Consider the following 53,750-nt stretch of genomic DNA (forward strand, 5'->3'; position numbering starts at 1 on the left):
GTTTTTTTTTTTTTTTTTTGACAATATGTTACTCCGTACTTGTTAGATATCTGATATCCCAATAAATAAAAGGTAGTACTAGTGATTCATGTGGTAGCTTGCATAGAAAATGTGTGAACCACATGGATATTTGCCAAGAAAAATTGGACACGCCCTCAACAACTTATAGCCCCCACTTTTATTCAATTTGTAATCCAAAAATATTAACATTGAAAGCTACTTCACCGACCTTATTAACATCAAACTATTAGACATTAGTTTCTTAACCTCATAAACAACCTCCTTTATGGCTTTATTTTTCTAAATAAACCAATTTCTTCATATCATCCTTTTTTCCACATACACTCTACCAAAGCATCAAACTTCAACCTTTGTTTCATACAACCACCAATCCACCATTATGGCCTATAGAGGTCCTTATCCCTCAGGACCATCCCCACCTGATCCTTACGGCCCGCCACCGCCACAACCACCGATGTATGGTCCGCCACGGCCCGAATATGGGCCTGGCCCACCACCACCGCCTCGGCCTAACTACTATGCTCCCCAACCTCATCATGGGCCACCAGGCCCACCTTCACCTCCTTATCACTCACATCATCAACCCCATCATCGTCCTGGTCCTGGCGGGCCAGGACCAGGCCCGGCTCCACCACCCTACATGGACCGGGATCCTTACGGCCCATCACCGCCGTATATGGACCGTGATCCTTATGGTCCTCCTCCACCTCCCTACATGGACCGTGATCCTTATAGTCCTCCACCACCATACATGGACCGTGATCCATACGGTCCACCTACTCCTTGGCCTCGCCCGGGTGCAGCACCACCGCCACCGCCTCGGCCTTATTAAATGGAGCAAGCCAGCTCAAGATGATCATGATCCTACTTCAGAGTGAAATGGATTATGGATAGACGTCTCTTTTGATCTTCCTTCTTTATTCTATAAATAAGATTTTGTGTATGCTAGAGTTATTAAGTAAATTGATATTAGTATATCTTATTGTATCGGTATGTTCTTTAAGGAAGATCTATGAAAATCAAGCTGAGCTATGTTCAATGTTTGTTCAGATTTTTTTATGTACAAAAATAATTTATGCGAAATTATTTTGATTAAAGCTTATCTTTAGTTTGGAATTCACAGATTTGGTCAATCGTGACATATTCGGTAAGACCAAAAAAAAACGAATTCCGTTGCCGGGACTTGAACCCGGGTCTCTCGGGTGAGAGCCGAGTATCCTGACCAACTATACTACAACGGATCTTATTAATACTGAAGAAAGAAATTTAAATTATACTTGAATATAAATTGGTAGTAGTAAAGATATTTCCAATTTAGAAAAAGGGTTTTTTTTTTATCCAAAAAATATTCTCAAATCTTGGTTCAAAAAAAAAAAAATATTCTCAAATCGAATCTATAATTTAATTACCCTTTAACCATTCTAATGACTTTCGAGCCTGGAACTTTTTCCCAGAATTCATAGGATGTTAATGCTCTTTCTTTTTTTTTATTTTTTTTTTTGTAAAAGAAATATGCTTAAATACTAAGGCGGAAGTTGTAAATAACATATGGAAATTTAAAATTATGAAGGAAAAAAATACACTTAGTCTAATAGAGTAATAGGATAAATACAAATATCTGCTTTACACATCCTATATTTATCAGCAGCTTGAATAATATACATCCCAACCTCAATTCATAGGAAAAATGACACAAATTTATACTACTTATAACAGGTTATTTCAACAAATAAAGCTTAGTGATATGCATCACTTTAGAAAAGTTCGAAACGGCAGTAGATGCTCAAGGTGCGCTCCACACTGTAAACTCACATACTTACACTTAACAAGAGGTTATGAATTCCTGTTATATGACATGTTCATACCTCAGTTCTTGTGTTGCATCCGTCCACTTTCTGAGCCAGCATAAGGATCGATTATGACGTTTATTACAGCAGGCTTTTTTGCTGTGAAAGACTCATCCAAGGCTGACTTCAGTTCAGCAGGATTCTTGACGAGATAACCTTTTCCACCAAAAGCTTCAATTAGAACATGGTATTTTGCTTCTGGGACAAAAGAAGTTGGGGCAGGGTCGTCTTTATGAGGGCCTGTGAGCTCTTCAGGACTTCTTCGGTCACCACCGTAAACACCATTGTTGTTGAAGACTATAACTATAACAGGCAACTGATATCGAACTACAGTCTGCAGAAAGGTTAAGATAAGAAATAAGATGACAGTGAAAGTCACACAATTATGTTCTACAGGAAATCACTTGGCCTAAACAATTCACAAATTATGTTGAAACACTAATTGTATTAAAAATTCACAAATTATGTTGAAATATAATATGTACTTCGTACAAATTTTTAGGAAATGAATGGGTATAAGGTATACCGCATCAGATGATGAAAAAATTGAGAATGCAGGCCATTTAACAGTAACATGTTGATCTTGTATTAACTCTGCTGTGCATGACTTGTTTTGTTCTATTTATATCATAATTTAACATGATAAGTAGGTGGCTTATGCATGGACAATGTTTATACTTTACACATCAACATCACCTAATGGCTTAAGCTTTCAATTATGCACACAGGTCAGCAGTGGTGATCACAAAAAATATTAAATGGTCCTTTCCAGCTACTCCTTGATTCAAGATTTAACAACTGAATTACTTTCACAGCATACAAAATTAATGAACCATTATAAACAAAGGCCTTAATCTCTTTACATTAAGTTTACATAGTTTTTGATTAGTTCAAAGAAGGTTACAAGTCTTACGACTCACAAATCTATAGAAGTTCAGATAATATAAGATGAAGTATTTCAGACAAAGTAAAAAGAACCTTTGTTTATTGGACCATGATCCTAAAATCAATAAATAGTTATTTTATTTGCTCTATTAGAAATAAAGAGCTACAATTAGAAAAGCAGATGCCAAACTGAGAGTATAGTAAAGCAGCTACAACACTTGTTGTAAAGTAGTAGACTAATCAATGCCTTTTTTCCGATTCAAGGGTATGGCTTATAAACTTATAAGGCTGGGAGCTTTTCACCCTTCACAAAACCCGCCACAGGGAGCAACCTCATGAATGCTGTTAGCATCTGGGGGTGTGTATGACTGTCACAAATCTAACTTATCATAATTCATTTGAAAAAACAACTGATGGTGTATAAAGAGCTAAACCGATACTAAGTAAAACATTAGATACAATTATGTCACAGAGGCACAGAACAACGATCATCTTCTACAGCACATTATAGTAGCAACCAACAAGCAGGCTCTTTGAATGTACACTATTTTAAGGAAAAAGTGTATCTGCCCACATGATAGTTCTCCGATTGGACACAGGGATCAGATGAATCCAACTTGCACATATAAAAGACAGTAGAGCAAAAATATAAGGAAAGAATTTCACCTTACACTTATCAGTAAACATTGCAAACCAGCAAAGAAAACCTATGTGAACGTATGAAAATAATCCAAAACCCATTGAGATTTTAATTGATACTGGTGCTCTCAGAGCATCTTTGCTGATTTACAGACTTAAGACTTGCATGCTCTCGTTAGCAAATGTTTGATCCATCATAAATAAGAAAGTTAAGCATCTCTGCAATCTACTCTTGACCGTTAACACTAGACCACTAGTGCAAAAAAAAAGAGAGAAGAATCATCTACCAGATGTCCAGATGACAGTGTTTTTACAGACGGAAAACAAAATCCCCCCAATACAATACAATAGCTTTGGTGATCATCATGTGAAGAGGCTAGATGATTTGAAATTTGTTGTGCACCAAAGTATGGAAAGGGTAACCAAATAAATAAAAGAAAGAAATTCATTGCAAATCTCTCCATTGGCAGATTTGATTAGGAAGAACTCAATTGGAGACAAACAGCAGGCAAGAAATGGAAACACAAGAAGTGTACACTATGGAAGTAAGAGATCAGTGTCAAACCTATCATTCCAAAACACAATTCACTTCAAAGTTCAAAACTCCGAGCTTCTTAAAAAGTTTAACTTCAATCTTCCCAATCACAGCCTAATTGATTTCTAATTCACTAGATAGAGTGAACCAAAATCCACACAAGATGCTAATGGCTCTCTGTCTTTGTCAAATCCCTAACAAAGGCTATGGCAATCCAATCCTTTTACTAATGAAAATGGAAATTTATAGCATGATCTCAAGTATCAAAGCTACATTAGTATCATTTTAACAGAATCATATTGCACTATAAAAAATGATGATAATCACATAATAAATTGCATTGCATCCAAAGATAAACAAATACCACATGATCATAATGTACCATAACATATAAAAAGGCAAATGGCCATACCTCTACTTCCATAGCACTAAACCCAAAACCAGAATCTCCTTCAACAGCAACAACCAAGCGATCAGGGCAGGCCACAGCAGCTGCAATACAGTAACCTAAACCAACTCCCATGGTTCCCCAAGTACCGGCATCCAACCTCGTCCTAGGCTCCGTCTGAAGCAACACAGCACGCCCAACATCCATTGTATTAGCCCCTTCAGACACCAATACAGGTGCAGGACTCCCAACTCCAATAATAGCATCCCTAATAATCCTCAAAGGAGTGAAAAAATTAAAGGGCACAACATCCTTAGCCAACTGAACCTCCATCCTAGACACATTATCCTTAGCCTTCTTCGAAATCGCCTCGACCCAAGGATGATTCCTCCCTAAACAAAAGGGATCATCCTTGATCACCTTATTAATCAAACCAACAACCTTCTTAGCATCCCCAACTAACCCTACATAAGGCTTCCTAAGCTCAATTTCCTCCTTACAAACATCAACCAATATAAACTTAACATCCTTAGACCATTTTGGGGGCTCCCCAAAATGAAGCAACCAATTTAGCCTTGCCCCAACAACAAGAGCAACATCACATTGTCCAATTGCAAGCGACCTCGCCGCGGTTGCGGCCAATTCATGATTGTCTGAGATCAAACCCTTCCCCATGGGAGTGGGCAAGAAGGGCATCCCAGTATTATCAACCAACTTCCTCAATTCATCCTCGGCCCTCGAAAACGCGGCCCCTTTTCCGAACACAATCAACGGCCTTTGCGCGCTCCTCAGCGCAGCCACCGCCTTCTCAACATCAGAAATGGCCGTCAAATTCGACGAATCCGATGATTCTTGTTCCTTTTTCACTTGTTCATCCGCTTTCGCAATGAGATCCTCTGCCTCAGCCTCCGACACAGTCTGATGAAGAACATCCGTGGGCAAGTCCAGGTAACACCCACCAGGCCGACCCGAAACAGCCCGGCTCAGAACCCGGAGAACTGCGCTCGGAACTTCGGAAATGGAAGTGGGTTTTACGGACAATTTCGAAAAGGGTTCAACGGTTGAGATTTGATCAAGCTCTTGGAAATCTCCTTTACCAGAATCACGTTGATCGGAGGATCCCGAGATGAGGACCATGGGCCAGGTGTTAATGGCGGCGTTGGAGAGCCCGGCAAGCCCATGAACGCAACCCGGCCCGGAAACGGTGAGGAGAATTCCGGGTTTTCCGGTGAGGTAACCGTAGGAGGAGGCGGCGTAACCGGCGGATTGTTCGTTGTGGAAGGCGATGAAGCGGATACCTTGGGAAACTGCGCGGGTTGCGACGGAGGTGACGGGGATTCCGACGACGCCGAACATGTGGGTGACGCCGGAATGAGCGAGGGTTTTGGCGACGAGAGTGTTGCCGTCGATTTCCGCCATTGAAGAAGGTTGGTGAGGTGTGGTGGTGAGTAGGATAGTGGATAAAGACGTGGAGTGTGGAGTGTGGAGTGTGAAGTGTGGATGAATGGAAGAAATTAGGGGGAATTCAGAAAATTTGGGGTTTATATATGAGTTTGTTTTTGTGGTACGCGGTTTATGAGGTTATTGTAGATTTGTAGAGTGAAGTGAATGTTTAATTTTTCTTATGTTCATACAATCATACATGATTACATGAACATGTAGTAATCTACAAGTAATTGCAATTGAGGGTGACAATTTTCCGATAATTGATTTATACAGGGGCATTTGGTACGATGAATAGAATAAGGATGGGGAATTGGTCAGTGGGATAAGGATAAATAATTGTAATACCATATAGTATGTACTCTATGTAAAAAATAAATTTATAAAAATTTGAGATAAGTGATAATATCATTTTATTACTTTTACTAATTTCTTTCTTGTGTTCTTATACTTCCAATTTCAATATTTCATTGTGTATTGTGTCAAAAAAAAATTTCAATATTTCATTAAGGTTGAGTTAATCTCATTATACCTATGCTCTATCCCTATTCATTATATGGAGTACCACCTCTAACTCTCTAAGGTATAGAAATGGAAAGATAAGGTATAAAGAGGTGTTTTATCTCTATGGAGTCAAGTCACTCAATCATCATCCCCCTAAACTAACACTACATGTCTTCTATCCCTAACATTTTATCCTTATCCCTTTCTTTTTATCTCCAAATAAACACCCTATATGTGGAAATTTACCATGCATATGATCTAATAATCAGAATATTCGCTCTTTCTTATTATAACTCAGCAATTGAATATCCTTACATTTATTAAGTTATTATTATCGAATCGAACAATCAATTCAATAACAATTAATCAAGGACATTGTAAGATTGTTTTGCTATACATCTATGTATTTGACTATAAGATACCCCCCTCTTGCACATTATATGTATAAACACATTTTTATTTGACTATCTTTTTGTAATTCATACATGAAAAAAACACACAAATGTAAACATTTAACTCTTTATTGTTTTTTCTACTTCTACATAATTAAAGTTAAATGAAGTACATGGTCAATAAAGAGTGATACTCAAATGACAAGTTATGTCATTGACATTTATTACTCGTCTAAGTGGTTCCTTCTTTATGGGTGAGGAGTGGAAATTATGAAGACAAAGTTGGCCTAAAAAAAGTTGAGATTAGGTGAACGGCACGCGAAGGAATTGAATGGGAGAAAGCGAAGTTGAAGTTGATAACACCATCCTCAAATCTTGGTAATTTGGTGATCATTTGATTACTACTTTGTCGAAACTTGTAATGGAAACATAATAGACTTAACTTATTCTAATGGAAATTTGCATGCAACATTACTTCTTGAAGCAACAACTAATTGGGACAATATAAAGAATTAATGTACGAAATTAAGGTTGTTTGTATGTTTGACAACTTTTACACAATAATTGCATGATTGGTAATATTAATTAAATCCAATCAATATTAATGACAAGATGTATGTGAAGCATAAAGAATGATAATCCTTTATAATGATCAAACTAGTGAGTAGCTCGAACGTTGTTCCGGAATACTACTTTTGTAGTTGTGCAAGTGCTAATTTTTAAGAGCATTTAATAGTGTGTATGTAATATGTATATTCAATAGTTTTATTGTATAATATTATTTAGTGTGCAACATTAAAGCATAATTGACCATTAGCCTAGATGGTTAAACAACAATAATTCTTCAATGAGGTTAAGGGTTCGAACCTTCTCATCTATATATTTTTTTTGAACTTGTGAAAATAAGGTGAGCAGAACAAACCCTTGTTATATTAGTATAGATAGATTAGTCAAAACAAAGTCATTATTTAGTGATAGTACAATTTTTTATGTGTGTGACATTTTGTGTTACTTAAATCAATTTGTGCATTCATTTTTTTCTAGACAATAAAGACAATTTTACAAATTCTTAAATGAACCTGGTTCACACTAATTTATTGTGAACCACTAACATTAGAGAAACTATGATTGTTTTATTAATTAAAAAAAAAAGTCACTATAATAAAATGAAGGTTACCATGTTGAAAATAAAAGTCATTTTGGTAATATATAGGCTATAAGAGGTTAATTTTTTTAATGAAATATTTTATAAGGTCAATATTAATAATAAAGGTCACTATGTTAAAATTAAGGTCATAACGTCGTACTTCAAGTTCACAATAGTATTAAACGTTATACAACTTATAATAAAGGTTACTATGTTAAAAATAAGGTTACTATGTTAAAAATAACGGGTCACTATGTTCAATATAATGTCAGTTGCGTGTGTATAAACCTCGGGTCCACAATAATATTATTGTGAACCAGGTCCACGCAAGTATTTCTGAGACAACTTAATGCTCCGTATTAGATAATAGACTCTTTATTAAGGTTAGTAGTTAGTAAGGAACAAAAATATTTGGTGAATTGGTGATCCATAAACGCCAAAATCCATAGTCTAACTAACAGTTAAAACTTAAAAGTGGTAATCAACATAATTATGTCCCTCAGCTCATATTTGAGTCTTACCAAGACGGCCGGATTATAAGCAAAATCATTCAAGTTCACCACCAACAAATAAATTATCAAATCAAATCAGGCTAAATGATTTCCCATACAAATTAATTTAGCCAAGTTTACAAACAACCCAAATTTTCTTCACCAATTTAGAATCATAAACCCGGAAAAGTGTTTACCCGTCAATTCATCATACGGGTGACCCGAATAAATCTAACCCGACCCGACATTCCTGACTAGCTAGCTGTCTTCTCTTCCCCCAAAATCTCACATAAACCCTACACATTTCTTCTTCATCCTTCTCTCTTTCTTTGCATTTCAATTGTTCAACAAAATTTTTTTAAAAAATAAAATAAAAATCTAAAATAATGATAAAGAGAAGATTTTACAGAGCAGACCGCGGCGACAACGACAAGGACGACGCTTCATCGGATTCTTCATCGGATTCCGAGGTTGAAGTTCGGAGCTCCGATGAATCAGAAGAAGATGAACCAACAAACCATGAAAATGAACCCGATTCCAACGTTGATGCTGATAATGACGACGACAATGAAGATGATGAAGATGATAATGTTCCATCTCCTTCGAAACTTCAACACCCTTCTTCCTCTTCTTCTGGTTCTCTCTCTTTCTTTCTGGGGTTCTTTGAATTTGAATTTTGAATTTTTGTTTAATTTGTAATTGGGTTTTGTTTATTGGTTTTGATTTGTAATGGGTTTTTGTTTATTGGGTTTAATTTTGTAGGGTATGAGAGTGAAGATAGTTCTGCTAATGAAATTGATGCTGAATCAGGAGGAGGTAATTTACACTGTTCTTCTTTTTGTAAATTTAATAAAAATAGGATTGATTGATAATGTGATTGATATTGATGGAAACTAGAAAGTTTGGATTTTGATTTAGTTCTGATATGCTTGATTGTTATGAGTTTAGTTGATTGATTAGTAAGCTAAATGGTTTTCCTGTTAATTTTCATATTTACATGGGTACTGCCAAATTCATTAGCTAAGTTATAAGTTAGTATTAATTAGATGATTAGGCATTGTTTTTGGCATAATCGAAATAATCAAAAGCAAAGTAAAGGAGAAAGAGAAAGAAGGCTTCTTGCATTATGTTGGATTACTGTTGTGTGGTTTAATACTATTTAGGTAAGAATAAGCTATAGGAGTATGAGAGGCTGAACTTCATTGGTGAGAGTTTGATAGTGGATTTTTAGGGATGATCTTGACCATTTGCTTTGATATGATAGTGCTTAATTTTTGTGCGGGTGCCTTGTAGAAGGTGGCATTATCCTTGTAGAAAGATGATCTTGACCATTTCCCTGGTTACGCCACTTATGTATTATAGCTTGGTTAGGAATATAGATGATCACAATGAGTAGAAGTATTGTATGCCTTCATTGGGAGTAATATGGGGTATGATTGCAACTTGCATTATCCTTGTAGAAAGATGATCTTGACCATTTCCCTAGTTACGCCACTTATGTATTATAGCTTGGTTAGGAATATAGATGATCACAATGAGTAGAAGTATTGTAATGCCTTCATCGGGAGTAATATGGGATTTTTAGGGATGATTGCAACTTGTAGGCCAAGCTTATGTGAAATGACAGGGAGGATTCACTATGGATGAAAAAGTTTGACTATTAACTTATGGCTTCTTAGACAGTAAATTGTTGTATCCATGAGTATTCATTTTGGGAAAAAGGTGAAAGATGGCTAGGTTTATTCATCTATCAACTGCAATTATTATTTATGCGAGAAACATAACTGGCAGACATACTCTTTGATTTGAGTGAATTGCTTACAAATTCCTGTTTTTCCCTGTATGTCTAGCGGATATTGATTTTACAAGGCTTGAGATTTTCGAACCGTTTTGCTCAAATTAAAAAAGGTGTCGATACACAAGCAAACACAAAAAAAAAAAAAAAAAAAATTCAAATAATGGGTTTCGAGTCCATACCATAAAAGTAAAAAAAAAAAAAAATAAATAAAATAAAATAAAAAAATTAGACAGGTGAAGAAAGTAATGTAGCTCCAATCCACACCCAGGGTTTCTCGTTCTCATACCAAAAGGGTTTTGATTCATTGCCTCTCCCGAGGATTATTCCATGCTTGACAGATGTTGTACGTAAGAAGGGGTAAAACATAGTTTTACAAATGCTGCTCTTTTATGTCCATCATCTGGATAGTCTTGTCTGATCATGAATCAGTAGTTCAGTAATATTAAAGAAAGTATTCAAATTGTTAAGGAATTCTGAAAATTGGCAGGTTTACTTGCAAATGATGATGACAGTGGATCTGAGAAAGATGGTGACCAACTTAAGGAGAGCCTCTTATCTAACAAAGAGAGTGGTGAATTAATAGAGACACAGACTGAAGATCAATCAGCTGTGGATGATCTTCCAAGATGTGTTTTGAAAAGCAAATCGGTATTTAAGTGCAGGCTTTGTCCGAAAATTGTCTGTCTGAACGAAGAGAGTTTAAAAACTCACCTCAAATCCAAGGTTTGACATTCGACCTGAAAGATTCATAATGCTTTTTATCTGAAATATTGCTCTATTACACTCACTCTTTACTTCATTCAGAGACATTCAAGATCAGAGAAGTTACTGAATGGAGGAAGGTTAAGGCGTTATCTAAATAGTGACGGGGAAGAAGAAGTAATATCTGACGATGATTGTGAAACTCATGCTGAAAGACATGCAAGGATTATTGCCCTGGCACAGGTTTGTCAATTCTCTGTTGGCAGAATTGCAATATCTCCCCCCATCCCTTACAACATCAAAGCCTTAGTCCCAAAATGATTTTGGGTCGGCTAAGATGAATCGTCTTAAGGAATTGTACGGTATAAAGAAACGAAAATAACAAAATTATCATTTGAAAGAGTTTGAAAATCGTAAGATATCCCCCCCCCCCTCCCTCCAAATCCCCCGCCCGGAAAAAAGAGAAACAAATTTTGCTCAGTTTGGTTCAATATTCGATAGTCTTTTCCTTTGGGCTTTGAGACATGGCAATAGTATCCTCATGAATTTCTTCACTTGTCATTTTAGGACACATCAATGAAGAAAAGCAAAGGGCGGCAACGACAAAGGCACCGGTTAAAAAGAAAGGTGAATAGGTCTCATATGTTTTACAATGAGCTTTATATATACATGTGTGCGCTGTCAGATTTTAAAGCATTGCTTTGTTCAAACTGCAGAAGAATTCCTCAACAGTACCAGGCTCTGGACAACAGAAGGAGAACCGTGCTAAGAGGAGAAGAAAAAATGCAGATTGATCCGAGTCTGTTTCATACTTGGAGAGACAGTGTTGTTACATACACTCATAGCAATTTGTCATAGCAATTTGTTATAGCTTGTAAACTGTTGTGATACCGGATACTGTTTTTGTCATCCAACCTATACATTCCAAACACCTAGTCTTTTTACTCTTTTATTCATACCTTGATTCTTGATGTTATTGATTGCGTTCAACATTTGCGGGTGGAGTGTTGGCAAGATTTTGTTAGTAAAAATTGATTCATGTCAATATGTCATAATAAGGCTTATAACCTACCTCAGCTATGGTTTGGCAATATGATTTTTTTCAACAGCAAGGCATGCTTTGAGAAAAATCAATCAAAAAAGAGAGTAATAATACGTGCTGCTATTAGGCTGTTGAATAAAAGATCATATTTTATACCTAGATCAAAAAATTTACATGTACGAGTATAGACAGGCATGAGGACACAATCCGTCCTGTCATTTTGACACCCTTACCTTGTGTACATCCTAGTCTAATGGGGAATTACTTTGAACTAACTAACAAAAGGGAAATATCTTAACACATACTAAATTTATATACACAACTACACATTAAAGACGAAAAGTCTAATGAACACCACTTACATCCATTTTCCGAGTTTGAGAATGAAACATTTCGGCAGTTTCTGAAGAGGTACTGCAATCTTCTGGTTGTCTGTCCGGGCGGGTACGGATGAATCTTGGAAACCTCATAGAAATACCTCGCGATGGATGAACGATTCCTATGGCAGCCTTGTGAACAGGTGATACAGTGAGGTCTGCACCTCTTATCTCCCACACCATTTCAGCTGAAAACCACATATCGGGAACTTCATCTGTTCGGTAATACAAGGGCTTCTTGATCAAGATCTTATCTCCAGAGAGAAACTCTTTCATCTGTAGTTCATTAAATGTAAAAAATAGATATTTATTCTTCAATATAATAGATTCATATATTGAAGATTATACAGCTACTTATGCCAAAAATCAAACCATAGGGAAGGATCAGAAAGACAACATAATTCATTATCATCCCAGTTCCCAAAAGAAGCACTATAGAGAGTTGATAGTCACAGTATCAGTTTTAACTGAAAGAAAATAACCAAAAAAAATTCCATGAAGTGAGACCCAAAAAACCAAAAAAAAACAATAATAAAAAAATAATAATAAAAAATAAAAAATAAAAAATAAAAGAAAATTAAACCAGCCGGCCAGCTAGTAATCACCACCATTCCACATGCAGCAATGATGACCTTAACATAAAAAGATTATGCATCCAATACCAAACTAATGGGGATGAAGATAAATGCTAATCAAGTAGGAAATGGTTCGATCCACTTATTTTAATTTCTCGAACCGAGAGATTCCTGAATCGGGAGCTGATTTCCGAGTTGACCAATGATAGGTAGGAATGGCAGAACCCAAACGAGCACTTCTACAGCAGCCAATAGCTGCTCAAAGTTCTCCCTTTAGGACCAATGTTGATCCTAGAGACACTCTTATATAATCATTATTGCTGATACATCGTCAAGTATCTAAATTAAAACGACTAAAAATTATGCATCCTATCTCCTATGTGTATCAAAAAAAAAGGTCACAATTTCATTTCTGCCCAACTCAACTTAAAATGTTCATTGGGGTATTAGTTACTACCCTATTTCACACGTAACACCAAGAGTACAATACCCTTCAAAAAAACCCAATGTTATGTGAAAGGGTGGGGGAAACAAAAGGTCTATTCTCTCATAGTTTCGCGATCTTCGACATTATGAAGCAGTCACTAACACTTGCCAATCAAAAAGGGGACATTCTGAACGATAACTTCTAAATAAATTAGTGTGCACCTTTCACTTCATAGTCTGTAAGTCTGCACCATCTTCAATTACTCCATGCATTTTAACAGTTTTCCCTCAACCCCCTCTTTCCCCAAAGGCCAAAACAGAAGGGGAAAATTTTAAAAAGTTTACTAGTAAAAACATCTTGACAAGACTTCAGCAGAACAATCCAGAACATAATACCTCTTTGTAGAAAGCATCAGTAAATCCTGACATAACACGGCATACACTTTCATATTCCTCTGTATCAGGATTGTAACAAGCCATAAGAAATGGACTATACCTGCAAAGATTGATTAAAAAAATGATAAATAAAATATATATAAATCAAATAGCCAATTCATATTGATAAAGTGATATAAGCAGCACTTGGAAGTGTATAACACTGCTATCATAAACTTAAATGCCAAGGAAAAAGTTGACAAGAAAGGGGCATCATGAGATGTTTTCGATGCAAAGTAGAATTACCATCCTGCCTTTCTCCCATTGCCATGCCAAGCACCAATGGGAACTAAATCAAGGGAATCCCCCACACCATCCATATAATCTCGCTTTACCTGAGGAAATTACTTACTGTTAAGACTTACAGGCTCAATTATCAACATCCAACAGTAATGAACAGTGAAATAACCCATAAAGCACCTTCAACCATGTATCAGCACGCTTTGAAGCAAAGTAGCCAGCATCAACATCTAGTGATTTAACCATAATTCCTTCACAAGAAGACTGGAATGCATCTTCAAGGAAAGCATTTATCTTCATCAGAGTGGCTTCACAGTCTGGACGAGCTTCATCTGCTTCCACCTGGGGAACAAGGGGCTATTTTCAAGAATGGCCATAAAAAGGTCAAACTCGATCAATAATTCAATCAACAAATGATGCACTTACAGTTAATTCCTTTGCATATTCCAGATAACCAGGCTTTTCCCCTCTAAAAAGACCGTTCATGCCTATGCATATTTCGAATTTCAGATCACTATTAAATAAGACACTGCTGCCATTGGCATAATATTTATTTTCTCATTGGCAAAGAAAATTAGTCAAAGGATAGAAAAATCTTACACTGCCGTCTTTCCCTGAGTGAGCAAGGCAACAGCCTGAAATGTATCACATAATTTATTTTCTGTCAGCACAAAAGTGCATAAATCTAATACAAAAATACTTTGGAGCCAAAATAAAATAAATTCAAGATTACCTAAAGAGAACAGACAGAATTAATCATCATTTTTTTTAAAAAAAAAAAAACTATTCAACTTAATATAGAGATCAATAACTGTTTGGACCGGGCTGCCAACACCAAGCAACCACCTTTGTTGGTGTATGCAAGGCAGAAGCACAGAATGAGGAGAGACAAGGGTCAGCAGCCAAAAGTAACAGAGGGAAATTCCATGCTACATGACAAAAGTAATTAAAAATTTAAAACTCCACTAAGAGGAAGGGAAACAAGTCCTGCAAACTGATTCTCTCTAAAGCAGCAGTAGATGACAAGCTTAATCAATGTTAGGTTAACTTTTGTAATTGGTAGCTTGAGTATAAAAGCAAGAAATAAGATGGCAGTAGGATTCATTCAGAAATTTGTGAGGAAATTGTAAGAGAGTTGTAGCCTCAAGTCACAAGAGAGATTGATAGCCTAAAGCTGTTATTGAGAGACTGTTAGTCATTAGCAATTAATTAACAAGCTTCCATCCTTTCCATAATTCGTGTTACTTTACTGCTTGAATATTGAGGCTATAACAATAAATCCCCCAACACAGAAAGAGTATTAGAAAAAAAAGGAATGAAACTGGAAAAGACCACACAAAATGTAACAGAAAACATAGGAACGAAAGGCAGAAAATGAAAATACATAAAATCTAGGAAGAAAAGTCTAGATGATTACTTCTCTCCATTGACGAACATGACATCGAACACATGGACACAGATTTCAACCTGCAATTCCGCAATTTTGGGTGAATGAAAATCATAAAATGACCAAACAGGGGAGGGATTTGGAACGACCAAAAGGGGGAGGGTGATGGAGTAGCTTTAAAATGTTTTTTGAGATCTCGGACATCATCAAAATCCCCATCAATCTGAAATTCACTAACCTAACATGAAGTATGTTAGTATGAAAACTCCCCAATAATATAAACCTTTATAAAAGACTAACAATTAAAATTCAACCAAAAAATGTCATCAATAAACATTTTTGACTAAGGATGGCACTGAGCATCTAACAAACTTTTAGTTTTCAAAAGTCAGCAGAGAGTTCAACCAAAAAACAACCATATACAAAATCATATATTCACATCATTGGAGTATCAAGGAGCAGATATATGCATCAAGATGGAAGGATCTGGTAGGTCCATATGAAATAAGACAAAGTGAAGGATGAATGGCACGATATCACTTGCACTAAGTGAAGGATGAATGTGTCAAAAAAGATCCTTAAGAAATGCATGTAAAGAACCCACCAACCTCCAAATACAATAGCTTTCAAGACATAGATGGCAAAAACATTATAATACGGAGTAAATAAATTGATGCACCTTTATTCTATCCAATGAAACCGAGGAAGCTTTACTCCCTCTCTCTCTCGCAGATAGTTCTTGAAAGGATATAAACTTGTTTCCATTCTTGCGATCAATTCCAACCACCTGGAACAAAAAAAGAATCTTCACTCAAACAGAAGACAAAGAGATGTTGACCTTGTAAGCAAGGGGCCAGGGAATACCTCCGCATCTATAATAAAAGACTCTGCAGAAGGTTTACATAAATCCTGAATAATGTGCACCAAATCTGGGAATTTTGAGGTTGTCTCATCCCCCTTTCTTGAAAAGATGCGCACAGAACCATTATCAAGTTTGTGTATTTGGGCACGTTGACCATCATACCTTTATAAATGCAGAAACATTCAGAAAGCATTCAAAATAACCTCGGGAGTTCTATTTTTCTTCTTATTGTAAACTCTCATGGCACATCACAAGAAATTACTCGAGTTCACAAAAAGTCACAGATTGAGATAGGTCAAAGAAAATCCATGGCTCACAAAGAGCCTGAGACAGCATTTCACACTTCCACCTGAAGCATTTAATATGAGTACCATATTTGTCACAAAAACCATATAAGTATAATATTATAGAGCATACAGGAGAACATTAGCATCAGAATAATCTATGAATTCAGATATGACATGGGAGACCCAAAGCAATGGCTAATGAACAAACCAAATAAAATGAACTTACTTGTACTCACACGTGAAAGCTCTATTCTGGAATAGCTTCAGTGCTTGCGCAACCCCATTAGTTATTCTGTCATAGAATGAAAGCAAAACGCCAATAAAATACAAAGATAACGCGAAGAAGCATAAAATAAAAGAAGTATTAAAGAAAGGAACTTACTTAGCAAGCATGGGCCTGATAGGAATGCCAGGTACCATAGCCAGCGCAGTAGTCGAAAACTTTATGCCTTTGCTCATAAGAGAAGGCACCAAAATATTCTTCATAAAAAAGATGCAGGTCTTATCAGAAAGTATATAACGACACCTAGATGTTTTAAACTATGACAAAAGTCAAGTAAATTATTGGATGTCACTAAGAATAGCAATAACCACATGCACACTCATCTAATGTAGCAACCCAAACTTATCATCAAAAGATTGAACATTTACCATTTATGTTCACAAATTAAGCAAATTGTACATTAGGAGAAAAAAAAAAGGAAAAAAATAATATAATAAAGGAAAAAAAGATATGAGAAAACAGAGCATGAGCCTTCTGCACAACTTACCAAGTCTGGAAGAATATTATAAGCTTCAACAACAGCAGCAGAAAGGCCCTGCAAGCAATTACAAATCTCTGAAATAAGAATGAAAACATCTTACCTGAATTGACAATTTCACTTCTAATATCAAGTCAACACAGATGAGAAAAAAAAAAAGGGGTGAGATCATTCCCATTGTTTACTACTGACGTTTATTGTGCCATGTCCCAATAACTCATACAACTAACTTCTAATATCAATAGTCAATACTGAGATAGGTGTCTGACCTGAAGCAATTCTTTTTGATTTTTTCCTGCCACATCATAACAGTTCAAAGCAACTGCTTGAGCCAATGCAGGAAGAACTGTTCTCATCATGGCTCCAATTCTTAAGTTCCTAATCTGAAAGCAGAATATTTTCAACCTATTTAACAAAACTATTTCATCTGCTGCAAAATATATATTGACCTAGGAGTATGCTGGCTTAATTGATGTTTAAACAATAAGCTATGTTATCATAATCATATACTACTATTCTATTCAATTGTAGATATAGCATAACTATGCAGTCATGAGAATCTTCTCAACCAATATGGAGAACATGACCCAATGAAAACATGTTTGTTTAACATATCTTTAAGATGATTCAGATTTGTTTATAAATTAACAGCATTTGACTTTACCCAGTCCCATCCTCTTACACCACCCTTTTAGATTACCAAAAAAGCCAGCAATCTAATGTTGCATTAGAAACAAGTGCAATTGCATAAGTAAGATGCCCAAAAGGGAAGCTGGCAAGAGATGAGAAAGTCCAAGACAAATAATCACCAACACCAAGCTGATCAGGAGTTAAAAATGATCAAGTGGTCAAGCCTGCTATCAAATCTCAAAAAAGAATACAGAAAGACTAGAAGCAGTCAGCTTCTCCATATAAGGGTATGAAAAGAGAGTTTCTTTCATAACTCACCAAGGTTCTGACAAGAAACTTCATTTCCTTCTCTCTGCAAGATCGCATCATACCTACAATAAGGCCTTTTCTCCTACCCATGCTTCCACTGCCTGTCTGTATGCTGACCATATATAGGCACATAGCTAACATCATACCTTGAGCTAAAGATGTAATTATGTAAATGAACCAGATATCAATCTTACCTAATTTTCCGAAGTACGGAATATACTTCTCGTATCAAAAGGGGTGAAGGAGGAAGAAGTAGTGATTGTGATTGCCGACACTCCTGTGCAACATCACCTATTAAAATATAATATTAATATACCATGCACATAATTATTGTGCACAAAGATTAATCATAATAATACAGATTATTGAGTAGCACATACCAAGATCACCAAGATTGTTGTACCTTTCTCTAATCTTAGCTCTATTGGTTCCACATGCCTCTTCAAGAGCAGATGCAACCAAACTCCCGCCAATGTTTAATTCCTACATTTACATTAAAGAAACAAAATATGAGGCATTTAAATCATAACAGCTTGTTTCCTATTGCCCAAATCCAAAAGACCAACACCATCCAAATCACATGGCAGTTGTTTCAGACATGAAATTAAAGCATTACAATCAGCAAACTACATAGTTATCAACTTATCATAAACATATTTTCCAATTAAAGCCAATAGATGGCAGCTTTTAAAAGATTGGAAAGCCTTACGTTCTCAAGCATAATATTAATATATGTTTTGCAGAAATCTTCAAATACTCAGAACTACTCATCAAACAATTGACGAAAAATGTCCAGAGCAGTTTATTTTGTTTTATAGAGACCTTCAAGTCTTCAACTACTACCAGTTTAAATCACTTAGTTTCCATTTTCGCTTCTCACTTTAGTCATTCCCAGATTCTCCCTTCTTTTATAAGTAAAAGACATTATTCTGTTTCAAAAAAATTATTTCATAAACATTCTCTCTTTATTATTTAGAGGAACTCTTGCAAACAATCATAATTAATCTACTATGTATTATTAAGCCCTCTCTAAAAACTGTATTTTTTTTTTAGGGGTAAGAAACTAAGAACATATATTAAGTAATACTAATTTATGATAAGCAAATTGTTACTAGAAAGAAATTGGGAATTCACCCTGTGTGTAGTATTACAAAGAAAAGAATATCTACAAATATAGAGCAATTTATATAAAGCAAGTAGTTCACTAACCATATTCTCATGGTCAGCCGCAATCTTATTTGTGCAGAGATAAATTGCAGGTAGGACATCTTCTGGAGACAAAGCCAGCAAACTGTGCAAATAAATGAAAACTCTGAAACTTGCAAACTATCTGTTTTAAAAGACAAGATACCCGATGGAACAAAAAGAACTAAATATAACTGATACACAACATAGCACAAAACCTTCTAAACATATTGGAAAGCATAGAGGTAGCTTTAATTTTTCCCTTTTCACCTTCAACAATATCAAAAGTCCGTGCCAAGTGTAAATATGGAGCAGGCTGACCTTGCTTCCAGCAAGCTACATGAAGTGCTTGTGAAATTAGCACACTTCCCAGGAAAAGAAACAGAAGCAAACCAAAGAGTGCAAGATTTAAAAAATATACGTGAAATTAAGGCCAACCATGTTCCATTGGAGAATACTTCTCTGGTGGCAGTGATACATAGTTAACAGCAATATTGTCAACCAATGAATCTTGTGCTGACTGATAAATCTTGTTGCCAGTTTCAGACCTTTCCTTCCCTTGGCAAGAGGGGCTCTCATCCGGAACTTCACAGGGTAGCAATTTGCTTATAACATCTATACTTTTCAGATTACCACCAAGGTGAGCTTCAGAATTATTGTAATACATGTCTAGTGCCAAGGTAACATTCCCTTCAGCCTTTTGTAACAGTTCGGCAGCATAACTCTTCATTGATTCACTACCATCAATGATCTGAATAAATTGTGCCAGCTCTTCCTTATAACATATAGCTGAATGTTCAGAAGATAAGTCCGTGTCTTCAGTACTTGTCCCAGACAAAGGACCAGCGGTGCTTCCCTGACAAACACTTCTATTTTTACTAAAAAACTTGGTTATTGTAGACTGTTTAATGCCACCAGATTCAAGATTTGAGTTGGTTTTCCCTTTCTTACTCTTCTTATTTTCAGAATTTTTCTTTCTTTTTCCAGGAGAAACACTGCTTGCAACTGACTGCTTCAATGGAAGAAACTTGGCCTTTTGATTAGGTGACTTCACCAGTGTCTGTAAACTGTTATCAACAGAACAAGGATTAGGGAATGTTGTGGGAAGATTTTCTAAGTTTGACAATAATGAAGGGAAAGGTTTTCCAATCTGCTCATGAAAATCTGTTTCATGTTCATAGAAATGAGAAACTGCATCAACAATATTTCTTCCATATGTTTTGACAAGTTCTCGCATCTGATCTACAGAAACCCAAGTAGGCAAACAATCCCGAAGCTCTTGCATGATCTCCTCCTTTTCCTTATCACTCAATGAGGCTACAATATGTGAGCCAGGATCGTCCACAGGAACTACGGAACACGTGGAACCAGAGTCAGTTTTATGTTCGTTATTCAATGTAGACACGTCAAACTCCTCTTTGATATGTTCTACACCTTTGTCCAACTCGGTCAATGGATCATCTACCTTGACCTTCGCTTTTCCCTGATAAAAACCCATCAAAAACTCTTGTTTATTAGCCATCTCATCCACCAATCCTGCAAAATGCTTTTGCATTTTAATAGCATGTTTACTGTCCACATTCTCAACATCAGAGCCAACAGTAGGAAGTACACGCTTTGGCTTCAAAAACCTCACATATTCTCTAAGCTCATTGTAGTTCGAATGCTCACTGTAAGGCACCAGATGAATCTCAAAAGAATCTTTCGTCCTAACTGCAAACTTATTTCTCTTCACTTCATAAGTCCACCCAGTAGGAACAAATCCCACAACTTTCTTATACTCCTTCTCAACCATAATTTCATTCATCTTCACAAAATTAGGCCGAAAATACGGCCAAGTCTCACCCAACACATTCCACCCAACAACATGAACATCACTAGCCGACTCATCCTCCGTAAACACCCCATCATCCTCATAACCTAAAGTGCGCAAAATCCCCATTTTCCTACTATCTACATGTATCTTACAACCACATCTACGCGAAATTTCCAACAAAATCCTCTCCTTTCCAATAACATAAGTGGCAACAAGAAACAATACATTCTTCCCATCATCCCTATTCTCACTCCTAATCCTATCTATCACACTAACTACATAATCAATCGATTCCTCTTGCAAAGGAAACACAAATTTAGGGTCACAATACGTCGTATCAAGAAAAACAGCATCACAACCAACAAATTCACTTAATTTAGGCATCAATTTCATATCATCACAAAACCTAAAATCCCCAGTATGAACAAAACGCTCAAATTTGCCACCATTAACAGGAACCTTAAACAAAAATTGAACAGCACCAGGACAATGATTAGCATCAATTAGGGTTACCTCACAATCATCGATAACCACAGTATCGTCGATTGGTAAACCAACAACCAACGATGCCGAAACACCGAGAACTTTAACAACGAGACGAGCGGTGGTTTCCGAGCAAAAGACGATGCCGCGAGACCAAGATGAAGTGAGTCCGGTGTAGTGATCGGAGTGGAAGTGTGAGAGGAAGTAGGAGAGAGAAAATTCGCCGGAGTTTCGGAAGCCATCGACGATGAAGCGGGTTTTGGGGATGAGTTTTGAGGGTGGGAAATTGGCGGGAAATGGTGGAAGAGATGATGGAAGAGGGGTTTGCGATTGAAGGAAGAGTTCCGAGGAATTTAGGGTTAGGGTTTTGGAGGTTGACATGGTGGTTTTAATGGCGGATATAATGGCGGATATAATGGCGGTTTTAACTTTTAATGGCGGTTTTAATGGTGGTTTTCTCGGAGCATTTTTTGGAAGGGGAGGTGTTGGCAGAAATGGTTGGGGAAAAAAAATGGAAAATTAAGGATTTGTGCGCCAAAAGAAGTTACTGTATGTTTTTTTTTTTGCCCAACAAATTGTTACGATGAAGATATAAAATGCCCATATTTTCAGGCCCAAATAGCCCATTGGGCCAGATTATTTGCAGCATTATGTCTTTGATCCTACTACTTAAGACTTCTAAGCCAGATTATTTGCAGCAATATCTCTTTGATCCTACTACTTAAGACTTCTAAGATTCAAACATATATAAGGATGTGGAGTTGGCTTGATGGTAGCACTCCCATCTCGTAACCTCGAGGTTACGGGATCGATCCTTGCCTCCAGCATATGCTGGAATTTCCCCCGCCCCCCGTTGTACCCGCCCTTGTGGCTCATATGAATCAAAAAAAAAAAAGATTCAAACATATATAGTCACAATTCACAACACTTATATCACAACACAAGTTCACAAGGATTGATATTGAGTTATACGAAGTACTTAAGTACGGTTGATATTGAGTTATCCTCCCTCCATCCTCTTATTTTATCCTATAGGTGCATGTTTACTTTGACCGTGTTTAATTTGGTGAAAAACTGAAAGATAAAAATTGAAGTTGATTGTGTTATTTTTATTCCATGACAAAACCAATTATCACCTGGCCTAAAACTATGTGTCATGTTAAGTGTCAAATATAATTAATATAAAATGGAGGCAATATCTCATGTAAAGCTAGGTTTGACTTTAGGTATAGGTCATGAGTACTACTATAGTTCCAAAAAAATGAAAAAAAAAAATAAAAACATACAATGAATGATTTAGAATTAAAGTACCTACATATTACAAATATGAAGGACCGCTTAGTTGAGAAAAATGTTTTATTAATGTTTGAACATACTTGTTCAAACATGGTATGAAATACAATATGATTATCCTACCTTATTTTTTTGACGAGGTGATTAATATATGATGTTGGGCACCTAAATTACAATCATATAAAAAAAAAAACACTACGCAGAGGGCAGATCACTAGCATTTTCTTCCATACAAAATAAAAGTAGTTACATTTTTATTAAGTTGATAACGTATACATTAAATATAGATTAAACGTATGAAAAATATAAAATAATGATACTAATAATTCATGAAATTTATGATTACTAACATTACTTGTACTTGAACTGTGGAATGATACTATCTTGTGACGCGACAACCGGAAACATATCTATATTATCAAAGAAAATTATAATATAAAGTTTTTATGTATATTGATCTTATATGAATATGTAAGGTCATATTAGTAGAGTGTATAATTCCAAAGAAGCTCAACCGAAGCTGCGATATCGACTTCTCACCGGCTTAATCTATCGATCATGTGCTGTGTGACATCCTACCTCCTTTCCGAATGTACGAATAATTCTCTCTTCTCATCATACATTCTCTATTTTACATACTGACATACTATATAATTGTTATTAATAATGTTAGTACAATTATGTTTGGTGATCAATATTATTCATTTTATAAGATATATTAGATTTATCTATTTAATGACTACACATTATGACTACGTAATCTTTGGTACATTATTATCATGACTAATAAATATCCAAGAAGCAGGGATCATGTAATAATAATTCACTAAGCTAGTTGCTTTTTTTTTTTTTTTTTATAATTAAATTATTGATAATAATTATTTTATATTTTTATCAATATATATGTATATATCATAGAGTACATAATTTGTTCAATTTTTTTAATTGTTAGATCATTATTTGACTATATTGTCTATACAACATTATAAGAATAATCAACTGTATAAAAATTTTGATTGGAAGCTTAATTAGAGCATGTATCCTCGATCTAAAAGAGTTATCTACTCATCTTAGAGTGAGATATACTCCATATGTACAACTAGTGTGAAGAGATTATTTGATCCACGTAGAAAAGAAGAGGAATGATGAATTGATGACAAGTTATATTGATAGGGTGCTTTTACAAACCCAATTTACGATAAAACCCTTGTTATGATTATATGTAGTCAAACTCTTCATTAGTACCGTATTTGGTAACATTTAGCAAGCTAAGCAAATTAGTTAAGATAAGATTTATTAGGTAGCTAAATGTTTGTTAACTCGTAGGATAGTGTATGTGCTCATTTTGGTTAAATTTGTTGTTGAGGCTCGTATTCAAGATTCAAGTTTGAAATCACAAATAGTGTTTCTATTTTTTTAAAAACTATTTTTTTTTTTTATTATTATTATTTATCAATGGCTTCTTCAAATGATACTCCTTTAATCCGTACTATATAATCTCGTATTCTTGTTAGTTTCCTATCTTGCAAGTTGCTTAGCTTCATTCCGTAGTTACATTAACATGAAACCTTTAATTTGGAGACAGGAAACATCATCGATCAATATATTCTTTGATGGAATGAAGTATGGAACATCAGTACGTTTTCCTTAAACAAACACATAGACATATAGTACTTATATAAATGAAATAATGAATAATATTGACGAATAGTGATTTGGAAAGTGGAATAATTTGGTAAGAATCCAATATCCAAGCCATGTGAGTTAGACTGAGATGTAATAACCGTGTTAAATCTTTACGCATATTTTGTCTAACTTTGACAGCCATCTTTATTTTTTAATCTAACAAGCAAAGATACGGAGTAAATAAAAAAAAAATATCATAATCATAAAACAAGGAATCAAATCAGAAAGATACATTGTATTTAATTTAACAGTTCATGTTTGAAAATGACAAATAAAATCATTGTTTTAAGTGGACAACACAACATAACACATTTTACTTTGCCAGCTTAAAGGAAAGTTAGCCCACTATAACCAATCAAGAAGCTAACTAACTAAGCTTTACTTGCCTCCCCAAAAATGAAAAAAAGGGTTTACTTTTATACGTGTGGTACTCTTCAAATTGAAAAGTTACTGCATACTTGTATATTGTAATGCTTGCTTAGGTATTAATTAAACTACTTATAACGAGCACCAAGTAATAAGTGTAAGTCAATCAGATCATGTCATATAACTAATTATTTGAATAATTAAGTTTATGACTTTATGAGTTGTATTTAAGTTTTGAGATTAAATTTCATCATCTAAATACACATTTTATTCTTTAGAAACGAACGTTTTATCTCATGAACACTTGGTATATACCTTCGCAAAAAGGGAGACTGGCCTGGTGATCAAGTCCATTTCCATTGGCTCAATGATCTATAGGCCGGTGTTGTAACTTGTAAATGTTGGACAATTAGTCCGCGTTGATATATTTTGCTTGTATTAGTTTTACACGCCATTTTATAGTTAGAGGTCAATTTTAAAAATTTCTCATCAATAAATTATAATTATACTTGATAATAGATTTATTTATTATTGAAAACTACCAAAATAATTATATACTCCCTTTGTTTTTTATATGTGGCAGTTTGACCGGTACATTTGCCGAGACGCTACTTTGACCATAAATATCTTTAATTGTGTATCAGTAAAAATTGTAACAAAATTATACTCGTATTATGAAATTCACTAATCAAAACTATTTTTAATTAAATGTTTTATGATATGATTTTATTTAATTAACTTACACTATAAAAGTGACCTATGGTTTTTTTTTTCTTCTTGAAACAGTTCAATTAGAAACGTGGCATATTATATATAATAGTGTTTGACCCGGTCTAAACCCTAACCGCAACTTCTAATGCCACCACCTAACAAGGTCATGAAAGGTTTAATATTATGGAGTAGTATGTGAAATTAACAGTTTATACTATGCTCATCTTCATTTAGTTTAATCAACAAGAGAGAGAAATAATTATACATAGATAATGATACAATTAGTCCTTAAGCTCATGCATTGTATCATAGCTAATGGTAGGACCATTAATCACAAAATGGACCCCATGCGAGCTCAACCCCATCGCATTATAACCATAACAATAATTATGATCAATAATTTGATTAACTCAAAAACAATGTACATAAATACAAATATTGACGGATCACAACTATATAACGCGGCAATACCTTTAAAAAATACCAAAAACAAACAAAACCTTAAATTTTATTTTCCCTTTTTAAAATGGAAAATAAGATAGAATTTCCACTTGTCAAAGTTTCATAACTTAAACAACTGGCAAATGAATCTTCCACTTACCTCTTTTTTAACCGTAGTTGACTTCCACCAACCTTCCCTATATATAACAAACCCTATCTTCCCTCTCCCTTCAAATTCATATCCACCAAAACCCATTTTTTTCTCAAAAACTTATTTGAGTTATCAACTTATTATTATCATTTTCGTCTCGAGTTAAGAGGTTGAGCGTTCGATTCTTATCTAAGTTTAAATTAAAACATTCCGACCACACGAAAGTAAAAAAAATATGGGCAACTACGCATCTTGTGCGCTATCTTCAATGGGCAAACATAAATCAGCTAAGGTTGTATTTCCAACCGGAGAAATCAAGCAATTTCAACAACCTACGAAAGCCGCGGAACTTATGCTTGAAATGCCCGGGTTTTTCCTTGTAAATTCAAAGGCTCTACAAATTGGAAAGAGATTTTCAGCTCTTAATGCGGATGAAGATCTTGAGATTGGGCAGGTTTACATCATGTTTGGTATGAAAAGGGTGAATTCCTTTATTACTGCTTCCGATATGGGAGCTGTTTTCCTTGCTGCCAAACGCGGCTCTAATGGAAAGGTGAGGGTTGTTCCTTCATACTCTGTTGAGAGCGAGTCACCACTGGCACATGAGGAGGACGCGCTTGAGATGAAGGTTGTAGTTGAGGAGTTGTTGTCGGAGTTTAAGCATAGGAGGTCTGTTTCCCGGTCTAAAAAGCCGGTGTTGGAAACTATTGTCGAAGAACCTGTTAGCATTTTTTCAAGAAGGTGAACCAGCAAACAAGTTTTTATCCTTATGTATTAAGGTAGGAAAAAAGAAAAAACAAAAAAAAAAAAAAAAAAAAAAACAAAAAAACAAAAAAAAGAGAAAAATGGGCTTTTTGGAGTGGATTTGGAGGCTCTCTTGCTAGTTTTAGATGGAGGGAGAGAGACTAAATTCATATCTGTTGGGAGTTAAAAAAAACATAAAAAAAAAAAAAAGGAAAAACTCGTGGTTTATTACTCGTTCTATCCGAAGTTTAAGATAATTATTAATTTCGGATGAAGGGGTAGATTTTTAAGGGTGAGAAGAGATGTGCGTATTGAAAATATGTATTCTTTTGATTTGAATTGTATTTACTGTGTTAAGGGTTTTTTTTGTGACTTGAGAGGTGATTAATCACCTAATCAAGTTATTGTTGTAACCCTTAATTTGCATGGAAATATATATTCTTATTATGTAAATTGTCAAGACAAAAGTTACTGTTATATATATTGATTGTATAAATTTGTCTTATTTTAACCCCCTCCCCTCAATTATCTATCGTCTTTACAACTAATATTCCGTAATAGATTGTGTTAGTATTAGTAGTGCCAACGCAATTAGGCAACATAACAGAAGGGACATATTTTTGGATGGCATATGGAAATGTTTGAAGATAGGAAGCTACATCAAATAATTATTCCATAAAAAATAATTTAATATGATCAACTTGATTAAATGATTAAAATACCCTTTAAGAATTAAGATATTAATAATAATAATCTAATATATATATATATATATAAAGGGGAGTTTTTTCCGAGTTTTTAGAGAGCCACGTAGGATCTAATTTTATTTTCTTAAAGTTCTTCCAACTTTTAATCAATTTGTTTCATTGAGTTAAATTGAAAAAATCTTGATGAGTTGGATTACACTTTGTAATTTATAAAGTTAAACTCAAACAACATGTGACGGCGTACTGATAACTACAATAAGTTATGGCCTTATGAATGACAATGTTGTTAGTCTTTTCTTTGATGATGAAATCTCCTATCACTAATTCACTATTATCAGCCTACCATACCTTGCTTGTATGTGTATCCAAGCTAGAGGCAATGTGTGGCGATGGACGTATACACTGTGTGCAAAGTTATAGACCATAAGTTGAAAATCATAATATTATAGCGAATCCCTTCATATACATTAATATACATATTTTGTATACATTAATGATAGCTATATTTTTTCAAAGTAATAATGTACGCATAGTAGAGCATCATAGCATGTACTCCCTAATAAAAACTGAAAATTGTTGATATTATCTCACTTTTAGTTATGGTAAATTGATAATATATTACCCGTCAAAAAAAAAAAAAAAAAAAAAATTGATGATATATTATCATCATCTCATCATAAATGATCAAGAATTATCATAAAATCCTTTTAATCAATATATGCAATGATTTTCTATCATTTGAAAATGTATTATTATCCTATCCCTTAAAACAGAAAAAGTCCACACGCAAAAATAATGCTAGGGTCACAAGGCTCACAACTCACAAGACAAAGGAATGAAGGATGAAAAACATGGCATTGCCACTTATCTAGCAGTCATATGGGGTTTGTATTTGAGTTTTGTCGACGTAAATTATGACCAATTTAACAAACAATAATTAATGCCCATTTTCTACGCATAATTATTTATTAATTATTATTCAAATGTTATAATTAATAATTATAAGTAGAATGATATGTATGGTAGGAAGTTTGTTGGTGATGTGAATTCGGTTGAATTTAGTTATAAAAGTAGGCCAAAGTGGAATTTACCCTTTCTTTATGCATGTATTGTTTGACAATTAACACGCATTAAGTAGCTTCAAAGCATTATATGGCTGCTCCAAGCTTCCAACAGATCTTCTTATCAAACTTTTGACCCCCACATTAATTAAGGAAGCCTTATTAGCTTGAATTATTTTATCGCTTTCATATTATCTGATTACTTAACTATTTTACAGTAGTGTAGTCATGAAATTCAAATACAATATGTACATTAATTGAAATTTGCCAAACCTTGTCCATTACAATTAGGATCGAACGTGAATATTAATTTCACACTAATTGCGCGTGATGAAAAGTAGTTGTTGGTCAAAACTCATTTTCTTAAAAATATATTCGAAGAGAAAGATGTAGATAGAGAGTACATGATTTACATATCATCCAGCTAGTTTTTTTTACTGTTTGACAAACTACTAATACTAGTGATTAGGTCCATATAATATTAATGGTGATTGTACTCTTGTTTTTCGTTGGTCAATCGTGAATGTACTTAAAAGAGGTGGATCTGATACTTCGTATGCAATATACAATAACGACCATGAAAAATGCATTAGAAATATTAATCTAGAAACACGAAATCGAGTTCTTAACCTTAGACTTTGAAGGATCACAAATGGTCCTATAGTCCTATTCATTTCCTCATCATAATTATGAGGAGGTCAATTTCTCAAACCAAACTAGCATTTTCCTGGAAAGAGCATTGAAATACACAACTTAATGGCTCCATATCTTGAGCTACATTATATGGGACCATGACACATTTGGAACCATGTGGTTCAAACACAATAGGGGTCCAGTGGACCATAGTTGATGGTGAAGATTCATGGTACACAAAAGTATACTATTAGTACTAGCTAGTATTATGCCGTATTGGTGGGCCATTGTGTGTGTAATGGACAGTTTTCCAGTTGGGCCTGTCTGATGTTGTCACAGTATAATTGTGGTCCACTAATTGTGGACTAATGGGCCCATGTTCCGTGCGTTGGTTCTATATTGACTTCTAGCTATGTTCATCATTATGAACCCTATAATAATGGATTATTATGTTATTACAGTTGTTAATTAAGTTGGAAGTTTGGAATATGGAATCTTAGACGTAATGTACCTTTTTCCTTAATTTTTATCTAGTTTGTGTAGGCTGTCTCCTTTTTACTAGCCACACAAATTGTAAAAGCAAATTACTCCTCTAATTGCTATTTGGAACTTTTCTTATTGAAGTAGTAACAAAGTTACAAAGAGAACAAAAAGTAACAAAGTTACAAAGAGAACAAAAAGTCTTCGGGCCTATTCTCATTGACTGAACTCAGCTGAACTGAATTGAACTAAACTCAGCTGAACTGAGCTGAAATGAACTGAACTGAACTCAGCTGAACTGAACTGAACTGAATATTTTATAAGAGAATAAAATTAAGAGCTGAGCTGAGCTGAACTGAACTGAATTGAGCTGAACTGAACTGAACTGAACTGAATTGAGCCGAACTGAACTGAACTCAGCTGAACTGAACTGAATTTCAACGTAAGATAACAGGCCCTTCGTATGAACTAGACACTAACCACGACATATGGAAATTGAGTAGTAACAAAGTTACAAAGAGAACAAAAAGTCTTCGTATGAACTAGACACTAACCACGACATATGATATACAATCATATTTATCACAGGCTCACAAATAAGTCGGTGATAGAGTGAATTTATACAAAATTACCTTGTAATTTGGGTACATTATTTTTAAAATTATTAAAAATTTAACGACATTAAAATTTTAATCTCTAGAATACCAATATAACAAACAGTGACCGAATACTAAGTACGTAACATATGCAAGATAAGAGGGAACATGTATAATATATAATACTTATATGTTCTCATCATCAAAAACTTATCTAAAAGTATCTTAATACATAGGATTACCCTTATTTTAGCGTAAAAAGGTTTTATTTTATTTTTACTGTTTTTAAATGAATAGAACACACCACCCACCTAAATAACGACCCAATCAACTTTCTAAAAAACGAGTAGTCATACCGAGGTGTCAAAACTTGATCCGACTCGAAAATTATCCGATTAAGATTTCAAATCGCATGAACACAGTAATTTAGTATAATACAAGTTTGAAATTAGACTCAATTTGATCGAACCTCAACAAATCCGTTTCGGACACCCTAATTGATACCTCTAAAACTTTGGGTGCAACCGTGCAAGTAATGACATAGAATATGATAGAATGATGGATTAATCAATAATCAATGTTCCTATGAAATGGGTTAAAGTGTTAAACAAATAACATCCTCCCTCCAAGTAAGTGAACGTGGGTCCAAAATATAAAGATTAGTCAAACATCAGAACCGAGTTTCGTTTCCATTTCACCGGATAGATACTCCATCCAATCAATTTTCTCTTTCCTCAATTGTAGGGTTTTATCCTTCATTTCTCCCCTATCTCTATCTTTCCCCCGAAAATCCTCCATTAATGGCGGGAATCAAGCTTCCTCCGCCGGAAGACACGGCGGAGCTTCCTCAACAACCCAGAACTCCGGTCACCGGTGATCTCATTTCCGACGATGATCGCTCTATTGCCGCCGATTCCTGGTCGATTAAGAGCGAGTATGGTAGTACTTTGGATGATGAGCAGCGTCATGCTGACGCTACCGAAGCCCTTGCTGCCGCTAATCTCCGCCCTTCCTCTGATTACAGGTTCTCTCTCTTTCTATTTCTATGATTGTGATTTTCTTCTGATATTAGGTATTTCTTCAATTTTTTTGAATTTGTGTAATTTTATTTGGTATTTGTTCAATTAGGGTTTTTTAATGTTGTCGGTGTGATCGATGTGTGTATTTGCGATATGAGTGTTTATTTGCTGAAAGATTTTGGATTTATTTGATTTTTTGTTGAAATTTGTGTAATCAGATTAAATTTCTGTGTAATTAGCAAATTTTTCTTTGTCATGAATGTCAGCATTATGCAAATTCGATCCTTTTTTTTGGTTGAAGTTGAATCTTGGATTAATTTGGTGTTTTCTTCTCCGCTTTTCGGTGGATTTGCTTAATCAAACCATTTATGTTGTTGTGAATTAGGTTTATTTGTTGTTTTCAATGTCTGCATTCTATGTGTTCTGATCAATTTCGTTTCGAAGTTTTATCTTATTCTCCCATTTATTTCGGTACCTTTCAGCTTTTCGTTTTCACTGGCATTTGTTTTTTCTGATCAGATATTGTTGTTTGAACAATGATTAGCTTGATAGCATATTTTGTTGGATGAAACTGTCTGAATTGAGGTTTATTTGCTGAACTCATCACTCACTATCATGTTTAGTCAGGCTCCTTTCGTTGTAATTGATGTATGTGTCTGATGTTTGGAGTGTTTGTTTGCGGAAATCTATTAGCTACTTGTATAATTTATTGGAGTTTTTCCGTAGTTTAATATGGTCATTACTTTTAACTCTTTGCACCTTTGAAAAAAAATTAAAACCAGGTATTATATAGCTATAGTTTTGAGTTGAAATCTTAATATTTTCTTGCTCTTGACTAAAATACAATTATTTCTTATTTGCTAAATTGAACTATAATTATCTTGGTTTGTGTTGATGAAAAATTGGATTTTGTTCCTGTGGTGAGTGACAGTTCAGATAAGGATTCAGAGAAAGATGCAGAAGATGGTGATGGTATAGCCTCAATGCTTGGTCTTCAGAGCTATTGGGATGCTACATATTCTGATGAGCTTGAGAATTTTCGTCAGCACGGCCATGCTGGTGAAATTTGGTGCGTTGTGTTCTCATGTTTCTGTAATATTGCAGACTGTATACCCTTCTATGATCTGTGTTAGTAGGAATATTCATATACATGGTTTCAGCCTTTCATTACTTATGTTGTTATATCATTACAAATAATTGCTCTACCTACGCTTTTTGAATATTATGCTATGGGTGTGCTAATTGTCAGTTACCAGTATAGATACTAATTTTTATGTTATGGTTGGCTATTATATCCCCTGATACTGTTCTGGTAATGTACTATTCGATAACTTTTGTTGTTTGTTGATAGTTTCAACTTTCAAGCCTTTGTATGTGATTAAGAAATCTTCGAATTACTTGAATGGAACCTCAGAACATGATTTTGGTATGTTCAATAATTTTGTGTTATTCGTTAATTTTTCTCCTGACATAAGCTCTGAAGTATATTTCAAATTTTAACTGTCTTTGAAAATAGTCTCTTCCCCACCCCTCCCCATTGGTAGATTTTCGTTTGTGTGACAAACTGACAACCATCCTTTGATAATCTAGAATCATTTAGAAAGGATTTCGGATGCATGTTTTTTTTTTTTTCCTTTCTCACTGCTATTTGCTGTCAGGTTTGGTCCTGAAGTCATGGATACTGTTGTTTCTTGGACAAAGAATTTATGCATTGATATTTCTCGGCGTCGCATGTTAAACCACGTTGGTGATGACAAGACAGAACATGATGATCATGCAGCTCATGACCTGTCAAGTTGGAGCGTACTTGACCTTGGAACCGGCAATGGTCTGCTTCTTCAAGAGCTTGCTAAGCATGGGTACTAATTGCATACTGTTAGTCTCCGAGATTTTGCACTACCTAAGCTCTAGTTTGATTATCACCCATAGTAATATGTTTATTTGGTTTGATGTTCCTTAATGTTTTTTTATGCATGTAAATGGATTGCAATGGGAGATTGGCAGTTATGGGTCTGGATTTTAGAATTTAGAAATTTGTCACATTGATAACAGTTGCTTGGATGAGTAGGCACTAGTGTTGTTATTATGTGTGATGAGGGATTTAATTAATATGCTCAGAATAGTTCGCGTTAATCTAACACATGATTTAGAACTTCATGTGAAACTTTTATCTTGCTCAAATATTGGGTATGATGCTATCTGTGAGAGGAGATAAGCTTTTTGATCAAAAATTGTTTTTGGGAATATTGGGTGTCAGCTTCCTGGATGATTGATAACTGGTGTTAGCTTGTTATGTGATTCCGTGTTGGTTGGTAATCAAATTGGTTTGGTTAGTGACGTATGCTCTCTCAAGAATAAATAAATTAATGAATGTGCGATGATGACATGCTTGAATATAATTATTTATTTTATCACTAGTGCAAGCTCTTAGTGTATGTTGTAAATTCGAGATTTGTGCTATAAGTTTCTAAGGTGATTGGGAGTAGTCGGAAGTTTATTTCATGTAAAAGCCAAAAGAGAGGAATAAGCCAAAGCTTGTCATATAGAGTGCTATATTTTAGAATAAAGGCATGCACATTTGGTTTCTTCTTTTGCTAGAATAGCTTACTCTGTCTTTTGTTTGTTTGGATTCAGGTTCTCGAATTTAACTGGTGTTGACTACAGTGAAGGGGCTATAGGCCTTGCTCGTGCTCTTGCTGAGAGGGATGGATTTAGTAACATTAATTTTTCGGTACATTTCTGATTCAAAATATTTTCATCAGCTGGTTTATTTATTATTTTATGCTTTTAAATAACTTTTGGATACAGAATGATAATTAGAAGCAAGACAAATCTAAAACATGTTATTAGCTTAGGCCTTGTTTGGTTCAATATTAGTAAAGGAAAGAAAGGGAAAGGAAGGGAAGAGAAAAGAAAGGAAGAGAAGGGAAAGGAAAGACACTATATCATCCAATGTTTGGTTTGATATTAGTAAAGATAGGGAATTGGGAGGATCTATTGTTTGGTATATCATTAGTAAAGGAAGGAAAAGCTAATTTTAAGCTTAATAGATTTAATTTCTTTCTTCCCTGTCAAATTCCTCCTATTTTGCGAGGAAAGGAAAGGGAAGATTTTGTGAAGGGAGCTTTCCTTCCATTTTCCTTCATTTCCTTTCAAATCCCATTTAAATTTTAGAACCAAACATAGGAATGCTTATTTTTCCTTTCCTCTCTTTTCTTTTCCTCCCAATTCCTCCCAACCAAATGGGCCTTAGTTGCTAGTAGCAGTTAGCTATGGATGAATGTATTAGATGTGGGATTTGGTTTGAAGGTTTGAAGGGATTGAATATGAATCTCCTTGTTGTTGGAGGAGGGGAAGGCGTGTAATGGTCTTATTATGTGCGTGTGATTGTTGAGAAAGAGAGGGGGTTGTATTGGATTGCTGCCAAGGAAAAAGGATTTTTAAATAAATAATTATGCAAATCAGTGTCAATTAGAAGGTGAGGTGAAGAGACATACAACCAATTGTTTTCCTTATGATTGGTTAAAACTTTAAATTGAGTGTTCAATTGTGAGCAAGTTAGCCTTCTGTTATTATTTGAACTTTTGAACTTATAACTTATAACTTATATTGAGTGTTTAGCTGCATGCCTGACAAGATGCTTAAATTCTAATTGCGTCCAGGATTTGTGTTTTTATTTTGCTCTTAGAAACAGTGTGTTTGTATAAATCTCTAGCTGTTTTCTACTCATTCTTTCCTATATTGATAGTGAACAAAAGCTAGGTTTCCACAATCCAAACAATTATACCAGCTTTGATTACTTATGCTTGGGTTTATCATGATTAAATGTGTAGTTTTCAAATATTAAAAAAAAAAAAAAAAAAAAAAGCAAAAGAGTGTATGTGTGTATTACTAGTCCTTTGTATGTATTTCTCCACTGTATATGTTGTCATGCAGGGAAGGTCTAGCAATTGTTTGTGTTAAACTACAGAGCACTTAATGCACTTCACAATCTTCCTCTTCTTCTCCTTTCCTTTGCTTTTTTTATTTTTGGCTATTTGCCCTTATTCAAGGATATTGTGGTATTGGGACGTCTTCTTTACCCCTCCCTTTTTTTTTTTTTTGGGGGGGGGGGGGGGGGGGATCATATTTCAAGGATCAATAGTCCAATGTGTATTTACTCCTTTTATTTCCAAATTTTCTTTACTTTGCCTTTTGGTACACCTATTATGGAAGAAGATTTAAATTGACTTATGAGGAGAAATATGTAACCCATGGTGCCATGATTGGATTATAGAAGTTGAGATAGATCAGAAAGGAAATTGTTGAATTTAATTAGAAACAGATGTATAACCAGGTATCTGCTTTGGTTTTAAATAGCTGGAAAACGTAACTCAGTTTGTCTCAAATTCTTACTCCAATGGTGAAAATTGGCTCTTGTTTCCTTGTGCCTATATGGATTTACCATTATCAATATGAATATAAGATGGTGAACCTTTTGTGCTCTAGTCTCACAGTTTTGCTTAATCTCTCTGACTCAGGTTGACGATGTTCTTGACACCAAGTTGGGAAAACAGTTTCAGCTTGTGATGGATAAAGGAACCTTGGATGCCATTGGTCTGCATCCTGATGGTCCTATTAAAAGGTTGGTATTTTTGTTATTTTTTATTTTTTTAATCTTTTCAAGAGTTGGAGAGTTGGTAATAAATTGTCAATTCATGGAGTTTATTTTTAAGTAACCCACTCATCTTTTTTTTTTTTATAACTCGTCTTCTCAAGACCTGGTGAATGGCTAACTTTATATTTTGTTACAGAGGTTTTCTTAAGTAGGTCATGCACCAGTAGTCTAGTTACTCTAGTGTCTCATATTACAAGCTAATCCTCTGCAGTATATTAGCAGTTAGGAACTTAGGACATTACAACTATACAGTTGTTCAATATTCTGTTTGTTCTATGTGACACTGATAGTGAGATTTGATGTTTTGAATAACTTTACAAGCTTACCCCTCCCTTTCTTATTTCAGGCTTATGTACTGGGATTCTGTTGCAAAATTAGTGGCGCCTGGTGGAATATTAGTAAGTTCTATTTTTACTGTTGTTTTTGCCAAGGTTTATTTGTCTGATAGGAGTATTAGAACTTATTTCTAGCTCTTGATGGTCATTGTTGGAAGTAGAAATAGTTAATTTGTTACTCTTTTAGTGTATAAGTTGACCTTGTTTTGAAGATTTCCTGCTTGTTTTTTATTCCATGCTTGAACTCCCCATGAACTGTGCAGGTTGTAACATCGTGTAATAGTACTAAAGATGAGTTGATGCAAGAGGTAGAAAGATTTAATCAAAGATCTGCTGTCCAACCAGACACCTCACTGGACCAAGGTGCTCTAACATCTGCTCCTTTCCAATATGTTGACCATATACGATCTTACCCAACATTCATGTTTGGAGGAGTTGAGGGATCTCGTGTTGCTACAGTAGCTTTTCTCCGCAACTGAAGATCAGTAGATTTTTAATACAGGCCTATGTTTCATCTAACTAATATTTTTATATGGTTCAAGTTTGTGGGTGGCAATATTGACTGTAAATGAAGTGCCTGCGAATTGGTTGAAGTTGTTTACAATTCAATGGTTGAAACATTTTCAAGTTAACAACTTTGCTTGTGTGGATTGTCAAATTTAACACAAGGGAAGTCTAATGTTGTAAAAAGTATGCCCTGTAAAGTGAACCTGTTGAATTCCATTTATTATTTTTGTTTTAAATCATTATCAACGAGGGTTAATTCGGCTCTCTTTCTCTCTTCTTTCACATATTCGTGCAGTTCACGACTTTGAAATACAAGGCTAGTGCTAAAATAAGCCTACATCAAGCAACCTCTTGTGCTATAATTAACACAAGCCATTTCTTAGGCCATTAAGATTATGTTTTCCTTGTGGATAATGTTATCAGTTCTTCGAAGTCGAGAGTTAAGTGTGCTCTGCCCAAACTTAAGTTAAAAGAGTGTAAAGACAAGCTTTGGTCATTTGGGGGGTGATTTTATTTTGATTGGATGAGAAAGCTAGGTTAGGAAATACCTAAAGCATCCTTTTGGATGATAAGTAGAGGAAAGGTGGAAAATAATTAAAGGAGCAAGTAAAGTTTTATGGTGGTGCCTCTTCTTTGCCATTTAGTCCGCCGCTGCCAGTAGGTTTGGGGGTGACTTTTGAGTTCAGTAAATTTGTACGTAATATTTTGATGCAAGACTAGCAAACTATCCATAACTCGTAATATTTTGATGCAAGACTAGCAAACTATCCATAAGCTACTGTCCTGCAGGTCTACATCGTTCAAAGAAAACCTTACCATATGAATCTCTTAAATCACCCTCCCTTAGGGGAAAGACAAGCTGCCATATAGACGTGAGCCCGAGATAAAAGATAAGAGAAATTGTATCATCAAAATGAAGAACAAACTAGTTGAATCCTATGCAATTAGTTAGCAGTTTTCTTTCGCAAATAAATCCCTTTGTGCGTATACTAAGGCAGTCCAAGAACAACAAAGTCAACAATAACAAGGGCTCAAATTTTTGTATGTAAAGCTCTAAAATCAATAATAACTGGATTAGTCCAGGAATCGTGTAATTACTCTACTGCATATAAGAATGTTCTACATCAGAAAAATAAACATGGAACTGAGAAATTACGATTGAAGCATCAGCACATAATTGTGCAGTTCAGTCAATTGTGGAACTCTTATTCTAAGTAAAAACAACAGAGCATTACACTTTCTCTTAAAGAGATCGAGTAACAATGAGCAATATAGAAAAGCTGCAGTGTGTTCTCATTTAAGTAGAAGCTGGTTCCTCAGAAGAAGCAGTTTCTCCATCTACAACAACAAAAAATGGAACATGAAAATTCAGATCAGTACAGAACCAATGTACAAACATCATAGCATCACTAAGAAGAGCAAGATTTTTAATGTAGCACTTACCTTCACCATCTGTTGGAGCACAAGGAGATTTACGGTACCGTGTTTGTTGCTGAGTGGGCTGCATTATACAATGACAATATGAGATACTACCATCATCCAGATTACTAATCACTTGTTAGTTCGAATTGCACAGCTGTTTTCTCAAAGTAACTAGACTACAGCCAAAACAGTAACACCCCCATCAAGAAGTAATAAGGTTTTAAGCATATAAAATCCTTAAAGAAGAGACTACAGCCTATAGTTCAATACTATCAAACAGACTGTGGTCAATAGTTCCCCAAATGCTACAAGAACCATTCGAAGGTCAGGCTAAACACAATGCAAGGCTTTCAATTAATTGACAGATGTTTGGTTCAAAAGAACAAAGTATAACAAAGCACTTGATAAAGTAAGAAGATAACTAACATTTAATAAGTTGTAAAGCACACAATGAACAAGCAACAGCAAAAATAAATAAGATATAATTGTCAGATCTGCATATAAAAGTTCATCTATTTGACAACATTGGAAGTCTGGTACTCGTGTACATGATAACAATTTCAAAACCAAAATCTGGCTCAAGTTCCTTAGGGTACCACATAGGAATTGGCTCAATGTTCTTAGGGTGCTGCAAAGGATAAGAAACAACTAACAACCAAGGAACGGCACAATTATTCAAATTAAAACTGCAAGAATTTCACATAATTGAATAAGGGGTTTCACAAGGTGAGACAATTTGAAAAATACCTGCAGCTTAGGTCGAAGTGCCTCAAGAGGCCCTTTAGGCTTTTCTACGCCTTGCTGTGACACCCAAGAAAAAAATGCATTAACAAGGTTGTGGAAGTCAGACCACAAGATCCTTGTATGAATTTGAAAAACTAGTTAAAACATATTAAAGTGCAAGAAGGTACCTTCCCAAGAGCCCAATCGGCCGAATCAAAGTATGCCCTCTCATGATCCTGGTATAACATTAAAGCTTCAGTTCATCTATTAATCCACCAAATTGGTATTAAGGGATTCTCATATTCTAAATGACATGTTTATACCTTGGAGATGAGTGGTGGTTTCTTAGGCACAATTCCTCCATACTTTTTCTTAAGTGTTGCTTCCTATAAGTTCAGACAATTTTCAAAAAAAAAAATCAACATTTTACAACTCATAAAATCAAAACCCATTTATCTGATCTTCAATAAATGGAAGATAAAATAAAATAATGAAGAACAAAAAAACAAGAAAATGGGCTCATAGAACCTGCTCTTGAGTAGATGGCATTGACCTAGAACCATCTTCTTCCATCTTTTTCTTACTCTTAGATATCTTGTGCTGCTGAAAAATGTAATCTTAACCCATATAAATACAAGATCAAACAAATTTTGAGGAAATTTATAACAGTAACCATTACACCATCAATAATACCATAATTAACAACAATCACCATATAATAATGTGTTCTTGAAATGGATCAATCCAAAAACAAAGCTCAGGATAACAAGATCACAATGAAATCATATTGGGGAAAAATTCCAAAAATTGCACAAACCCTAATCTAACTTGAATTAAGATTACCCAGAAATGAATTACACAAGAAGAAGGTACATCTGAAAAATTTGAATGCAGAAAAGTGAAAGAAAGTACCTGGGGTTTTCAAATTCAATGTTCTTGCCCTGTCAAAAAAGCTATGGCGCCCTCAGCAGCAAATCTTCTGTATCTATCTATCTCTCTTATGTAAAACCTCTGTTTATTTTTTTTGTCTTTTCCTTTTTTTTTTTTTGAGAATTTTTTTTGAAGATTATCTTTTATTTTTGTAGATCTTCTGACAATAAATAAAATTATTATTGACTTGCTGATGAAATGCTATGGATCTTATTTTGAATTTGATTTTTTTTATTATTATAATAATTGATATAATCGTTTTTGATATAACGGCCTTAAAAGAAGGTGAGTTATCATATGGATTATTTTTAAAAATGACATACGTAGTACAAAATTATATTTTTACACATGATATACTGTATGTTTTATGATACACTTACTTATATACGCTCATTTTGATTCATCATTATCAAAAAAAAAAAAAAAATTGAGACATAAGGAATAGATTTAACCGACATTAGTTCATACCTTATGTTGTTAAAAGACTATGATAAACGTTTTTATTTCCAAAAAAAAAAAAAAAAAGAGTAGTTTTGAAAGTTGTTGGTCAAACACTCAAGCCCCTGTTTCAAAAAGTTGTGGGAGCACTCTAAATTCAATAGTGCACGTTTGAATATCAACTTATGCTTGTTGTTGCTCATTGATTTGTTGATTAAATAAAGTGAAATAAAAGATTGATTTCTAGTTGAAATAAAAGAAGAAAAAAAAATTTGGTTGCATACATAAATCAAAAACAAATTTGGATTGTCCAAACTTGATGAAATTATGAAAGGATCATTTAAAATACAGCTGTGTGGTTTGTTATACAAAACGTCAACTGAATCCTGTTGGAAAATCCACAAATCATTTTTTACTCGGATTGAAATCATTCAGCAGGAAACCATTATTGATTCTCTTCTTGGATCCTGTTGGAAAATCCGCCGATAGCTAGCCCTACTTATATACCAATTGAACAACAGCAGTTATTTAAAGATCAAGAACAAAGGACCAAGTTAAGACATGGAAGGATGCAAGTAATCGAACAAACAACACCAGTCAATAATATCACTGCTTAATTGTCCAAACTTTGATCTCACAATCAAAATTGGCATTCTGTAGCTTGAGCAATTCCCAATCAGATAGCTGGAGTACTGTATTGATTGTATAGATGTATATAAAAGCATAGGCATAGATCTGAAAATATAATAAAGCATGAGGCTCGAGTACCAAAAATTCAAGAATCTGCGGAAGTCATGCACTCATTTAGTCCTTAAATGCTGGTCAATCACCTGTTCTTGCTGCAGATGCTTTCACTTCAAGCACACATTCAGTCGCCTTGCCAGATGCATTACTCTAACCTTTAACTTCATTTAGACCGTGACAACGGCATTTCTTTGCTTGTTGCATTTATTGTGCTTGTTAGCCTGATACACCAAATTTGCTAAAGCTCAAGATAAACAGCTTGAAACATCAGCAACACACATCGTGCTTGTTAGCCTGATGAGTTCCTTGGTCTCTTCATTTAACAAAACCTTGTCCTCTGTCATCCTTTCTTCAATTATAGGTGGCATCTTCCCAGCACTAGCATAAGTTTGGAGCAACATGTTGTAGATCTCTGTGGTTACATACCCAGTATTACGGAGCACTGTAAGCATATCTTCAGCTCCTTCAATACTCTCCTGCTCCTCTAAAAGCTTGTAAATCTCACGAATGAATGTCAAATTGGGTTCCCATTTCTTGACACTGGTGATAGCTTTTTTGAAACAGTCTAGAACTTGATCTACCTGCTTCAGTTTAAGATAACCACTAGTGAGAAGCTCCCAAGTGGTGTAACTAGGCTTAATGCCTTTCTGTGTGAATCGATCAAAAAATTCTGTGGCTTTTTCCATATGGTTTGCGTTGATGTAGGCTCCCATGAGTAAATTAGGGACACGGGAATCACCACTTGTAGAAACTAATTCCCACTCATCGTAAAATTTCTCAGCATCTTTCAGTTCTTTGAGCTTTATTAGGGAAGCTATTATGCAGGTGTATTCTGAATCATTCAATTTGCGGAACACTGACTTCATCTTCTTCCATGTATTATAGACTTCATTTTTCTTTTCTAAATTTGTATACAAACTGATAAGAGAAGAATATGCAGAACGATTTTTGCGGGATATCCTACTCTCCATTTCCTTTAAAGAACACTCGGCTTTGTCATTCATTCCCTTCTTAGTATACAAACTGGTCAATATGCTAAATGTCATCCAATCAGGCTCAATTTTGGCCTTCTTCATTTCAAGGAAAACATTTTCTGCAGTTTTAACATCGTTCTGAAACTGGCATGTGGTTAACCACAGATTGTACGAGACAATATCTGGTTTTGTATTCTTTTTCAACTCTTCCATCAGCTCAGGAATCTTCTCCAATTTTCCAATCTCCTTGTACATGGACATCATGTGATTATAAGGAAGGGGGGAGCTCACATAACTGCATTCTGCCATCTTAACCATCAGCGCCTCAGCTTTATCATAGGCACGATGCTGTACATAGTTGTGCAACAGCGCAGAAAGTGTAGGTTCAGCTCTCATTGTTTCAGGTATATCTTCAAAAAACTTCTCAGCACTATCCAAGCCGCGGATTTTAGCAATCAAATCCAAATGAACAGCATAATCTCCACACAACAGCTTGATATCTTCTTGAGTTCTCATCCATTCACTAACCTAAGCAATTAAATGAATCAAAACTCTATCTAAAATATCAACATATCTTCAAATAGACGAAAAAATTCTGTTCATGAAATAATGCTTGTAAGTCTTAAGCACACACAGCACCACAAGCTGACATTAAAATTTAGTTCACAATTTCTTTACACGGTATACAATCACCTCATTTCGTTTCATAAATCTTATGTTCATCACAAACAGGACACAGCTCACTATAATCAGAAAGCAACACCGCTGCCCTTAAAGGCTAAAACATTAGAAATCCCAAAACGAAAAAAATAAAAATATTCTCTCTTAGAGTGCTCTTCCTAAAAATCACTAGGGAGTGCAGCATTTCTGATACTGATAATCATCAAATTGGGGTCAATTTTCTCTAGCTATTGTCTATTCATCGAAGTATCAAACATGTTAATTGACAAGTTAATCCACTCTTTCACCACTCCTAATGCAAATCGAACAGTCCATCGTCCCTTTGAGACCCTCATTACCAAATCGACTCGTCTATCTTCCCTTTGAGACCCTCATTACCAATTCTTATTCTAAAAAATGAATTCCTCGTCAATTAGAATCATAGGGAGTGGATAAACAATCGCAAATTCTAGCAATGATGATGCATAGTTTGGCAAAGCCTCAAATACATTAGTTTATCAATATGACAAAATATTAAAACTTGCATTCATTCCTAGGTTTACTTCATCCAAATGCTCAATCAATATCTCAATGATATATATTAACATACAACTTCCAAGCAAAAATCAAATACCCTACTCAGCAAAAATGCTCAAATTATTAATTCTCATACATACAAGATAAAACCATCAATCATTCTAACAAAAACAACCAATTTCAACTTAAAAAAAAACCCAAAACACAAAATCAATTTTTTTAAAACCCCACATAAACCCTAAATCGAAAAGAGAGAGATAAACCTCAAGGGCATGTTTGAAGCGCCTGAGTTTACGAAGCTCACGAACAATACGATTAAGCTCATACTTGCGAACAGTATGACCTTCCTCCTTCCATTGACGAATAGTGACCACTGCGCTGCGTTTTGGGTGTATCAGTGAAAGCAGCCTTCTTCCCAGTGTATCTCTGCCTCCACTTGAAGAAGAAGAGGTTGTTGGGGTGGTTTTCTTGCCGGAAGATTTCGACGTCGAAGCCTCTGCTGCCGTGGTTACGGTGGTTTTCTTGCCGGAAGATTCCGCCGGTAAAGCCTCAGCCGCCGCTGAAAAACGGCGGACGGCGGAAATGGCGGCTGCTCCGATGCGTCGCTGTAGCATTTTTTGTATTTTTTTAGCAAAGAGAGGTTTAAACCTGAAGAAGAAATTTTGGTAACCAAAAGTAGTGAACTAGTGAGCTTTTAGCTTAATCAGAATCGGGTTGAACCTTTTGTTTATGTCGTATCGGTTTTCGGTTAGAAAAATACCTATCATGTCCCTATGATAATTTTTAAATAATGAACCTCGGTTTATTATCAATTCATAGTATTCGTATCATTATTAGATGGTGAAGTAAAAATGACAAGTTATGTTAGGTTAAATTTAAGTGGTTTAAGTCATAATATACTTAAAATTGAATAATTATACTTTGGATTTGGATTGATTTGAAGTCATATTGGATCACCAACCATGGGTGAGTATGACTTGCATTATCTGAACCTAAGGGGTGCCCATTAAGGCAAATTATTAGCCCCTTAAATTTAGAAGCTGCCTCCTCCCAATTACGAGGTGCGGAGTACGTGGGAATTGGGAAGGTGAAGTTAGAGGGTTAAACGGCTTAAACCTCAATTCTGTTTAGGAGTAATATCCTATGTATCACATATGAAGCGATTGCCTATGAGTTAAACGGCTTAAACACCTCCGTGTATCATCAGAAAAATACCTATTTTGTCCCTATGTACGTTAGAATTAATAGACACTCCTATGCATAATTAGCGTGAATGCTAATTTCAACCACTCTTGGTGGTTTGCCAACCCTCATTGCTCGAGTGCTCGGTAGATAAATGACTTGCTACAATTTAAGGTACCATGCAATGTTGAAGAATTAGGGGCGGTGGTTGGACTTGTACAATAGTCAAAGCAACATTTGTGCTTCACTGCTTGTACTTGCATGTTTAATCTTTTCCAACCTGATTTTCGGATTTTTCTAACCATTAAGGCCTGAGATTAAAGAGCTTCTTATAAATGAGTTTATATACAGATACTGAGATACTACTATTTACATTTCCTAAACGCGAGATACTACTTCCTTCCTATGAGTCATTTGCTGACGAAATGACATCCTTCATTTCTCTATGACTTCCACAAGAGACAAGACCACAATAGCTCCTTCATGCTGTATCGAAGAATATGTGCATTTGGTTTGACAAAAGATCATTTGATTTGGAATTGGTCAGGCGCTTATGAATGTTATGATTAATCAGATACCAGTGAAGGTCTGCACTTTCAGATGATGATCATCATGTAAATTACTGAATGCGGATAACATGAGCTGAGATCTGTGGCTGTGCTAGCTCATTTTCTTCATCTGATGAAGCGTGATAATATGCTGCAGGTGTCTGTAGGGTAAAAGAGGAAAAACAATTAGTACATCGTGAAGAGTATGTGCAATCTTCTTATCGCTCACAGATTCTATATGGCAAAAGAAGTGCTGAAATGATTGATGGCCAAAGAAGTGATCATATAATCTTTCTACTAAGGCATCATACAATTAGATTTGAAACAAAACAATATAAGATTGGAACGACATGTTTCAAATGTGAAGTACATTACAGAGCAGTTGAGGGGATAACTCTAGATTATATACCATACGAGTGAAAGAAGGCCAATCTTTCACATCTGAAAGACTATAGCAGGGATTTCATACTTCACTGCCTGTCGGTGTCTCCTATGATGGCGTATAATGCTGCATGCTTTAAGCATGACAAACATCGGCAGAAGAATAGCAATGGTCCTCAGCATCAATAACTGCAAGTAGTTTAAACAGCTTAAAAATCTGATATTATACTGACACATCTATACCACCACCACCATGCTAAAAGGGATAAATTAAAGGTAACTCACTGTGTATAAGGTAAAAGAGTATTCTTCAGCACCACTATATACAATAGGAAGAGTATGGCGTAGAACAACCAAAATCATAAACTGCTTGCAAAGAAACAAAAGCAAAATATGTCATTCTCTATGCATGAAATGATTGTCATTCTTCCGTGCAGACAAAAACTACATGAAGAAAGGTGTGTAAATAGACTCTGTAACACTGCATTCCTCTACCCACTGAATATGGTGGCAGAAGAAAAGATTAAAAAAGTTCATTGCAGAAGATTCATCACTTGCACTGGAGATTACTGTATTGACATTTTTTTAACTAGATAGTTAAGATGAGGAAGAGGGAGAACAGCTAGACAGTAGAGGTAAGGATGCGAGTCATGAATTATATATTTTGCTGTAATTTATAATAACCAAAATTCTAGACAGCACATAATAAAACTAGTAAAATGTAGGTTTTTTTATCCTCCATAGCCCCAATAATGACACTCGTGTGATAGCAGAAGTATGTTTACAATTCAAGCAAGTTTAGATATGCAAAAACCAAGCAAGGAGAAAGAGGAATTACTATGACTGTAATGATCCGACAACAAATTATGCTTGCAGTGGGAGCGGTATAGTCATCAAGTCTATGATCGAAGAAATTCTGTGCAGCAATAATTGATGGATGATTATATTGATTACTTGTCGCAAATTCCCAAGGTTCCCTACAGAAGTTAGCAAAAATGTTAAATTTACTACTACTAGTTGCTTTGCACCAGCAATTCTGCTCTTTCAGAGGACAATCTCAGAGATACAAGAACATCATTGATAGAGCAATATACATGTTTCTCAGAAACAATAAACAAGACCTATTGGCATGTAGTTATATAGAAGTGACAGGTACCTCAAACGCACGGGAATGACAGCAAAAGGCAATCTAGGGGGTGGCGCAGTATATCCAGGCTTAAATGGCTGCAACCTCATAAAATTGAAGAGACTTAATAGTAAATACAGTGGACAGTTAACCAAAGGACTAGACCACCAAGAAATAATTGGAGAAGATTAGAGCGAACCTGCAAGCAAATCTCACAGACAGTGTCACCCTTTTGATTGCACCACATTTGTACACATCTACGATGAGCATACTGCAATTATTCAGACATTATGGTTCGATTGGAAGATCTAAAATCATAAATTACACAAGCATATAAAGCATGTTATGAAAATTAATCTACAAGAACACCATATATTAACCGTGATCAAACACACCAAAGAACTTCTTTCCATATCAGAACATGTTTGTAAACAAGGCAATACAAACACCTTCACAGCTTCAGTCATACACAAGTAATAAGACACATGATCAAATCAAAAATTCAATTTCACACACCAACAACCAACTATTACATGACATTATCAACTTCATTTGTTCCAAATACCAACCTTCAAGCTACCGCAACAAGCACATGGTGCTTCCATGTTCAACGATTCATCTTCATCATGGCAAATCCTACACTGAGCTAATTTTCTTGGGAATGACCCATCATCTGCATCCATCCTATCAAATGAAAAACTTGTCTCCATGCCTACACTTCTTGTCTTGTTTACAGTTTTTACTTCGAAAAGGAAATACGAGCTAGTTCATTAATCGACGAACAAAACGTCCATACGTACGTACAGGGAAATCTCCAAGGACAATGTTTTTCCCAAACTTGTTCAACACCAAAAGGAACTAGCTTTGCAAGGTACTTTCACAATTTAATCTCAATCCACATTAATTGCACCACCATTTGATCAACAAAATCCTTAATTAAGTAAGAAATTTTGACACCCAAAATGTGTTCTCCATCAACAATATCACAAACTCATAAGAAAATTCACCCTGCATTAAAATTACAACACAAAATTAGCAAGAAATTAATGGACAAATTAACAAAATAGCACTCCCATAAAAGTTAATTCTTGATTATATCTTCCTAAATTGACACGGAAATCACTAAATAAGAGATAATCAATACAATAAATTGTTCCAAAAACATAATAAGTTGACATTTAAAGAAACCCCATGTCACCAACAAAGCTACTAAAATAACTCATTCACATAATTAATCTCATAATCCAGAATTTCTGGGAAACAGGAATAAAAACAGAACAAACCCAGAAAAATCAAAGAACCCACCTTTGAAATTGATTGATGAAGAAGGAAGGAGAAGATTAATGGCATGCAAGAGCATAATAAAGGAAGAGAAGAGAGAAAATAAGACTTACAAGCGATGATTTCTTGATATAGTTATCTTTAAATTATGTTAAACAAACCAAAAAAGCAAGGTATTGTTTGGATTTTGTTATCTATACTCCATCTTTCCTTAAATAGTAGTTTTCTTTTCTTTGCCCAGAAATTACTATTCCTACAATCTTCATCTTCTTCTTCGTGTTGTTCTTGTTATTATGTTAAATAATAAGAGTGTACAAAAACCAGAAAAATGAAAAAAGTAAGGCATTATTTGAGTAACGAATCTTTCTATAATTGTGTTATTGCAATTGTTTTCTGAATAAAGTTGGATTTAAAGCAACGGAATTTGGGGGAATTCTGTAATAATAGAATTTGTGATTGGAATTCTCATTGCGCACGGTTCCAAGCCTGTCACCAAGTGTGGTGTGGAGTATGTGGACGGTTTGCTTCCTCCAATTTTTGGGCTTTCATTGGTTTGATCTTGTCTTTTAAGGTCAATTAGCCCAATTCGATTCAAGTTGCTATCCGTTTGAAAATAATAGTCACATACTTATATATTGTTGATGTCAAATTTTGATCTATTCAGTAATTTTTTTGCCCTGTTTGGTAATTAGCGATTAGCTAGTTAATATAGCTGATTGTATTAACTGGTTTGACTAGCTGGTTATATTAGATATTTTGACTAGCTGGTTGTAAATAGTTGATTGTGTCAAAGTTTTTGATAGAGACCTGTTTATTGTTAGGTGTTAAGCTCTTATAAAGAGTTTTTTTATAAAAGAGCTTTTTGATCCTATAAAGCTCTTTTAATTAGCTATTTATCAAACAATAAAATTAGTTTTTAAAATAGTCAAACCTCTATAGTGTTCAATAAGCTAAAAGCTTTTCAAAAATCTCTTTATTAAACACGGCCTTTATCTACATTTGTTAACTAGCTTAGCTCGCATTTAGTTGAAGTTGATTGTTGGTTGAACGGAGTTGAAATAGTACGAGTACAATTATCATGCGCAATTAATTTTATTCGTTTCAACATGCATATAAATGTGGCGTGTTATATTTATAACATTTACTAAAATGTGTGGATGTCAACTAGATTAGTTGGTAAAAATCTTGGAGGATTATATCTAAAACCTTGATCAAATTAAATTTACATTAGTTTTACCAACTTCAAAGATTAAAAAAAATTAGCTACAATACAGTTGGACTAATAACATCAAATCGAGGAAATATAATCTTCTTTATTCCAATACAAGATGATCAACAACAAACCATGGATATTTATAAAAGCAGATCATGTTTAGTTGCTCAACACTCCCAAAAGCAATACGCATTGATTGAATACATCCATAATAAAGGTTTTGTTTTGTGCGCTTCTTACTTTTTCCAAAATGATTTGGAATCGTCATTTTCAAGCCAAATCTTATGTGACAAATCATACGAAGTATAAAACTAGATGAAGCTCGTGCATCTGCGATGCACGGACCGATCTATTTTTTTTTTAAAAAATATTTTTCATATTTATGTGATTACATTTGTCATTTTATTAGTTGTACGTAATATATCATTTTCTCCGTATTTGTTTTAATATACTCCCTCCGTTCCACAATGATGTTCCTATTTGGAATCTTTAACTTTTTAAAAATAAGAGAGAATTTTCTAAAAATCTCTTAATTTATAAGAACAAATATAGTCATGTGGAATCTAGTTTGATTTGTCTTAATGAGTAGATTATTATTATCTAACTTTTATAATTTTTGCTAGTGTGAAATTAAAGATATTTACGGTCAAAAATGGATCAAAACTTGCATCGATTTTCGTAAACAGGAACATCATTTTGAAACAGAGGGAGTATTAGATAAAATTCTTAATCTCAAAAGATAATATTTTGTATTTAATTAATGTAACTATTAAAATCTCATTGGTCAATTATGCTTATGTGACACTTGAATTATTTATTGGATATAACTATAATTTATAATCCGCACGTTAATTTATCTTACGTGGCATAATCCTATTGTAGCGTTTTAAAAATATTAATCCTATGTGGCCCTCTAATAATTTTTAAAAAATAAAAATCCTACGTGGCGCTCTAAAATCTCGGGAAAAAACTCCCCTTTATATATATATATATATATTAGATTAGGACTAATCAAACCCTCAAGTTGCCATCTCCACCATATCAAAGTAGAATCTACTAATGTTTTAAAGAGTAAGCAATGGGAGTGATAATAGCAACTCATTATGGTATTAACAAGTCATATACAATCACCACAAGGCACAACATACATATGCTTTTACAACAAAAGTCACAATTTTAGTCCGTCACTAAGAACCTGTAAGAGATGAGATATTAGAGATATCGGAATTTATATCACACCAATATATTTTTAATATCTATGATCTCCCATATCTCTAATAAAAACCCTTAAGTTAGCGAAGACATGAGAAGAAACTTAAAGAACACGAAAATATACACAGAAATTGAAACAACAGCAAGTACATGCTGCCAGAACAAAAGCGCTGATGCTTCTTGCACTGCAAAACCCCTTAAGCTAGCAATAGCACCAAGTAATATAGCACTAGGTGTAACATAATGCAGCAAAATCACAAACCTATACATTTGATCACCTTCAACCAATAGACCTAACTTATCAGCCAAAATAAGCACTCCAATCCCGGCTAAAGGAAGCACCAAGAGCCTCGCGACAATGATCCCCACAGTAGTTTTTATACCGAGCCTAGACTCCTCTGGACCCTCGGCTAGCATCCCACCCAACACGAGCATAGCAAAGGGCATCATTGCATTCGCCATGAATTGAAAACTATCGGTTATGAAAGAAAGAGGGGCATCCTCACCAAAAACAAACCCTTTAAGCTCAGGCACCATACCAATAATAATGGCTAAGAAAGAAGCAACTATAGGTGGGCTAAGAATGTGCTTAATTGGTGTTTGTTCTGCTACAATCCTGATTTTTCTTACCATTTTTGGCTCTGGAAAACACCTTCTTGATTTAAGATCATCATATTCTCGGCCTTCTTCGAGTGTCCCTAACTCGGGTAGTGATCTAAGGGAATCAAAGAATAAAGAATTAAAGACTCGAGCAACAAAGGGTGTCTTAGAGTAATCAATTTCTTTATCATCCATCCCTGGCCACTCTGCATCATGAAGAAGTGGCATACTTAGCTCATTATCATCGCGAATAATCATATCATATTCCTCATCTTGAATCTCATCTTCAAAATCGGTTTCTTCCACAACCTCATAGTAGTCTAAAGGAGGCTCCATCATATGATAAACAAAGGTATAAACAAGAGCAACAACCACCCATTGAGCAAAAGAAGCATAGGCCACACCATTCTTCTCACAATCTTTTCCAAAGGGATGATTCTTTGAATGACAAACCGAGGTTATAATAGCTATAGGAAGATTTCCCATGTTCCCTAACGCGGTCATGATCACAGTAAACCGGACATATTCAGGTGGAGGGCGGCATATGATGGTTACAAGGTACCCTAAGAACGAGCCTATAACGATTGAGAGAACGACATTTAAAGGGATGAACCACCAAAGGGTGAAGTTCTTAAAGGTGATAGATTGGCCTAAATTGGTGAAAATCAAACAGGGCAAAAATAGGACAAATACAAGCTTGCTTAGGAGCTTAAATGTAGCTCTTGGTACTAGTTTGGCTTTCGGATGTGCTAAAAGAACACCAATTAAGGTTAAGGTGATAAGCTTTAGTAATGGTATTATAGCACTATATAAACTCTCATTTTTCATCTTTTCTTGATATACCAAAGAAACAATGGTTCAGCCTTCTTAGAATTTATTACAAAAATTTCGAAACGACCAAGTTTCCTACAACAAAGAGAATTTTAAAGGGAGAACCAAAAAAATACAAAAGTATCAGATTATCAGGGCATACATTATGCTCAGCAAGTTAAGCTAAGTTTGAAGATGATAATAAGCAACATTTTTAAGTCAAATGGAATTAAAGTCATTCTGAATAAAAAGGAAATGGACAACAAGTAACATTTATGGACTGCTTCAAATTAAAGTACCAGAGAAATATTCCTAATGCATTTTATTTAACCTTGAAAAGGCTTAGGAATGAATGATAGGACAAATGCATTAAAAAGGGACTTTTAAGCTAAAAGAATTATTCATCACCTCATAAGGTCATAAGTAAGCATATACGACACACTTTTAAGTAAAGATCTTTTATATACAGTAGTTGAATCGTTATCATTTTCAATTCTTTATATCACTCAATTTTAGTAAGGATATAATGGTTAAACCAATCACGAACTCTACCTATCTATATTATTTTTAATATGAAATAATTTTTCCAAATATCTTCGCCTGAAATATTTATTTGCAAACTGGCAGGTTCTAGTATTTTATTTTAAAATACCAATAATTCGAAATTTGAAAGTACTAATTGATTTGTTAAGATAATGGTGGTGCAAGCAAGTCTAATTATACGAAGTATTTATTAGCAGTATGCTGTAGATGTGAATACGTGGCATTTTTATGAGTTTTCCTTTGAATAATAAGATTTATTTATCACCATTTAATTAATTAAAATCAAGTCCGTAAATATAAGGAATATAGTAGCAATAAGAAATATGGCTACAACTTCTAGTTGTATGGGCTTGTGGGCTTTGTCCTAGGCCAAGTTATGTTGTTATAACAATTGAAAGTCCAAACATTCCAAACAAATGATCAGCCCAATGTCCATATTATGAGCTTTTATTAAGTTTTTTGCCTTTTGTGTGTGTGTGTGGGGGGGGGGGGGGGGGTGTGTGTGTGTGTGTGTGTGTGTGTGTGTGTGTGTTAAGAGGCCACAATGACGAGTGATGAAAGTTGATTCTAAAACTCTTCGATAGCGGGAAGAAAGCTCTAACCACCTGATAAATCAATCAGTCTTTTTGATTAAGTTTTAATATAGGTTAAAGAATATTGCACAAACTAGTAGAATGTGTCTAAATAGGAATCTAGTATAAGTTCAACAATAACATAAAATAAATTTTGCACAAACTAAATAATGTACATGAATTATTACAATAAATTGGATCATCTAACAATTAAAATGGAGAAATTCTAGCTGTAATTTCATCTATTATCTCTATAATTTGGGCTGTTAACAGTCCACTCGATAACAAAACACTTAATATACCATAAGCCATGATTCCTAGGGCTAAACTTGGTCTAGAATTCAAAAGAACAAGTTGCAAAAAACCAATTACTCCATGTACACCACCTTGATATTGTATGATATGCTTCTTCTCCCACTCAAACCAATTTGAAGGTACACTAACCTCTTCACCCTTTTCCATCATTTCAAGTTCCTTGATTCGCAATCGAAGCACAATCATATCTTCATCCACCATTCCACCACCACCTCCGGAACCTTGACTTTCCATTCTTTTACACGATATAACATTCGTCGAATAAACATGTTGTTTCTTGCTCGTATGTGTAAAACCTTTTCTCGTCCTAGGAAGTCTGCTTCTTAACAAACCTATCGAGGTGCATGATGGAGAAACAAGAGACAAACTCGAATTCATTGATTTCGTAACACTTGGTGTACAAGAGGATGCTTGAAATAGGCTATTTATCTCCATAATTATGTAACTTGAAGGATTTTAACCAAAAAAAATGGTTTGCAAACAAATATAGAAAAAATAGTTTGTGTATAAATGATTAAATGATAATGAATTACGTTGTTGATATA

The 53,750-nt window shown here is 34.8% G+C and overlaps 8 protein-coding genes, 1 non-coding gene and 1 pseudogene across 12 annotated transcripts; 3 read left to right on the plus strand and 7 right to left on the minus strand.

The window, feature by feature from the left end:
• Positions 1-1,189: 1,189 nt before the first annotated feature.
• Positions 1,190-1,262, minus strand: TRNAE-CUC (transfer RNA glutamic acid (anticodon CUC)). Its single transcript has one exon. It is a non-coding gene; the product is annotated as a tRNA-Glu (tRNA).
• A 294-nt stretch (positions 1,263-1,556) lies between these two features.
• LOC145595298 (2-hydroxyacyl-CoA lyase-like) lies at positions 1,557-5,825 on the minus strand. The gene is made up of 2 exons (XM_081651685.1): positions 4,340-5,825; positions 1,557-2,202 (listed from the first exon to the last, which is right to left on the minus strand). Exons 1-2 carry the CDS (start codon positions 5,732-5,734, stop codon positions 1,888-1,890), a joined length of 1,710 nt encoding a protein of 569 aa, XP_081507811.1. The 5' UTR covers positions 5,735-5,825; the 3' UTR covers positions 1,557-1,887.
• A 2,813-nt stretch (positions 5,826-8,638) lies between these two features.
• On the plus strand, positions 8,639-11,768 carry LOC145595283 (uncharacterized). The gene is made up of 6 exons (XM_081651668.1): positions 8,639-8,928; positions 9,055-9,108; positions 10,578-10,813; positions 10,895-11,035; positions 11,360-11,419; positions 11,509-11,768. The coding sequence occupies exons 1-6, from the start codon at positions 8,679-8,681 to the stop codon at positions 11,584-11,586; spliced, it is 819 nt and encodes a 272-aa protein (XP_081507794.1). The 5' UTR covers positions 8,639-8,678; the 3' UTR covers positions 11,587-11,768.
• A 195-nt stretch (positions 11,769-11,963) lies between these two features.
• LOC145595301 (DNA ligase 6-like) lies at positions 11,964-22,091 on the minus strand. 2 transcript variants are annotated; one of them, XM_081651690.1, is made up of 19 exons: positions 19,747-22,091; positions 19,527-19,644; positions 19,333-19,414; positions 18,504-18,606; positions 18,318-18,414; positions 18,133-18,235; positions 17,454-17,567; positions 17,194-17,241; positions 16,806-16,903; positions 16,650-16,715; positions 16,139-16,298; positions 15,954-16,061; positions 15,305-15,354; positions 14,488-14,522; positions 14,314-14,375; positions 14,068-14,229; positions 13,894-13,982; positions 13,609-13,708; positions 11,964-12,487 (listed from the first exon to the last, which is right to left on the minus strand). In XM_081651690.1, the coding sequence occupies exons 1-19, from the start codon at positions 21,986-21,988 to the stop codon at positions 12,179-12,181; spliced, it is 4,146 nt and encodes a 1,381-aa protein (XP_081507816.1). In that variant the 5' UTR covers positions 21,989-22,091; the 3' UTR covers positions 11,964-12,178. The 2 variants fall into 2 exon arrangements, with proteins under 2 accessions (XP_081507816.1, XP_081507817.1); XM_081651691.1 differs by lacking the exons at positions 11,964-12,487; positions 13,609-13,708; positions 13,894-13,982; positions 15,305-15,354 and having other exon boundaries at positions 14,101-14,229.
• Positions 22,092-26,196: 4,105 nt separating this feature from the next.
• On the plus strand, positions 26,197-27,510 carry LOC145594765 (uncharacterized). Its single transcript, XM_081651100.1, has one exon. The coding sequence runs from the start codon at positions 26,491-26,493 to the stop codon at positions 26,998-27,000; it is 510 nt and encodes a 169-aa protein (XP_081507226.1). The 5' UTR covers positions 26,197-26,490; the 3' UTR covers positions 27,001-27,510.
• Positions 27,511-31,129: 3,619 nt separating this feature from the next.
• On the plus strand, positions 31,130-37,276 carry LOC145594573 (uncharacterized). The gene is made up of 7 exons (XM_081650890.1): positions 31,130-31,500; positions 32,427-32,564; positions 33,154-33,354; positions 34,130-34,226; positions 36,016-36,119; positions 36,499-36,550; positions 36,751-37,276. The coding sequence occupies exons 1-7, from the start codon at positions 31,277-31,279 to the stop codon at positions 36,964-36,966; spliced, it is 1,032 nt and encodes a 343-aa protein (XP_081507016.1). The 5' UTR covers positions 31,130-31,276; the 3' UTR covers positions 36,967-37,276.
• A 779-nt stretch (positions 37,277-38,055) lies between these two features.
• Positions 38,056-40,206, minus strand: LOC145595309 (uncharacterized). Its single transcript, XM_081651700.1, has 7 exons — positions 40,052-40,206; positions 39,668-39,742; positions 39,463-39,525; positions 39,328-39,375; positions 39,164-39,217; positions 38,438-38,495; positions 38,056-38,332 (listed from the first exon to the last, which is right to left on the minus strand). Exons 2-7 carry the CDS (start codon positions 39,710-39,712, stop codon positions 38,292-38,294), a joined length of 309 nt encoding a protein of 102 aa, XP_081507826.1. The 5' UTR covers positions 39,713-39,742; positions 40,052-40,206; the 3' UTR covers positions 38,056-38,291.
• An 877-nt stretch (positions 40,207-41,083) lies between these two features.
• Positions 41,084-44,041, minus strand: LOC145595310 (pentatricopeptide repeat-containing protein At4g02820, mitochondrial-like). The gene is made up of 2 exons (XM_081651701.1): positions 43,686-44,041; positions 41,084-42,753 (listed from the first exon to the last, which is right to left on the minus strand). Exons 1-2 carry the CDS (start codon positions 44,034-44,036, stop codon positions 41,497-41,499), a joined length of 1,608 nt encoding a protein of 535 aa, XP_081507827.1. The 5' UTR covers positions 44,037-44,041; the 3' UTR covers positions 41,084-41,496.
• Positions 44,042-44,881: 840 nt separating this feature from the next.
• On the minus strand, positions 44,882-47,391 carry LOC145595070 (uncharacterized). 3 transcript variants are annotated; one of them, XM_081651425.1, is made up of 7 exons: positions 47,229-47,391; positions 46,859-46,930; positions 46,690-46,757; positions 46,372-46,510; positions 45,819-45,899; positions 45,562-45,722; positions 44,882-45,313 (listed from the first exon to the last, which is right to left on the minus strand). In XM_081651425.1, exons 1-6 carry the CDS (start codon positions 47,367-47,369, stop codon positions 45,588-45,590), a joined length of 636 nt encoding a protein of 211 aa, XP_081507551.1. In that variant the 5' UTR covers positions 47,370-47,391; the 3' UTR covers positions 44,882-45,313; positions 45,562-45,587. The 3 variants fall into 3 exon arrangements, with proteins under 3 accessions (XP_081507551.1, XP_081507550.1, XP_081507552.1); XM_081651424.1 differs by having other exon boundaries at positions 44,884-45,313; positions 45,630-45,722; positions 47,229-47,390; XM_081651426.1 differs by having other exon boundaries at positions 44,884-45,313; positions 45,630-45,722; positions 46,859-46,916; positions 47,229-47,367.
• A 2,996-nt stretch (positions 47,392-50,387) lies between these two features.
• LOC145595671 (protein PIN-LIKES 2 pseudogene) lies at positions 50,388-51,793 on the minus strand (annotated as a pseudogene).
• Positions 51,794-53,750: the final 1,957 nt, after the last annotated feature.

The sequence above is a fragment of the Chenopodium album genome, chromosome 19 (assembly GCF_948465745.1).
Source record: "Chenopodium album chromosome 19, dcCheAlbu1.1, whole genome shotgun sequence".
NCBI classification, from domain to species: domain Eukaryota; kingdom Viridiplantae; phylum Streptophyta; class Magnoliopsida; order Caryophyllales; family Amaranthaceae; genus Chenopodium; species Chenopodium album.

Bases quoted from the DNA above. Each gene is read 5' to 3' on its own strand.
- LOC145595283 (XM_081651668.1), top strand. From the start codon at position 8,679: ATGATAAAGAGAAGATTTTACAGAGCAGACCGCGGCGACAACGACAAG. The intron at 10,814-10,894 runs GTTTGACATTCG...TACTTCATTCAG, and splicing joins AAACTCACCTCAAATCCAAG to AGACATTCAAGATCAGAGAA. The intron at 11,036-11,359 runs GTTTGTCAATTC...TTGTCATTTTAG, and splicing joins GGATTATTGCCCTGGCACAG to GACACATCAATGAAGAAAAG.
- LOC145594765 (XM_081651100.1), top strand. From the start codon at position 26,491: ATGGGCAACTACGCATCTTGTGCGCTATCTTCAATGGGCAAACATAAA.
- LOC145594573 (XM_081650890.1), top strand. From the start codon at position 31,277: ATGGCGGGAATCAAGCTTCCTCCGCCGGAAGACACGGCGGAGCTTCCT. The intron at 33,355-34,129 runs GTACTAATTGCA...GTTTGGATTCAG, and splicing joins CAAGAGCTTGCTAAGCATGG to GTTCTCGAATTTAACTGGTG. The intron at 34,227-36,015 runs GTACATTTCTGA...TCTCTGACTCAG, and splicing joins TTAGTAACATTAATTTTTCG to GTTGACGATGTTCTTGACAC.
- LOC145595070 (XM_081651424.1), bottom strand. From the start codon at position 47,369: ATGGAGACAAGTTTTTCATTTGATAGGATGGATGCAGATGATGGGTCA. The intron at 46,931-47,228 runs GTTGGTATTTGG...GAATAATTGCAG, and splicing joins CTTGTTGCGGTAGCTTGAAG to TATGCTCATCGTAGATGTGT. The intron at 46,758-46,858 runs GTTCGCTCTAAT...ATGAGGTTGCAG, and splicing joins TCTGTGAGATTTGCTTGCAG to CCATTTAAGCCTGGATATAC.
- LOC145595301 (XM_081651690.1), bottom strand. From the start codon at position 21,988: ATGTCAACCTCCAAAACCCTAACCCTAAATTCCTCGGAACTCTTCCTT. The intron at 19,415-19,526 runs GTTTTGTGCTAT...TTATTTGCACAG, and splicing joins CTTTCCAATATGTTTAGAAG to TTTGCTGGCTTTGTCTCCAG. The intron at 14,523-15,304 runs GTAATCATCTAG...GATACATTTCAG, and splicing joins ATGTTCGTCAATGGAGAGAA to GCTGTTGCCTTGCTCACTCA.
- LOC145595309 (XM_081651700.1), bottom strand. From the start codon at position 39,712: ATGGAAGAAGATGGTTCTAGGTCAATGCCATCTACTCAAGAGCAG. The intron at 39,376-39,462 runs GTATAAACATGT...ATGTTATACCAG, and splicing joins AACCACCACTCATCTCCAAG to GATCATGAGAGGGCATACTT. The intron at 39,218-39,327 runs GTACCTTCTTGC...TGGGTGTCACAG, and splicing joins CCGATTGGGCTCTTGGGAAG to CAAGGCGTAGAAAAGCCTAA.
- LOC145595310 (XM_081651701.1), bottom strand. From the start codon at position 44,036: ATGCTACAGCGACGCATCGGAGCAGCCGCCATTTCCGCCGTCCGCCGT. The intron at 42,754-43,685 runs GTTTATCTCTCT...TTAATTGCTTAG, and splicing joins GCTTCAAACATGCCCTTGAG to GTTAGTGAATGGATGAGAAC.
- LOC145595298 (XM_081651685.1), bottom strand. From the start codon at position 5,734: ATGGCGGAAATCGACGGCAACACTCTCGTCGCCAAAACCCTCGCTCAT. The intron at 2,203-4,339 runs GTATGGCCATTT...ACCTTTCTGCAG, and splicing joins TTAGTGCTATGGAAGTAGAG to ACTGTAGTTCGATATCAGTT.